This window comes from Pseudocercospora fijiensis (assembly GCF_000340215.1).
Source record: "Pseudocercospora fijiensis CIRAD86 unplaced genomic scaffold MYCFIscaffold_5, whole genome shotgun sequence".
In the NCBI taxonomy this organism is placed as follows: domain Eukaryota; kingdom Fungi; phylum Ascomycota; class Dothideomycetes; order Mycosphaerellales; family Mycosphaerellaceae; genus Pseudocercospora; species Pseudocercospora fijiensis.
In genome coordinates, this window is record NW_006921536.1 from 2,519,016 (window position 1) to 2,576,927 (window position 57,912).

General features: G+C 50.5%; 18 protein-coding genes across 18 annotated transcripts; 7 read left to right on the plus strand and 11 right to left on the minus strand.

The window, feature by feature from the left end:
- Window positions 1–2,934: 2,934 nt before the first annotated feature.
- MYCFIDRAFT_137830 (uncharacterized protein) lies at window positions 2,935–3,684 on the minus strand (the record flags this gene model as incomplete). Its single annotated transcript, XM_007929308.1, has 1 exon — window positions 2,935–3,684. A coding segment is annotated over one exon (750 nt), but the record flags the coding sequence as incomplete, so codon positions are not given.
- An 873-nt stretch (window positions 3,685–4,557) lies between these two features.
- On the minus strand, window positions 4,558–5,616 carry MYCFIDRAFT_197276 (uncharacterized protein; the record flags this gene model as incomplete). The annotated part of the gene is made up of 1 exon (XM_007929309.1): window positions 4,558–5,616. One exon carries the CDS (start codon window positions 5,614–5,616, stop codon window positions 4,558–4,560), a length of 1,059 nt encoding a protein of 352 aa, XP_007927500.1.
- A 6,808-nt stretch (window positions 5,617–12,424) lies between these two features.
- MYCFIDRAFT_165230 (uncharacterized protein) lies at window positions 12,425–14,790 on the plus strand (the record flags this gene model as incomplete). Its single annotated transcript, XM_007929310.1, has 1 exon — window positions 12,425–14,790. One exon carries the CDS (start codon window positions 12,425–12,427, stop codon window positions 14,399–14,401), a length of 1,977 nt encoding a protein of 658 aa, XP_007927501.1. The 3' UTR covers window positions 14,402–14,790.
- Window positions 14,791–17,178: 2,388 nt separating this feature from the next.
- On the plus strand, window positions 17,179–18,099 carry MYCFIDRAFT_211533 (uncharacterized protein). The gene is made up of 2 exons (XM_007929311.1): window positions 17,179–17,350; window positions 17,406–18,099. The coding sequence occupies exons 1-2, from the start codon at window positions 17,273–17,275 to the stop codon at window positions 17,814–17,816; spliced, it is 489 nt and encodes a 162-aa protein (XP_007927502.1). The 5' UTR covers window positions 17,179–17,272; the 3' UTR covers window positions 17,817–18,099.
- Window positions 18,100–19,460: 1,361 nt separating this feature from the next.
- On the minus strand, window positions 19,461–23,622 carry MYCFIDRAFT_203899 (uncharacterized protein; the record flags this gene model as incomplete). The annotated part of the gene is made up of 1 exon (XM_007929312.1): window positions 19,461–23,622. The coding sequence occupies one exon, from the start codon at window positions 23,620–23,622 to the stop codon at window positions 19,552–19,554; it is 4,071 nt and encodes a 1,356-aa protein (XP_007927503.1). The 3' UTR covers window positions 19,461–19,551.
- Window positions 23,623–23,822: 200 nt separating this feature from the next.
- Window positions 23,823–27,123, minus strand: MYCFIDRAFT_49631 (uncharacterized protein). Its single transcript, XM_007928840.1, has 5 exons — window positions 26,587–27,123; window positions 26,132–26,527; window positions 24,943–26,079; window positions 24,765–24,892; window positions 23,823–24,706 (listed from the first exon to the last, which is right to left on the minus strand). The coding sequence occupies exons 1-5, from the start codon at window positions 26,611–26,613 to the stop codon at window positions 24,376–24,378; spliced, it is 2,019 nt and encodes a 672-aa protein (XP_007927031.1). The 5' UTR covers window positions 26,614–27,123; the 3' UTR covers window positions 23,823–24,375.
- Window positions 27,124–27,327: 204 nt separating this feature from the next.
- On the plus strand, window positions 27,328–29,169 carry MYCFIDRAFT_29573 (uncharacterized protein; the record flags this gene model as incomplete). Its single annotated transcript, XM_007928735.1, has 2 exons — window positions 27,328–27,498; window positions 27,616–29,169. 2 exons carry the CDS (start codon window positions 27,328–27,330, stop codon window positions 29,167–29,169), a joined length of 1,725 nt encoding a protein of 574 aa, XP_007926926.1.
- A 651-nt stretch (window positions 29,170–29,820) lies between these two features.
- Window positions 29,821–32,150, plus strand: MYCFIDRAFT_56446 (uncharacterized protein). Its single transcript, XM_007928872.1, has 2 exons — window positions 29,821–31,604; window positions 31,668–32,150. Exons 1-2 carry the CDS (start codon window positions 29,900–29,902, stop codon window positions 32,036–32,038), a joined length of 2,076 nt encoding a protein of 691 aa, XP_007927063.1. The 5' UTR covers window positions 29,821–29,899; the 3' UTR covers window positions 32,039–32,150.
- A 1,251-nt stretch (window positions 32,151–33,401) lies between these two features.
- MYCFIDRAFT_211535 (uncharacterized protein) lies at window positions 33,402–33,969 on the minus strand. The gene is made up of 3 exons (XM_007929313.1): window positions 33,945–33,969; window positions 33,805–33,889; window positions 33,402–33,741 (listed from the first exon to the last, which is right to left on the minus strand). Exon 3 carries the CDS (start codon window positions 33,651–33,653, stop codon window positions 33,495–33,497), a length of 159 nt encoding a protein of 52 aa, XP_007927504.1. The 5' UTR covers window positions 33,654–33,741; window positions 33,805–33,889; window positions 33,945–33,969; the 3' UTR covers window positions 33,402–33,494.
- On the minus strand, window positions 33,655–33,888 carry MYCFIDRAFT_183014 (uncharacterized protein; the record flags this gene model as incomplete). Its single annotated transcript, XM_007929314.1, has 2 exons — window positions 33,655–33,741; window positions 33,805–33,888. Coding segments are annotated over 2 exons (171 nt in total), but the record flags the coding sequence as incomplete, so codon positions are not given.
- Window positions 33,970–34,382: 413 nt separating the features above from the next.
- On the plus strand, window positions 34,383–36,047 carry MYCFIDRAFT_137991 (calcium calmodulin dependent kinase; the record flags this gene model as incomplete). Its single annotated transcript, XM_007929315.1, has 2 exons — window positions 34,383–35,260; window positions 35,309–36,047. Coding segments are annotated over 2 exons (1,617 nt in total), but the record flags the coding sequence as incomplete, so codon positions are not given.
- Window positions 36,048–36,168: 121 nt separating this feature from the next.
- Window positions 36,169–37,985, minus strand: MYCFIDRAFT_211536 (uncharacterized protein). Its single transcript, XM_007929316.1, has 3 exons — window positions 37,665–37,985; window positions 36,463–37,595; window positions 36,169–36,392 (listed from the first exon to the last, which is right to left on the minus strand). Exons 1-3 carry the CDS (start codon window positions 37,856–37,858, stop codon window positions 36,292–36,294), a joined length of 1,428 nt encoding a protein of 475 aa, XP_007927507.1. The 5' UTR covers window positions 37,859–37,985; the 3' UTR covers window positions 36,169–36,291.
- Window positions 37,986–38,693: 708 nt separating this feature from the next.
- MYCFIDRAFT_77644 (uncharacterized protein) lies at window positions 38,694–40,068 on the minus strand (the record flags this gene model as incomplete). Its single annotated transcript, XM_007928948.1, has 3 exons — window positions 38,694–39,838; window positions 39,895–39,903; window positions 39,987–40,068. 3 exons carry the CDS (start codon window positions 40,066–40,068, stop codon window positions 38,694–38,696), a joined length of 1,236 nt encoding a protein of 411 aa, XP_007927139.1.
- Window positions 40,069–40,360: 292 nt separating this feature from the next.
- On the minus strand, window positions 40,361–41,114 carry MYCFIDRAFT_211537 (uncharacterized protein). Its single transcript, XM_007929317.1, has one exon. It carries the CDS (start codon window positions 40,717–40,719, stop codon window positions 40,417–40,419), a length of 303 nt encoding a protein of 100 aa, XP_007927508.1. The 5' UTR covers window positions 40,720–41,114; the 3' UTR covers window positions 40,361–40,416.
- A 31-nt stretch (window positions 41,115–41,145) lies between these two features.
- On the minus strand, window positions 41,146–44,727 carry MYCFIDRAFT_154667 (uncharacterized protein; the record flags this gene model as incomplete). The annotated part of the gene is made up of 7 exons (XM_007929318.1): window positions 44,675–44,727; window positions 44,121–44,619; window positions 43,194–44,084; window positions 42,757–43,113; window positions 42,465–42,708; window positions 41,595–42,194; window positions 41,146–41,432 (listed from the first exon to the last, which is right to left on the minus strand). Exons 2-7 carry the CDS (start codon window positions 44,310–44,312, stop codon window positions 41,146–41,148), a joined length of 2,571 nt encoding a protein of 856 aa, XP_007927509.1. The 5' UTR covers window positions 44,313–44,619; window positions 44,675–44,727.
- Window positions 44,728–45,140: 413 nt separating this feature from the next.
- Window positions 45,141–46,700, plus strand: MYCFIDRAFT_86674 (uncharacterized protein; the record flags this gene model as incomplete). The annotated part of the gene is made up of 3 exons (XM_007929319.1): window positions 45,141–45,326; window positions 45,398–46,205; window positions 46,258–46,700. 3 exons carry the CDS (start codon window positions 45,141–45,143, stop codon window positions 46,698–46,700), a joined length of 1,437 nt encoding a protein of 478 aa, XP_007927510.1.
- A 1,283-nt stretch (window positions 46,701–47,983) lies between these two features.
- On the minus strand, window positions 47,984–48,664 carry MYCFIDRAFT_119632 (uncharacterized protein; the record flags this gene model as incomplete). Its single annotated transcript, XM_007929320.1, has 2 exons — window positions 47,984–48,455; window positions 48,507–48,664. Coding segments are annotated over 2 exons (630 nt in total), but the record flags the coding sequence as incomplete, so codon positions are not given.
- A 1,528-nt stretch (window positions 48,665–50,192) lies between these two features.
- Window positions 50,193–51,010, plus strand: MYCFIDRAFT_86673 (uncharacterized protein). The gene is made up of 2 exons (XM_007929321.1): window positions 50,193–50,370; window positions 50,420–51,010. The coding sequence occupies exons 1-2, from the start codon at window positions 50,224–50,226 to the stop codon at window positions 50,840–50,842; spliced, it is 570 nt and encodes a 189-aa protein (XP_007927512.1). The 5' UTR covers window positions 50,193–50,223; the 3' UTR covers window positions 50,843–51,010.
- The last annotated feature ends 6,902 nt before the right edge of the window (window positions 51,011–57,912 follow it).

Consider the following 57,912-nt stretch of genomic DNA (forward strand, 5'->3'; position numbering starts at 1 on the left):
GAACGACGGATGCATGATTTTAGCCTGAAATCAAAGATTTCGAAACCCAAAGTCCGAGATCTGGAACAGCGCGGAGAAGAAGTCAGGGAGTGGGTGTGGTATTTGAATACTACGGGACGGGTATTTATGCTTTGCTCAAGCATGTTCTGCCGACGAATTCTAGGAGAGCTCGGGATTATAGTATCGACTTCTGATCAGCCTTGTCGGACCGGTGTTGCTCGAGGCTGTTTCTGTTCTTGCTGTTTTCCATCTAACCATTTCTCCATTCGTCTCAAAGGTCCTAAAGCCCAGGCCAGACATATGGATCGTAGAAATCGTCGTCTTCTTCGAAGTCGTCGTCAGAGTCGTTAGGATCGTCCTAGTCACCCCATGTAGTCACCTCATTCGCCCATGAATCTGAGTTGCCCAGAAGCTCAGCAACTGTCATGTTTCCATCGCTTTCGATCCACAATACTTCATCCTCTGGGTCGGCGCGAATTTCAGTGATACGGGCGCCATCGTTAGTTGCCAATTGTCTAGCCCAAAAACTGTCGAGCTTAAGTACTTTGCTCATATGACTGAAGACTTCGTGCCAGCTACGGTCGCTGGATAGGACACTGTCCAATTCAAGATGTCGTAAAGTCTCGGCTTGAGATTGCAGTACTTGACAAAGCGAGTCTGCCGAGCAAAATCCTGATCCCAGACGGAGTGTTGACAATCTCATCTTTCCCACTGCTTGGTGGAGCGCATCGAGGCCATCGAGACCCCGTGCGCAGATCGCCAGATCCCGCAAATTGACCGCGAGATGTAGCATATCTCCAAGACCTCCCGATTGCGAGACCGCAACCAAATCGTCCCAAGGCGCAATGGTCAAACTCAGACTGCTGAGGTTGGCCCAGGAGACTCGCATCTTCACCAGCTTATCCGCCGACACGTCGGTAAATAATTGGTCGATATGCAAGGCAGAAACCGGCGGGCGAGCGACATGAAGCTCCACAATCAGCTTCGGGAACTCCGACATGACTTGATTGATGTCTTTGGTGACAGACTCGGTTTCGTCACTCCAGATGTTGACTTTTGATGCCCAAGGCCACACACTCTGGTGCAGATGCCTCACGCCGTAGATGCCCCTAGTGCTAGACCACAGGGTCCTGAGTTCCACTTGCGGATCTACGGAATGAGCTTTCATATGTGACCTGGGTGTCCCACCAGTCCAAACTTCCGTGTTCAACTTCACGGAAAGCGTGAACCCGAATGCAGCTAAGTTACGGAAGATTTCGAGTAGCAGAGTCGGTTGACAAATTTCCAATTGCTTCCTCTCTTCAGTGTACCATGACTTGGCATTCTTCTCTCGCGGGTCAAGACTCTCGTGATGGCCGTCTCGCACGATGCGAATTGCGACTAGCTCCACGGTGCGAATATGGCGTGCCAATACTGGGGTTTGGCTTATGTCGCGGAGAACTTGCAGGGAGGATGTCGTCAGTGCATGGCGTCTAGAAGAGAAGAAACGTTCGGCAAAGATGTCCCGAGTATCATTGGAGAGTATGCGACAGACCTGGCGAAGAGCGATGAGGACTCGGCGATCGAGGTATCCGGCGATTTCGATGTGTAGCTCCGCCGCGAGCGCTTGTAGATTGGCGTTCTGCGAGTCCATATTTGAGGCGACCATCGTGGTGGAGGAGCAAGGCAACGGAATGTCGAGCTTTGTCATTGGATCTGTCATGGTTGGGAGTCGTTGGTTCTGGTCGAGCTTCGTCGAACAGTCCAAATTGAATTGAGGTGCAAGAAAAAGCACGTGCCACCGGCTTGTTCCGAATGAGAAGTGAAGGCAAGTCGGAGCGCAACATCACTTTCACAGGATCAATCAACATCCGCTTCAGACTCCGGCGCTGATGCTCTCTCAAAAGGAGAAGGAGTCCTACTGTGAAGCAGTAGAGCGGACGCACCCAGGCGTTGTGCGTGATCTGTGCGGAGCGAAAATGGAGTCCGCAGAATCATCGACATTCGACTTCCTTGGCTCTTCTCAATGGGTGGTTCCTGGTCATTCGGCGCGATAATTATCTTGTCATTGGCCTCAAATCTGCTGACCACGCTCCAGCCATCAAAGTCGTTCTCTCTTTCTATGTCACTAGCGTATTCATAATCGTCTTGGCTATCACCGTCGTGCAACTCTGTTCCTTCACCGGCTGATCTCGGACGACGCAGATAGCTTGATGAAGAGAAAATGTGTCGTGATCCTGGCCAACGGGTGACGGTCCCATCACTTTCCAAAGAATCTAGACTCCAGCGTCGATTGACCAGTGGTTGGGGACTTTCCGATGTTTCGTCGTCATCCCACGGCGCCCGGTCGTCAACAAGCCAAGGGGCTTTCGTCTTCAGCCGTAACCGCTGATGCAATGTATTTCGATAGGCCACCGGAGGCTGAAATATTGGTCTGGGAGTCATCGGTGTCCAGTCTTCCGCAAGCAGGCGTTGTCCAAGCTCATTAGTCCATCTGATGTAAATTTGCCGTCTGTCCTGGGATTGGTTGGTGCTTTCCGCTTCAGCCTGAGTATCTGTCTCTGCAAATGCACTGTGCCACTGGCTGAACTCATCCATGTAGTAGAAGTTCTGGGTTGTACTTTCTTTTGGAAGGTCAATTCTGTACGCCTCGACCCAAGACTGGTACAGGTTTCGGACTTGATATCGTGCTAATATGCGTGCCGTAGTATCGCTGGTAACAACGAAAGGAGATGGCAGAACGTCAACATTGAACCCAGCATTCAGTATTGCCTCAACAACGCCAGAAGTCTCCGCGGTGTACTTTATTGCATGTTCCAGTAAGTTGCTCTGCTCCTGGATCTGCTCATTGATCGGCGCGTTGGCAGACAACAGCAAATGTGCGATATCATCTGCGTAACCCCGAATTGCTGCATGGAGAGGTGTGTCATTTGTTCGACGTCCCCGACCAAGTGTGGCTCCTGCATCGATGAGTGCCTCGATTGACTCAACGCGCTTCAGAAATATGGCACGATAGATAGCAGCGTATGTCCCCGGCTCGATCAGATCAGGATCGCCTCCTGCCTGGGCAATCAGTCTCACGCAGTTTGCGTGGCCTTCGCAAGCGGCGCGTTGGATTGCCGTTCCACCATACTTTTCTCCTAGCAGGTTTGGGTCTGCTCCGGCGTCCAATAGATCCTTAATAATGCCCTGGTAGCCCCCACCAGCGGCCTGCTGCAGAGCGGTGCCTGATATCGGCACGTAGTTTGGACTCGCTCCCTTCGCCAATAGCAGTTTCACAATCTGCTCATAGCCATTATTCGATGCGCGCTGCAGTGGCGTTCCTACTGCAAATAGGCTGTGATCTGCATCACGTTCAAGTAGCAAGGACACAATTTCAGTATGACCACGAAAAGACGCTTGCTCCAGCGCTGTTCCCATCTTCCCGCAGATGAAGTCGATGTTTGCACCGCCGTCGACGACACATTGCGCAACATCAGTGTTACCGGCTCGCGAGGCTGCGACCAGAGCGACTGCAAGGTCACTCGCAAATTTCGACCAGTGGTTCTCCTGATGCACTATACGTTTCACGGTGTCGATAAGCCCTTCATGGCTCGAAAGAACAAGTCCAAAGCCAGCGACCGAACTATGACTGGCGAATACTGGGTCGATGGTTAAGTTGCGGTCCAGGTCACCGTCCAGGTTTACCTTGCGGTTGCTATACATCGGAGAAGCCATAATAGGAAATGCAGCAATGTACCGTAGAAATCGTGCGGCTTCGCGCGTGCAGAATAATAGGAATTGAAGAGCCTGACCAGCTTTCTGCGGTAAGCGCGATGGCTCAACGCGGCGTTGATGCTCTACCCATCGGATCGAGTACGTGAGAAGCGGAAAGTGCGCCCACACAGAGAGATATCCGTCTGCTAGTGTTGATTGAAAGGAAAACTGATCCAGTTCTGAACCGTAAATTTCGCTTGATAGCATCTCTCGCGGAGCTGGACGCCTGCCGTCGGCATTGAAATGGACAGCCTTTGACTCTCCGTCGTGCTCGTATCTGTCAGGCCGACAGGCATGCAGTATATAAGCAACGCAGCTTTGCGCAATCGTGGCGTGACTGATTTCTTCCACCAAGAAAAAACTCGCAGCGGCGCTTTTCTGTATACGTATGGATACGAGATACTCTTTAACTGAGTAATGACCGAGAGTAACTTCTCGTGCGGAGTCAAGCTTTGCATCACTCTGTGACTGGATGAGCGATGTCATGCCTAAGAGAAGCTCTTTGATAGCGTCTCGTCCGGTCTCCTGCAAATAGCAATCGGTTTCGGCGGTCACGAGACAAGCTTCTCGCAGCTCTTGTAGTTTTAATGGACGGACTGAAAAGGCCAGCTATTCCATTGCAATCCTGACTTCTTGAATACCATCGTATTGGACCAGAATCCTTTCGTACGTTTCATCGAGTGTCTTTGGCAAGTCACTAAGAGCACGGGAGACATAGTTCGGCGTCAGGAGCTTCAATTGCTTGATCTGATCAAGCTGACAAAAGACCCAGCGAAACCTGTTTGAGTCAGCGAGGAAATCACACAAGCATAAAAGTTCCTCTTACATCCCATCCGCTTTCTCGGCAAGCGTGCACTTGATATCATTCTTCGTGCTTTGATCAAGAGACGACAGCTTTTGGTGTCTTTCCATCTCCGTGTTGACATAACGCATGATGTCGTCGTTGACCGGCTTTACCTCAATCGCGACAATGCTGTCACAAAGCTGACTCATGAAAACCTCGATATCGGACTCTTGGCGACTGGTAATAAGCATTTTGACATGTTCATGTTCATCAACAGTCTTTTTCAAACCTTCCATGACATCCTTCCTTAGATCGCCAGTTTCAGGACTCTCATCCAGACCGTCCAGCACAAGATACGCCGATTCTTTGCAGGAGAGGAGATCGTGGAGTATGAATTCGAGGTCCTTGGGGTGCTTATGATTTCGTGCACGTGCAGCTCGGAGATCGTCGTACACGGGCGCTATATCCAACTTGTCGACTGGCCAGTCTAGAATGTCAGGATGGGGCCCGTCGTCCTCTTGTCTGCTGTTCAGTATGGCTGCTCGGCTTTCAAGGAGCTTGAATATGCCGTCTGCCTTCTTCCAGGTGGCGAAAAGTAGCTGAGATATAGTGGAGAGCAGCCAGGCTTGGTAGCTTTGCTTTGCAACATCACGGAATGAAAAATAAAAGTAGGCAAAGCCAATGCCTTGCTTCCCTGATAAGTGACGCGAGATGTGCTCGATGACCATGGAACACAGAGTTGTCTTGCAGCATCCAGCCTTGCCGTGCAGCCACAGAATGCGAGAAGCTGCTGTTAGCCAGCTCGAAAACTTTTCGCCGTCCAGAAACCATCTCCCGGTCCCGGGTTCGTGTTTCTTGTAAGATTCGTGATGAGTAAAGCTCGCATCAGGAGCAGCAAGCCAATTGATAGTGTCATTGATCGTGTCTCTCACGTCTCGAGCGCGATCGACCCTGATTTTGATAGTCCTTTGCTGCTGCTCGAGCTCCGTACGTTCAGCATAGTGGTGATGGACGTTGCCATATTGCACTCTTGCATTACCGCTGGCGACATTGCCTTGGAAGTACTGGGTGGACGTGGACGACTCTGCCAGCGCCATCGTTTTGGATCATAGGCATAGTGTTGAAAGAGTCTGGATCCTTTGCGGGAGAAGCTCGCTCCGTGGAATGCTGGATTGCATATGAGACGGGCATAGTATGCTTCAGTAGAGGTTGACGCAGATTTGGTGAGGTCTGACGTGCGGCTGAGGGAAGGGAGAAGCGAGATGGCGTTGTATGGCGTATGGCGTATGGCGTATGGCGTATGGCGTATGGCGTATGGCGTCTCGCCTGAGCATTGTAGCGTGGCTTGGGGCACATGCATGCACGTGATGGTTGTTACGGAACAAGGAAGTAACGGTCCAGGGGCTGGCTGACTAATGGGGCGACGGCCTACCTTTGTAATTAGCCTTCCTCCTCTATATAATTATTATTAATCTCAACTTTATAACAATTAGTAGCTTCGCTTATACTAAACCCTCGCGCTACTAGGAGTTATTTAAGACGCTACTAGGACGAGGCAACTAGATCGGGGCTAAGCCGACTAAGAGCCTAACTACTTCCCCTTACTATATTGCGACCGTGTATACGGAGCAACGTATATCTATATAAACCCTATAGACGACAACCGCGCTTTCGCTATATATGCGCGAACTAACCGGATTACTAACGCGGAGGTTAGGTCTTATCTAGGACGCTTTCTATAGGACTTCTAGGCGATAGAGACCTATCCCCCTAAGTAGCTCGACTTACTAGTATACCGACAGCCTATATAGAACTCGTTCCTATAGTTCTATAGAAGAAGGTATAGGCTAAATTTACTATTAGCGACTACTATAGTAAGTAGGTCTAGAAGGTACTTATCTATAAAGGGGAAGTTACCTTCTAAGCTAAGGGCAGCTGCCTCTAGATTATAACAGCCTCTACGGCAATCGCCTAACATAATAATAATAATAGCGACCTCTATAGTAAGTATACGACCTTCGACTACGTCGACAACTTAATCTATAATAGTAACTATATAGGTAACAAGCGTCTAGCCTCCTACTATAGCGGAATAAGGGGACGCTATTTCGGCGGAAATAATAGCCGCTATTTAGGCGGCAGTTGCCTAGGTACTAGTAGGCTAGGCTTCTATAGTAGGCAACGGAAATAGAAATAGTACGCCTATCTTTAACGAGGCTAGCAACCTAGACCGAATGCGGGACTAGGAAATTAGCTTCTTCTAGCTAGACCTACCGAAGGGAGACGACGACCTAAGTGTCGTAGGATCCGATACCTTCTTCTAAGATGTTAATATCTTTATTAAACGACTTAAGGATATTATAGCGTATCGTAGTAACGATCGAGTTAAGTCTAGAATCCCCGTACTACTACGAGGAACGGCCTTAACCTAGTATACTAATACGCTTAACAACCTAGCGAAACAGGGCCTTCGCTACGTACTAGGTCTAGACTATTAGTTTACGACGCTGCGAGAGAACTTCTAGACGCTACTATCCGAGTTGCTAAACGAGCTAACGCGGCTTAAATATACGTTATTAGACGTAGGCAACCGACGTAGCATAGATACCTACCTTAGCGAGGTAATACGCTATATACGTAACGCCGGCCTAGTTAATAAGAGCTAGCAGCTAACGTATATATAGAACGGCATCGATATAGAGCTGCGACGTAGCATTCGGCTACTAAGAGAAGAGGACACTATTGTGTTATTTAGACAGAGGCTTAAGGAAGAGCAACCGGCGTAGGCTAAACTAGTACGACTAAGGACGAATATCCTAGACGAAGGAACTAACACCTTTTAGGTTCCCTACGTTCGTAGTCTAGAAGGAATTAAAGAACGGCCGCAAAGGCAGAGCGGTTATCGATATCCGTAGACTTAACCGCATTACGATAACAGACGTCTATCCGATGCTGCTATAGGGCGACGTTTTAGCCGCTATCTAAGGCGCTAAATTTATCTCGACGATCGATATAAAGTCGTTCTTCTACTAATAGTTAGTAAAAGCGGAAGACCGATACAAGCTCTTAGTAGTCTCCTATAGAGGCTAGGAAATGTATAACGTCGCCGTAATAGGCTATAAGAACGCGCCGCCCTACGTATAGCGACAAATCGATAGGATCCTACGAATAGAAGGACTTAACGGGTTCGCTAAGGCTTTTATTAACGATATCGTAATTTATAGTAAGACACTAGAGGAATACCTACGCTATCTTAATTAGGTGTTCGATGCCTTAAACCGATACTAGCTAACTATAGCATCTAAAAAGGCTTTTATCGGATACCTATCGATCTAGCTACTAGGGCAACGAGTCGACGCCTTAGGTACCGCAACGCCGGCCGACAAACTAGCGGCTATTACTAAGCTTAAGTTCCTACAAACGCTAAAGGACCTAGAGTACTATCTTAGGCTAACTAGGTAGCTAAGAACGTATATTAAGTACTATACTTAACTAGCGGAACCGCTCTAGAAGATAAAGATAGAGAGGCTTAAGGGAGCGCCTACTACTAGCTAGGCATATCGACACTATATAGTAACGATACTAATCGAGGAAACGGAGGAACGACTAGCTGCGTTTTAAGCCCTATAAGAGGCCTTTGCTAAGCTAACGATACTGCATTATTTCGCGAGATACCGGCCGCTATATATCTATATCGACGTGTCTAAGAAACGAGGCTTCGGCGCAATAGTAGCCTACGTCGAGGGCGACGCTATTACTAAAAATCCTAGTAGGACAAAGACGCAACTAATTTTGTTTTTGTTAAAGACTCTTTCTAGTATAGAGCGACGGTACTAGCCGACCGAATTAGAGGTCGCCTACCTAGTATAGACGATTAAACGCGTGCGATAGATAGTCGAGGCATACGAGTTAGTAGTAACGGTACTTACGGATTACGCGGCAACGCTAGGGATCGTAAGCTAGACTGCCTTAACTTCGTTATTAGTTAACAAGCTTAATAACCGACTAACGAGATCGTCGCAATATCTTTCCCTTTTCCTACTAAAGGTAGTCTATAAGCTAGGGCGAGAACATATCGTACTAGACGCCTTATCGCGCCTAGAAACGACAGACGATTATCTCCCGAAGGGCGACGTATTCGACGAACTAGTTTATAGAGTAATAATACTAGAAATAGACGACGCATTTAAGCAATAGCTTATCGAAGCATACGAAGAAGATAAATACTAGAGCAATATTAAAGCTATAGTACAGAACGCGGAACTAGGCTCTACTAGCTTCTTAGTCGACGACGAAGGCCTAGTATAGCTTAATAAGCCCTATTTAGGCGACCGACGATTGTGTATCCTAAAGGCATTAGAGGGTAACATTTTTAGTAGCGTATACGATAACTAGTACTATATCGGTTTTTACCGTACCTATGCCCGAGTAAATAACTAGTACTATATCCGGAAACTAGCTAAGAGACTAAAAAAGTATCTAAGTTACTATTAGGACTGCTTAGAGTTGCAGACTAAGCGACACAAGCCGTATAGGTCCTTAAACCCTATACTGTCCCCGCTAGTACCCTTCTATACGATTACGATTAACTTTGTAGTATCCCTTTCCGCTTAGGAAACTAACGCTATACTTATAGTAACGGATAAGTATACGAAATAGGTACTCCTAATTACTAGCAACAATGCGTACTTAGCGGAGGCTTAGGCTAACCGCTTACTCGACGAGCTATTCCGATGCAATTAGGGCCTACCGACCGTAATTATCTCCGATAGAGACCCGAAGTTTACGTCCGAGATATAGAAGGCTATTTTTAAGCGGATAAACGTTAAGCTTCTAATAACGACTGCCTATTACCTACAGGCTAATAGCTAGTCTAAGAGAACGAACTAGACCGTCGAGATTGCCCTACGATACTTCCTTACCTAACATTCTAATAGAGATCTAGAATTAGAATACGCAACGCCGTATATATAGCTAGTTCTTAACAATTTAGTTAACGCCTTAACTAGTATATTACCGAACTAGGTGTTAATAGGTTTTAACCCTAGGGAACTAGCCTAAATAGTAACGACTAGCGCGACGGATTTAGTAAAGGAACGGGATATCTACCGAGCTAAGGCGGAGAATAATATCGCCTATATATAGGCCGCTATAAAGCAACGGTACGACTCTTAGTACGTAGCTTAGAAGCCTGCAGTAGGCGATATAGTCTACTTACGGCTTAAGAATTACGCTATCCCTAGAGTTAGCAACCGAAAGCTTATACCTCTAAGGATCGGGCTATATAAGGTAACGAAGGTTATAAGCACTAGACTAGCCTACTAGATTAACCTGCTAAAGACGTAGAAGATATACCTAGTAGTCTCGATTACGGAACTCGAGCCGCACCCTAATACTAAGGATCCGTATAAGCGAGTAACGAAGCAACCCTTAAGGATACGTATCGAATAGGGAGACGCCCTACTAGAAATAGAAGCGCTAAGAGACCGACGAGTCCGACGAGTCGGTCGGTATAGGAAGGAGGTTGTAGAATATCTAGTTAGATAGAAGAACGTAGAAGCTAGAGCTAATAAGTAGGTACGAACGGAAGGCATTCTACTAATAATAGTAAAGGCCTACGATCGTCGCTACCGCTAGGATAGTAACGGAGCATTATATAACAGACTTATCTTATATGCATTTCCTCTCGCGTAGCTTCTACGTAGTTCGCTTTACTTCTATAATAGGTAGGAGCGCGTATACTAAGCTTGCGCGTACACTAAGTTCACTTTATTTCAAAACAACTTCGCTATAGTAACTTTACTATAATAATAACTTTCCGCGAACACATTGCTATCGCTAATGCGAGAGCTTACTTCCGACATTCGATACTGTTTCTATTAGCGCAAAGCTATAGAACACGATATAAAGCAGGAGACGCTACTACGCGAGATGCCTAACGTACGCGATATAGCTTTACCTAACGACCTCCTCGCGTAGACTGCCGACGCTAGTAAGGCTAATACTAACGATACGACGCTACCTAACGATCTTCTTACGTATACCGCCGAGGCTAATAGCGAGATAGCCGCTACTAACGATACTGCCGCTACTAATTTGCTAGGCAACGCTAGCGAGGGTAACGGTAAGGACGTTTCTATAAGTAACGGCGCTCTTAATAACCTCTCGGATATCGACCTTAACGACTATCGCCTAGCTCGCGAGGGCGACGCCTATAACCTTCTTAACGAGCCCGACTCCGACGAGCCTAATACCTTCTTCCCTTTGCGGAGACCGTAACCGTAAGAGAGCAATATAACGGTAGAATAGAGAATCGATTAATTCCGAAGCGAGGTAGGATTAGTAACGGAACCTATCTCTAATAACGAGAATAAGAGAAATAACGAGGTTGTCGACGACCCGGAACCTATCTTATAGACGCTAGTTAACGCCTATCTATCGTTTACGCTATTTAACGCTAACGAGGAGACGCTATCGAAATCTAGTACTAAGAAGAGAAAGAATAAGGGTAAGGGCCGACTTATCGACGAAGACGAGGTAACTCTAACTCCTCGGCTAACGAAAAAGGCTAAGAAGGCGACACCTATTACTCTAAAGGAATCGCCTATAATAGAGACGACGTCGTCGGATAAGAAGAGAGCCCTAGCTAGAGCCCTAACGGCTTAGTCTACTAAGAATCGGACTTCGAGGGCAGAGCTAGCTAAACTATTACCTAAGAAAAAGGACAAACGTAATAAGATACTTAGAGAGCGGAGAGATATAATACGAGACATCGAGGTTAATATACTCTACCTAGCGCTAAACGAGATACTTAATATCGACCTAGTTATATAGAGAAATATAGCCGACGACGGCACTAAGCGAGCACCTAAGAAGGTTAAGAACTTAACGAAGAAGCTATAGTCCGAGTATAACAAGCTATTATAGGAACTTATCTAGTAATAGTTTATAGTACATTACAACCCTAAGGCTATATAAGTTGCGTTCGTTAGGCGATAGTATAGGGTAAGGCAAATAGTCGCTAACGACGAACACTCTGCAGACCCTATAGACCCTAGAGTATTGTTAGCTAACTTCGAGGCACTCGAAAATAGAGACAACCGCCGCGCGACTAGGAAGGCTACCGATAATAGGGGTAATAATAATCTAAACCTGCCTAAATAGAAGCCTAGAAAGGAAGGTTTATTAGTAGCAACGACTAAGGCTACCTAGCTAACGGACGACCTTAGCGCCGAATTTAGAAGCAACTAAGGATAGGTACTCTATCGCTATATAGGAGTATAGACCGACCTAACCGACCCGTCCGTAGAGCGATATACTAACCGATAGATAGCAGCTAAGAAGGAAACGCGACGAGCGCAAGTCTAGGCCTAGTTAGAACGCGAGGAGGCAGCTATAGAAGCTAAGGCTAATAAGAAACGAGCGGAATTTATAGAGAGGAAGGCTAAGGTACTAGTATGCCTTTAAGTAGATAATAGAATTATACCTAAGTAGTAGACGGCCTACTAGATAATTGGCATCTAGGCAACGAGACTAGCCTAAGCAGTAGACAGCCTACTAGATGATTAGCATCTAGGCAACGAGACGAGAGAGTTAGAGCAACGGCACGAGGGCGTGCCTTTTCTTTTGTTTAGGGCAGACTGTTACGGAACAAGGAAGTAACGGTCCAGGGGCTAGCTGACTAATAGGGCGACGGCCTACCTTTGTAATTAGCCTTCCTCCTCTACATAATCATCATCAATCTCAACTTCATAACAATGGTGCTCGTGGAGGTTCTGCTATAGCACGCCAAGCTTTACGGCCAAGCTTCCAGCATCGGAGTGAGGTCCGTCCCAAAAATTTCCATGTCCCACCTGGACGTGACATGCAAGATCGCACTGCACATACGCCATACTCACCGCCAAAATGGGAGTCGGACGCCGCATGAAGAAGCAAGGCCCGCCGCCGCCATTAGATGAGTCTCTGGTAACGAGAAAGCGCAAGTCTGCCGCACCGACAACATCGTCGATCAAGAAGCAAAAAGTTGCACAAGACAAGCCGGCAAAGACAGCGCAGACAAATGGAGCGAAGAAGTCTGCGCCGGCAGTCAAGAAGCCCAAGAAGCAGCCAATACCCGAGCCTGAAAGCGACGAGGACGACGAATTGGCAGATCTTAGCGGCGATGCCATTGATGACCCGGACGTCCTCGAAGACAAAATTGGCGGCATCGAGCAAGATCTAGACTTCAGCGATGACGAGCTTGGAAGCGATGCTGACGACTTTGCCAATGCACCATCCGACGATGATGTTGATGTGTCTGACAGCGAAGTGCGACAGGAGAAAATGTGGTCCGAGGACGAAGATTCGGATGCGGAAGAGACATTGACCGCAGCGAACATTGCTGGACTGTCGCGGAGGCTCGATGAACAGAAAGCGCAAGAGGCTGCGGAGGCAGAGGAAGAACTTCAGGACGGAGCGCTACAGACGAACATTGCTGCAGACATACCAGACGTGCGCGAAGATGGGCAGTCAAATTTGATTGCCCCAGATCTTCAACTTCTGCGCACAAGGATCACCGAGACCGTGCGTGTGCTCACATCATTCAAAGAGCTAGCAGAGCCAGGCAAGAGCCGGGCAGAATACACTTCGTCTCTGCTGAGGGACATATGCACGTATTATGGCTACTCACCCTTTCTAGCCGAGAAGCTGTTCTCACTCTTCCCACCACAAGAAGCACTCGCCTACTTCGACGCGAACGAGACGCCACGACCCATGGTCATCAGGACCAATACTCTCCGCACGCATCGACGAGACTTGGCGCATGCGCTCATCAATCGTGGCGTGACCCTGGAGCCGGTGGGTAAATGGTCGAAAGTCGGATTGCAGATCTTCGAATCGCAAGTCCCGCTTGGTGCAACGCCCGAGTACCTCGCAGGTCACTATATACTACAAGCCGCATCCTCCTTCCTTCCCGCCATGGCATTGGCACCGCAAGAGCATGAGCGCGTCTTGGACATGGCAGCTGCGCCAGGAGGAAAGACAACACATCTAGCTGCGTTGATGCGGAATACCGGTGTCATCTTCTCCAACGACTCCAACAAGGATCGTGCGAAAGGTCTGATCGGAAATATCCACAGACTCGGCGTCAAGAATACCGTTGTCTGCAACTACTCCGCTTTGGAGTTTCCCAAGGTGATGGGCGGCTTTGACAGAGTTCTTCTCGATGCTCCTTGCTCGGGAACTGGGGTCATCGCAAAAGATGCCAGTGTGAAGACGAACAAGACGCCCGACGACTTCCTGCGCCTCCCTCATCTCCAGAAGCAGCTTCTCCTCGCCGCAGTAGATTCTGTTGACCACGCAAGCAAGACTGGCGGCTACATCGTGTACTCGACCTGTTCAGTCACAGTGGAAGAGAATGAGCAAGTTGTACAGTATGTGCTGAACAAGCGCCCTAACGTCAAGCTCGTTCCGACTGGTCTTGCGTTTGGCAAAGAAGGCTTCGTCAAGTATCAAGCCAAGCGCTTCCACCAAAGCATGAAAGAGACACGACGGTACTACCCGCATGCATACAACGTCGACGGCTTTTTTGTCGCCAAATTCAGGAAGACCGGTCCTACCCCAGCCAACGCTGTAAGAGCTCAAGGCAGCGCAGAGGAGAAGAGGCGAGAGAAGCAAAGCAATGGTGTTCACGATGAGGAGGAGGACGTAGACGAGGGGGCAGTGGAAGATGACGATGGGAATGAAGGAAATGGTGTCAAGGAGGATGACTTTGGAGGCTGGGACGATGAAGAGGACAATAAAATCATTGAGAGAAGTCTGAAAAAAGCGCTGAAGAGGAAGGGCATTGATCCAAAGGCGACCAAGAGCAAGGCCGTGCAGAGCTTATCCAACAAGAAGAAGTAGAGATGAAGAGCGTTCAGCAAACGACAACGTGCTGGCGACAATCTTGAAGCCTCGCCTCGCAGTCAGCTATCCGTCTGCCAAGCACGCACAAGGCGATAAACAGGCTGCGGCAACAACCTCCCACAGAAATCTTTCACCTCACCACCTCTTTACCGGCCCTTTGTGCCTGTCGCTTGGGTGGTGCGACTGCCACCCACCAGCATCAGTCTCTCGAAGTTTACCGTCAGCCATGTCTTTCTTGGCTCGCTGACTTGGCCCTTGTTCAGCCGGCACCACCCTCATCATTATACCGCATCTACCTACCTACAGTGGCTCCAATCTGTAGCTCCTATTGGGATTCAAAAATTTGATCCCATCGAACATGGCAATTCGCAGCTCGATTGCAGGTGATACTAATAGCGATACCACGCAGAATTCCCACGACCGTGCAACGAGGTATTTGAAAACTCAACGGGAGGCTGAGCCAGGCGTCCGCCGCGGTTCGCTTCGAGATGGGAGAATCATAAGACCTGCATGGCTGCTCGCAGTGTAGACCGACTGCATATCTTCGTTGCTGTCGCTTTCGAGCCCAATCTTCCGGGCAAGTTCCTAAACGATTTGGGTGGGAGTAAGATGACGTTTTAGCGAGGAGTTCATGGAATCAGCGTCAGCAAGCGCTTCTCGGACTGACATCGATATGTGATCAGATCCTAAGATTCCCGATAGACATAGTGGTGACCTGTGGCGGAGGATGCGACATGGATCTCTCCATCGCCGGACTGCGCATTGACTCACAAGGACTCCCCATATCTGATTCTCTAGGTACTGGCATTGGCGGCCTTCACCTCGACGTTGGTACCCACTGGCAGCAACGGCTTACTCTTGTCTGTCGAGCATTAATAATCATGCATGGATGTCCAATTCGAATTCCGCGGAACAAGCTCACTCGATGTTCTCACCATTCGGAGCAGTCAAGCTACGAATCAGAGCTTCACATGGGCGATGGAGAAGACTGATCGCAACCTGTCTCAGTTGGACGCCTTCTGAGCACACGAAGGCAGTGACGAGCTTGTGAACTTCTTGGGAAGGGAACAGCATGAGCAGAAGGCCGAGCAAGTCCGCTTGCGCTTATTAGGGCCCGACGCGAATGATCACTTGGATGCACAATGTCGACGGCAGAATGATAATGAGGTCGCATTGCAGCCAACACGACACCGGAGCACAGGGCACAGCACATGAAGAGAACGCCACGCATAACATAACGTGCCGAATGACCCGGGCCCGCAAGCACTTCTACCCTGACTTGTGCTCAGCGAAACGGGCGAGCGAAGGGTACGATATACATATCTCATCAGCACTTCTATGTACCATCGTGAGGCCTGTGACTTCCACCATCAGACTTCCCGTCACCGCATCATCCCGGCAAGACCCATCTCGCAGGTTCACCTTGCAGTGACCAGTCTGCCTGCCGCTTGCGCAAGTCTCACGCAAAGATCCCAAAGCCTCTTTCACCGCTCTCGGGGAGCGTTTCAGGTGGCGAACAGGTGCGCTTTCCTTTGACGGCCACCCGCGCATACTACACGTATAACCAACCGCCCGCTATACCAGGATCAATCTTACATACATACAGTCCACATCGGCGCTGATGCGTCGACTTCGGACTTCCTCCCTTTGCAACGAATACGAGTCCTGCCATTTGAAATGCTGTGACTGGTGGCTACAAGCAGGTTGTGGAAGACGCGGCAGCCTGACGAGGCATACACAGCAAATGGACATGATGAGTTTGACTCTCTTTCTGCGATACCGGCACGTTGGCCCGACAGACAGATAATCTCGGGGCCCTCGGGTTGATCTCTCAACCTTGTGCACTACTGAAGGACGTGAAAGTTAAGCCCTTGGCAAGTGTGCGAAACTCTTTCCTCGCTTTGACCTCAAACATCGATGCTCCCTCGTCGTCTCGCTGGTCGCCCATCGACCAACCAGTACCACGACTCAGAAATCAGTCGACTTCATTTCCCGGCGTCTTTGCTCCGTCTAGGCGAGATCGCGCGTGCTGCAATGGAATTAGTGATGTTGATTTCTCCTGGGGGTGCCCTGAGAGGTTCAAAACCTAATCACGTTTCACGGCACGGGAAAAGTTTGATACAGTAGTGGCCCCATACCCATGCTCAGGGGACGTCTCGGCAGCTAATTCAGGAATCAGGATCCCAAGTGACAGCTGCAGCGCAAGCTTGTGACTACGAACAACCCTCAAAACGGCAGCGAGCTAGCATGAAGCTCCATGGATATGCAGCAGAACGTGTTGCATGAAAAAACATCAACGTTGCATCTCCCAATGATTTGGCTCTTCTGCGTGAGAAACGCCAGAAGCCGCCCAGAACCTGGAAAACTTTCCTTATAGCGTATCGAATACGAACAGTGATGTTAGTTTCTGGGTTCTGGACCACTCTTGGCGAACATGGGCCTGCGAGTTCTTCTAGGAATGCCTTGAAGAAGTTTATATCAGGCCTCTAACTTTAGCATGTCCTCTTTTAAGCCGACCATACAAACACCACCTCGTGTACTCGGAGTCACGCCACGACCGAACAGGAAATCTGCGTAGCCGCGGATGCGACGCCACAACCAGGGCGGCATGTGAGTGACAGGTCCAGACAGGAATGGCACCTTGCTGAGCGGGAAGTCAATACAACCTCCACAAGCATGAGATGCATGTTCTCTCTCGACCCAGGTCCGATGATGGACATGGTACAATCGGCATACAAAAGACGCATGCCAGCCGCTGCAGAAGGTTGTTGATACCGCACCAGTCTCTTCCATCTCTTCCCATCGACTCAAAGAGCCTCAAACTCGAAGCCTGAACTCCAGTTCGTCCAACAATCTTTCTCAACCACCATGCAGTTCAGCTACATCTCCGCCGCACTGGCCACTCTGGCTCTCAGCAACGCTGTTGCTCTCCCGCAACCAGCTGACGTGAGTCACACGACGGCATATTATCGATAAAAAAACAGTCCTGACATCCAAGCAGTACATCAACGAGCTCGAAGTCCGCGACCCACAAATCGGCATTGGTGTTGGTGTTGGCGTGAGCGTTGAAATCGACGCCCAAGTGTCAGCCGCCGTCGAAGTCGTCAAGCAGCAATGCACCAACTGGTCCTGCGGCTGCTCAGCATTCCAGACTTGCTTCACCCAGGTCTGCGATGCGCACAAATACTCTGCCGAGGTGGTTGCTGGCCTGAAAGCAAAATTCGACCTTAGCGTTAACATTGGAATCGGTGTTGGCATCGACATTGCCGCGTACAAGCAGGCAATCATCGGATACTGCCAACCACTGACCAACTCTTGCTTCGAGTCCTACTGCGCACAGCAAGGCTACAGCCTCGACGTCATCGCCCAGCTGAGGGTCGAGTTGGGGCTCAGTGTTAGCGTTGGATCTTAGATGATGAGTCGAGTGGACTGGGAGAATTGGACTGGCCGTTCGTGGCAATACATATTGAACGAGTTGCGCTACTGATGCAAACCCAGGGATAGGGACAGGCATGCTTAGTGTGTTGGCTGGCTCTACGGCGTTCTTGTTTCGTCCTCTCTGTGAGTGACCACACATCCATACGAAAGCAGTACTTAGCAAGACACATACAAGCGAATCATTGTAATTAGAACATTTGTCTTCAGCAGATCACATATCATATATCACACATCACATATCACACGTCTCGACCAACCTCACCCCACCCCACCTTCCCTTACCTCCTCCTAACCCTCAACCTCAACTTCAACCCGCCCCCTCATCCTCATGCCCCTTAATATCATAAACCCCATTCATCTGCAACGTCAAGATCGAAACACTATCCCTCATCTTTTCATCCAACCTCCGCTCCATCTCTTCCGTCGTCTCCCCTTCCAACCTCACCGCCTCAATCCCACACCTCCGAAACAAAACGAAAAAAAAAATCCCAACAAACTCCACCTGCGCCATCCTCTGCCCGGGACAAACCCTCGGCCCTGAACTCCAAGGAATGAAACTCCCCGGTGGCGGACGGAAGAGTTCTCCTGTTTTGGGGGAGGAGCCAGCGGGAGGGGCGGAAGAGTTTTTCATCATCATCATTACTGGAGGAGGGAGATGGGTTGTTGAGATTTCTCCATGCGTTGGGGATCTTGATGGATTCCTACAAGATTAATGTATACCGAAGCTTTACTAGCCGGGATCCGATAAATTTTTCCCTTAGTCGTGAGAAACTCCGTGTTCCGAATTTGTTTCGCGAGATGGATTACTGGAGGGAAGAGACGGAGGGTTTTTGTTTCTCAAGATCTCCATAGCAAGTTCTGGGTGTCGAGTGTTCATTTCGAAGAGATCAGGCGTGACCATAACGACCGTGTCTTCGTTGCCCTGCGGTTTGCCCCAGACTTCGTACTGTCGTGCGCCTTCATGGGACTCGTGGCCGCAAATGCATAGTGAGATACGGTCCGTTATCCATGTAGGAAGATTCCGCTTCAGCCAAGGACGAAGCGGAACTCAGGTAACCATCCACATCAAGTGATTTTGATCGAGAGGTCTACACAATTCTTAGCGTAAGGCTTGACTCGTTTGGAAAATGTACTGGCATGAAGAAGCATGGCAGCCCGGATTTTCGAGCATTGATCCAGTTCTTCAAGAATCTGTAGACAAACGATGAGAAGTACACATATTAGCTAGCAGATGCCAACGTCAGCAAGTGCTCGAGCATTGAGAGAAGTACAATGATCTATCCAGGATCGAGTTATAGTAACAGCTGAGGAAAAGCGTCCCATCCATAACCTTGGCTTCAGCCGTGAGACGTGGGTGCTCGAGCATTGAGAGAAGTACAATGATCTATCCCTCCCATGCAGAAGCACAGGCCGTTTCAGAAGCGTAACGTACCTAGTGCGGCCGATCAGAATCGTAGAAATGAACGCCATGTTCGCGATTACTTAGCGACCGGGTAATGCGAACTCGTATATTCGCGCGGACTTTTATCACAAATGTTGCATTCTCAAAGATCAGTGTCGTCGCAGACGATTGCTATCATCAATGTCAACTATCGTTCACTTACGATGCCGGGAGATCCGGATGATATAGGAAAAGAATCATTGATCTGTCGTAGCTGACCTGCAGAAACCGACCCATCAACCAATTACGACATGTGGAGATGTTGGATCTAGCCAACCCATCTTCTCGCACTCTTGAACATCCTGGACCATGGACCAAATTCACCCCACTCCTTTGCCTGTTCAGCGGGCAGGTAGCTGGCGACTTCCTTCAAGATGGTACGTTCGGGATGCGGCATTAACGCCAGGACTCTTCCGTCTGGGGTTCTGACACCGGTGATACCGAGAGGGCTGCCGTTGGGGTTGAACGGGTAACGCTCAGTCGGGGTCAACTTGTTGTCCACATATCTCATCGACACCAAGCCTTGGTCAACGAGAGCTTGCGGTGATGAAGCACCAGTATGCGAGAAATTCGCACGACCTTCGCCATGAGCTGTGACGATGGGAAGATATGAGCCCTCCATACCGTGCATGAAGACCGAAGGCGGCTGAGAAGTTGGATTCGTAACTTGGACCATGCAGACTCGAGCTTCGTACTGCTCGCTAATGTTACGCTCAAAGGTCGGCCAGTTCTCTGCTCCTGGGATGATTTCGGTCAATCTTGACAGGAATTGACAGCCATTGCAGACGCCCAATGCGAAAGTGTCTTTGCGCTCGAAGAAGGCCTTGAACTCGTTGCGAGCGCCTTCATGTAGCAGCACACTTTTTGACCAGCCTTGACCAGCACCGAGAACGTCGCCGTAGCTGAAACCACCACAGGCTGCTAGGCCGACACATGACGCGAGCGAGAAGCGTCCCGAGAGAATATCAGTCATATGCACGTCAATTGGACTGAAGCCTGCTGTAGCGAAGGCGAAGGCCATTTCGGCCTGGCCGTTGACACCCTGCTCGCGTAAGATAGCAACCCGTGGCTTGGTTCGGATTTGTGATGAGATGGTGGTGCTCCAGGTCGAGATATTCTCATCTGGCTTGTATGTCAGCTTGTACTGCAAGCCTGGATCCTGATCATTCATGATGTTCTCCTTCTCTGCAGCTGCACATGCAGGGTTATCTCTGCGACTCTGCATTGCCCAAGATGTGTGGTGCCACTTCTGCTGCAACTCAGCTCTCGGTGCACGATAGACGCAATCGGCGCCATAGTAAATTGTCAGCTCCTGCTTTGAAGCCTTTGGCACAGTGCCGATCTTGATCGGAGACATGGGCGCGAAGACTCCGCGGAACACATTCTCATGCTTCTTGCGGATCTGGAAGACGACGCCAAGCTCTTCGTTGAAAAGAGTCTCAATAACATCCTGCGGTCTTCCAGATTTGACAATGTTGTCAAGGGCTAGAGCAATACCACAGCGGCCAGCGAACATCATTTCGACCAAAGTGGTGAACAGACCACCGTCTGATCGGTCGTGATAGGCGAGAACAACGTCCGACTCGTGAAGTTGCTCGACAGCATGGTAGAAATCCTTGATGAAGTCGACATCGTGAACATCTGGAGCCGTGTTGCCTACTTGGCTGAAGACCTGTGCCAAAGCCGAGCCACCTAGAGCCTTCTTGCCACCAGCCAGATCAACAAACATCAAAAGTGTGTCGCCAACATCTTCTTGTCGTCTGAGTGTTGGAGTCCAGGTGCTGGCTAGGTCATTGACTGGCGCAAAAGCAGAAATGACCAATGATAGCGGTGCAGTGACTTCTTTGCCTTCCCACTTAGTCTTCATTGACATGGAGTCTTTACCCACTGGTATAGAAATGCCCAGTTCGGGACAAAGCTGCATGCCGATCGCCTCGACAGCTTCATAGAGCGCAGCACCTTCGCCAGGATGACTGCTTGCTGCCATCCAGTTCGCTGAAAGTCGGATCTTGCTGAGTCTGTTGGGAATGCTCGCGGCGGCGATGTTCAGAAGCGACTCGGCTACGGCCATACGAGCTGATGCTGCCGACGAGATAAGGGCCACCGTCGGCTTCTCTCCCATAGCCATCGCCTCACCGGTTTTTATTCCAGGTGTGAGCGACGTCGCAGTGACCGAGACGTCTGCAACAGGAGTCTGCCAAGGCCCAACCATCTGATCTCGCACTGTGAGGCCACCGACAGTGCGATCGGCAATCGTGATGAGGAAAGACTTGGAGCCGACAGCCGGTAGAGCAAGTACCCTGTCTACTGCGTTGGGTAGCACTGCTTGAGTAGTTGTAGGAGACTTGGGAAGGTAGGTGGCCAGACTGCTGTCGAATGCTGGAAGCTTGAGTCTGCGGGAGTCCACAGTCCTATGCATCTTCGGCGGTTTGCCAAATAGTGTCGACATTGGCAGGTCGATTGGTATTGGCTCGTCTTTCGAATCACGATCCATCAGCACCAGACGTTGCTCCTGTTGTGCTTGACCAACGACTGAGTAGCCACAACGTTCTCGCTTGCAGATTCTGATGAATGTATCGAGCTTGTCGGGTGCAATCGCCATGACATATCGCTCTTGAGCCTCGCAACACCAGATCTGCAGCGGGCTCAAGCTGGGATCAGCATTGTCAATTTCTCTAAGCTCGAACTTCGCACCAAAGCCGGCGTCTTCGACAAGTTCTGGAAGTGCGTTCGATAGACCACCAGCACCAACGTCATGGATGAGCTGGATTGGACTCTGCTGGCCAAGCGAGGTGCAAGTATTGATGACTTCTTGCGCTCTGCGCTGCACTTCAGCATTTCCACGCTGCACACTTGCGAAATCCAGATCGACGCTTCCCTCGCCTGATTGAATGCTTGAGGCTGCTCCGCCACCAAGACCAATGAGCATGGCTGGTCCACCAAGCACAACCAGATGAGCACCAGAGCTTACCAGACCCTTCTTCTTAAGCGCCATCTCTGGTCGCACTGTACCTACGCCACCTGCAATCATAATTGGCTTATGATAGCCTCTGACTTCGGTCGAAGTCTCATCGACAGGTACATTCATCGAAAGCGTGCGGAAATATCCAGTTGTGCAGGGCCTACCGAATTCGTTGTTGAAAGCAGCGCTCCCGATCGGAGCTTCAATCATGATATCCAGACTGCTTGCGAGATGAGCAGGCTTTCCAATGTCAAGCTCCCATGGCTGCTCATGACCAGGAATGCGCAGATCTGACACGCTAAATCCAGCTAACCCAGACTTGGGCTTCGAACCTCTGCCGACAGCTCCTTCATCTCGAATTTCACCTCCCGATCCAGTCGCAGCTCCAGGATAGGGCGATACAGCAGTTGGATGGTTATGTGTCTCGACCTTGGCGAGATAATGTACGGTCTCCTTGGTCTGCTTCCATTCTCCACTAATCTGCTCAGGTGCCCAATGCGTTCCTGTGAAGCCTTGTAGAACAGCTGCATTGTCACTGTAGGCAGATATGACATGATCTGGATGAGTATTGTGTGTATTTCGAATCATAGAAAACAGGCTTCGACCTTTCTCAACTCCGTCAATGGTCCAGCCTGCGTTGAACTGCTTATGCCTGCAGTGTTCAGAGTTGACTTGTGCGAACATGAAGAGCTCAACATCGGTAGGGTTGCGCTGAAGCTGGTTCGTATATGCATCGATCAAGTAGTCCATCTCAGATGCATCTAGCGCGAGACCAAGTCGCTTGTTGGCATCCTCCAGCGCAGCTCTAGGTCCAGCCGAGCTATGCAACAGGTCTATCCGTTCCAAAGGTTGAGGTGGAAGCTGCGCAAACATCTCATTGAGATCTGGCGGGTTTGTGCTGAGCGTCTCCGTCATGCGATCATACAACGAATCCGGGCTTGGGATGGAATCACCTTGTGGGGCCTGCTCAAATCTTGCAGCGAAGATGATGCCACGCTCTATCCTCCTGACCACCTGCCCAAGGCCACATACTTGAGCAATGCTCGTCGCTTTCGAGCTCCAAGGCGAAATTGTGCCTGCCCGAGGGCTGACGAAGAACAAGCTCGTTGTCGCATCCTCGGGATGGTTGCCGTTAATGACCGCCTTGAGCAGAGCGCCATAAAGTTCAGTCTTCACATCTGGGTAGCTTCCATATTCAAGGAGTTGATCCAGGATGGAGATCTCGCCGGCCAAAAGCTGACGCGGCGACGATATATAATGTACCCATATCGCCTGCAGATCCTTCGCCCCTAAGGCGGACTTCAGGTGATCGAGGCGAAAGTCAGAGAAAGCTGAAGAGCCAGGGAATGTCCGGAAGGCAAGTTGTGAGGTCGCCATGTTGCTATCAATGTTGGAGACCAGGCCTCAAGCCGCGGGCGGTGAGGCTAATAGAAATTCTTCACATGCTGAAGTCGAAGTGACAAAATGTTCAGGGCACAATTTCCTGCCTTGCTAAGTTTTAGCCTTCGCGCCACGAAAAGCTTGTCCAAGCTGCCGGAACTGCACGTGACAACAAATCTGAAAGTCGATATGAACTTCACTGGTGTTGATTGTTTTGCTGAGCAATATTTCGCTGACATTGGTAGGATACCATCTCATAAACTCCTATCCTTCTAGGTATTCAGACGCCATGCTCAGGCGTTCGTTCGGTCCACACCGCAAGCTAAGACGCTTCATTTCAAACCCCACGAAAGAAGACTCCCGCCTCGTTCCATTTCCTCCCAAGAGTAATGCTAGCATGCGACTCAATTCGCAGCATTGCTCGATTTGCTATTGCTTCGCGACCTGTTGCCCGTGCTAGGTCGATCCGACGCTGACGACGTGTGTTGATGCTGACTTTTGCTGCCGTGGGAACGCTTCTAAATTCGCGCCAAATCCAATCAGAACAAAAGGCCATGACATGACTGTCATTCCATGCATGTAAAGAGACAAGGACGAAGAGGATCAACGCGATGCAATGCAAGGCAGACACAGGTGCTTGCGATGCAGTGCATACGCGCATGTGATCGAATATACAAAGGAGAAGGTCATTTTCAAGAGAGTAAGTATGTTGGGGATGAGTGCAGCGTGTGCGAGGTAGGCTCGAGCTTCTCATCCACGTACCGAATTGGTGTGTCTTTCAGCTCTCCTGTCGTCCTGTAAGCGGAGTCGTTCCATGGAGGTCAGATCTCCGTCTTCGCTTCGCATAGGGCTTTTCGATGTGTTGCCATATGCATTGGGAGGGCGTACCGCTGGAGCATGCCCATTCTGCTTCATTTGATCGGCAAGTTGCGACAGCCGGTCCCACTTCGCTTGTCGATTCGCCTTGACAGCTTCTGCGTTGTTTTGTTGCTCGGTGTACTCGTGCGAGCACTCGTCGAACAATTGTGGGTTTACTTCCATGAACAGCTTCATGGCGTTGTATACCATGCCGTGTATGGTTCTATAACTTGTAAGCTTCAAGCGACGGAGATATACGACGGTAGCTTGTGCGAACTTACCGATTCCAGTGACCTTTCGAGTTTTCGTATAGAGGTGCGAACATTATCGGCAAAATCACATCAACATTGTCGCTCACAAGATTACAGAAGTACTCATTGTTCCAGAAATAGAGGGCACGCTCGGCGACCTAGAATCGTCAGCAGAAGGACAGAAAGCACGTATGCGCTCGAGACATACCTGGAAATGTGGGCTTGCGACGCTCTTTGCGAGCTGGTTGAACAGCGGCTCCTGGACCTTGGCAAATTCGGCCGGATCCATGACCTCAAAAATATCCTCGACCTCGTTCAAGAACATGACCTCCTTCGTGCTGTTGACCTTCGGCCAGTATCGTAATAATCCCAACACGACTTCCTCTGTGAGCGCTGCGTCCTTCTCCAGGAATTGAACAATGCAGTATGCCAGCTGTGGGTGATACATGCTCAAGCTCTTCACTTTGTGCAGAGGAATGAGCACTCGTGTGAGGAAGAGTTTGTGCTCTTCCTTGAGCGGCAAAGCGAAGCCATTGATGATGGAGCCAAGAATTTCCAGTAACTCCGCGATACCATTAAACCTCTCCGTCTCATATATGAATTGAAAGAAGACGTTGTTGATGCTTCTTCTGATGAAAGATCGCAGATTGAGGAATTTTCCGTATATCCTGTGTAGTGTGGTCTTCAAGAAGTCTCTTTCTCTTGGATCTTCAGAATCAAACAGCTCGAGCAGCTGCAGCACAAAACTATGGTCGATGTACTGCTTCGCATAGTTGGTGTTGAAATCCTGACTTTCTATGAAGCGAAGGAAGAACTCGTAGACGACTTGGATGTGAGGCCATGCGACCTCGAGGACGGGTTCATCCTCCTCAGGATCAAACGCTTCGCCTTGAGGGTTCATCGGAGGCGGGATGGGGCGAAAAAGGTTCTTCGCAAACATCTCGACGACTCTCGGGTACATGGGCTCCGATATGACCTGTCGGTTCTGCGCGACATAGTCCAGAAGCTCGTGTAGCGCCAGTCGCTTGATCTCTTTGCTCTTCATGTCACCAGACGCATCGTTAAAGTCGAATATGATATTGCATTGATCAAGCTTCTGCATGAACAGCTCCTGTCTCCTGTTGGGCGGGACTTCATGGAAGCCCGGGAGCTTCTCGAGCTCACGCTGCCTTTGGTCTGAGATATCGAAGCGTGACGAGTGCTGTCGTTTAGGCGTCCTAATACCTTCAGGCACCGTGTCTTTGGGCGTGGCTTGCAATCGATCGAACAACAAGCTCTTCTGGCCAGCCTTTGGCGGCGCGAGGTCGTGCGGCATGGTTTCGGCGGCGCCTGGTGGAGGAATGTGCTGTCTTGACGTTAGGTTTGTATGAATTTGACGCATATAAAGGCCAGCTTACAGGGGCACTAGGAGAGATTACCACGCTAGGAGCGAGCTGTCCCAACCTGCCTGGTGTAGACGCACCTCCCTGCTGATTTGGTGCAGAATTGGAGGGGTTTGCGGCAGCATTGCCGTGCTGTGGGAAGTGGCCTGAGTTGGGGCCCGTGTTCATCTGTTGCTGACCAGGCATTGGCGCGCCTGGGTGTGATTGCGTAGGCGCATCGGAGGGCAATGGCTTATTGCGCGAGTCGACGAGGTTGCTGGTGGAAGAAGTCGGCGTGGCATGGGCAGAACCGGCAGGCGAGTGTGTGCTGGAGCCGGCGTGGGGGGATGCGGTGCCCGAGGAGCCATCTTTGCCGCCCTTCTTCGCCAACTTGTTGCCCTCTCGGTCCTTGTTCCGCGAGAGCTGGTCATGCTGTGTCAATGGCCATCAATACTAGAGGAGCGCGTTCGGGAGGGGGAGGGCGAGCTTACCACGCGCTGCCTGAAGCCCTTCATCATGCGTCGAGTATCCCAGGGTGGGCCCGGCGGGTTGGTAATGGTAGGAGGGAGTGTGGTGTGCCGACGATAGGGCTAGCGCTGCTCACGGAGCTGCGCCAGGGCTGCGAGAATGCACTGGAGTCGGTCTGTTGTTCCTGCCCTGGCCTGGCCTCAGAGTGCCGTTGCTGCTGCGATGCGCACAGCTGTGGTATTCCGCAATGCTCGCCGGGAGCTGCGCACACGAACGCGGTAGATAATGCAGGGAGCGTGAGGGAGGGAGGGAGGGAGGCGGGCGGCGCGGGCAGAGAGGGCGGTGGTGCAGCGGGCAATGCAAGGCGAGGGAGAGTCGGGTGGGTTGTGATGTCCGCTCTGCTGTGCTGCCGCTGTCCGCTGTCCGCTATCCAGAGCCAAGCCTAGCGCGACTTAAGCTGCCAAGATTGCGGGCAGCAGAGGCTGTGGAGGGCCAGAGCGAGGCGAGAGCGAGAGGGCGTACGACTCGTGGACTGCCAGGTGTGCGAAAATCGAGAGAGGGGAATGGGAGCGCCGATGCTCTCGAGTCGTGCGTGCGTACGGTGTGGTGTGTGCGTGTTGATCTCTCTCGCATGCGGGAAGAGGCTCCCCTGCCCTCTGATTCGCTGGCATTGAACAGCTTCAGACTGTCGGCTGCTGCTTCCGCGACGGCACGTGATGCACATACAAACCTCCAGCAACACACTTCCACCGCTGCACTCCGAGATGCAACGCACATCGTCACATCAAGATCACGAGGGTGGCCAGCCGGGCGCAGCACCTGTTCACGCTGTGGGCAGTGCGCGCATCGTGAGCGTCGAGCACCCATGCATCATCCGCAACTTTGAAAATGGCATCAAGTCGCTGGGCGGCGAGGCTCAACTCAAGCACGTATGTGTCCACTACTACTGTGACGCGAGGCGCGGCGCGATGTGTGCGGTCTGACATGGAAGCTATGTGTAGGTTCTCGAGCATCACGTGGACGATACAAAATTGTCGAGCAAACAGAACCAGCTGCCCGAGCCAGTGGCCGGAGTGTCGCTGCGACCAGACGATCCCTTCGCCAAGAAGATCGCATCGACCGGCTGCCGTACCAGAAATGTGCTTGTCAGGGTGACCGTGCCGAAACGGACAGGCCGCAAGCGCAAACGAGGATCCGATGAGCCGTTCGAGGAGCCATTACAGCCAGAGCGACAAGATGCGGGCATCACCGCGCCCAATCTCATCCGCAGACTTCGCGACAGTGAGGGCAAGTACCACATCGAAGCAGTCGGCATGGTCCGCGAAACGCATCGATTTCGGACTCTGCCAGACTTCCAGCTTCGTAGCGCTGATCTCCCAATCATGCACCAGCTGAGAGAGCATACAATGATGCCCGACTACGATAAGCTTGCTCAGTTCCGCGTCAGGACCGACATAGGAAACCACGACATCACCGCTTTTCCTGCTCCTCCCACCTTCACCAGCTTTGACATGCCCCACAAATACGAGTATCAACAGGCGTCTGGCGTTGTGTATGTTCAGGATGAGAGCGGACAGGTGACTGCCAAGAACATCTCTGCGCCTCAGAAACGTGTGACTTGGGCTCTTGCACCAGACGCACCCGAAGTCCCACAGAAAGCTCCAATTGACCTGCCTCGGCGCAGTCCGACTGGCGAGCTGCTTCCAAAGGCGGTGAAGGAGCTGCAGAAATTACTCGAAACCCGTCCTCTTCTGACCAAGCGTGTCGCTCTGAACTCCATGGTACCCATTAGTGATACCATTTTCAAGGAAGCCACGCAATACGTTGGCTACAGCTTCAAGGCAGGTCCTTGGCGCGACAGTCTCATCAAGTATGGTGTGGACCCGCGAAAAGACCCCAAGTGCCGCTTCTACCAGACTTTGATGTTCCAGGTTGACAAAGAAGCATTCAAAGATCCCGCCGACGAGAAGGTAAAGTTCCAGATATCATCTACGAGTTGGGCGAGGCCTCTCAGGCACAGCCGTGATGCGCCAGAGTCGCATATCTTTGATGGGAGGAATGTTACTGCCAATGGTAAAACCTGGCAAGTGTGTGATGTGACAGATCCCATGGTGAAGGAGATTTTTGACACCGAGAATATCAGAGAAGAGTGCGACCCTTTCCAGTGGGGCTGGTATCACAATGGAACGCTAGCCAAGGCTCGCACGATCATGAAGGATAAGATGAGGTTCTTGTTCGCGAACGAAGACCCTCCGATGGAAGATTACAAGCACATCAGCAAGATTCCAGACAGACTCACCAAAGACAACATGGCTGAAGCACAACTGGCGCCAAGGACATATGGCCACCACGCGTCCGCTTTGGCAAATGAGATTCGGAACATAGTGAAGAGTGGCGAAGGCACCCGGAGTGCGGAGAAGCTCTGGGCACAAAAGAAACAGGCTGCTGGGGAAGCTGTTGATGATGACCACGCGAGCGCGGTGGACGACGAAGAGGCAGCTGAGCTGCGAGGTCTCGATGTGGCTGATGACGATGAGGGTGATCTGGAAGAGAATAGAGATGGGGTCATTGAAGCCGAACCTGATCAAGCTTCGAATGGAGCATGAGCATTATCAGAGATCCATCGTGATCGCGAGAACGTAGATTGAGCGCCGGCCACTTCAAGCATACGATCACGACACTGGCGAAGGTATCCTGCGAGACTGATCATAGTTAGTCTCTTTACACTTGGTTTCGGCAGCGTACGCAGCTGTGATGGTCGTCTACATTATTGGAAGTGCTGAAAGCACGTGAAACATTCGTTGAACTTTTTCCTTTTCAAGACGACCCGCTGGACGCAGGAACATATCCCAGTCACGTGTTTGCTTTGCTTTGCGGGCAAGCTCTTGCAAGCATGGGCCTGACCGGCGAACGTGCTCAAACGAACGCAAGAACGTCTTTGCTTAACCAGATCTCCCCCATGCCGTCTGCGCGCGTCTTGACACTTCCCTTCCCTAATTGCAAACACATACAATCGGCTGATAAACTACTACTTCACGTCTTCATCAATGCTTGGCTCGACTATGCTTCCCAAATCAGGACAGAGATCCCTGACTGCCCGCCCCGGCGCTTGCTGATAGGCACAAGAAAAGTCGCCAATGGATGCGAAGATGCGCGCCGGACATGGCCATTGTTGAGGCGGGGTATTGTCGATTCGTACAGCTAAAGAATACATAACTTGTAGGTCTAGATGTTCTATCGTTTCCGTCCGTTCGTCTATACCATCAACCTCTCTCATACCAGCTCGAACCATCCTAACTGCCTTGCACTGGCTGAGCTGCCGTGTCCGCCGGCAATATGGTCTTGGAACGCTTACAGCAGATGGCTTCCCATGTCACGGGCCAGAAGGTCCAGCCTCATCCTTTCGATCCGCTTACATTGGACGAGATCAGAACAGCGGTCGAGATCGTGCGAAGAGAATACCCGAGCGTACACTTCAATGCGATCACACTATGGGAGCCTCGAAAGGCAGAGATGCAGAAATGGCTCGCCAGCCCACAGACAGTCCCGAGACCACATCGAGTAGCAGACATTGTGGCAATTGGAAGAGGTAGCAAAGTATACGACGCGTTGGTTGATCTGAACGAAGGCAGGATCACACAATGGCAGCAGACTCCAGATGTTCAACCATTAATCACCATGGAGGACCTGCAGCTGACAGAGACTGTGGCAAGAAAAGACGCAAAGGTCATTGAGCAGTGTGGTATCCTTGGAATCCCGCCACAAGATATGCACAAAGTCTACTGCGATCCTTGGACAATTGGCTACGACGAACGATTTGGTTCGGGAATTCGACTACAACAAGCTCTGATGTATTATCGGCCGAACATTGACGATTGCCAGTATACCTTCCCGCTCGATTTTTGTCCCATCTTCAACGCAGACACGCACGAGATTATTCACATTGACGTGCCGAAAGTGCGAAGACCTCTGAATGCTGCTCCGCCGATCAACTATCACGCTGAAGCGATCGAGAAAGAGGGTGGTCACAGAACAGACTTGAAGCCAATCAATATATCACAACCTGAAGGAGTGTCATTCGCGGTAGAAGGGCGAACATTGAAATGGCAGAACTGGAATATCCATGTTGGTTTCAACTATCGAGAGGGCGTGGTTCTCTCGAATATCACGTTCAATGACAAGGGCAATGTTCGTCCGCTTTTCTGGCGACTGTCTCTGGCGGAGATGGTCGTGCCATACGGCAATCCGGAGCATCCACATCAAAGGAAGCACGCCTTCGATCTTGGTGAGTATGGTGGAGGATACATGACAAACTCGCTCTCTTTGGGCTGCGACTGCAAGGGCGCTATCCACTACATGGACTTCGACTTCGTTAACAAAGCCGGCGAGCCTCAAACAATCAAGAACGCAATTTGCATTCACGAGGAGGACGCTGGAATCTTGTTCAAGCACACCGACTTCCGAGACGATTCCTGCACTGTGACTCGTGCTCGCAAATTCGTGATCAGTCACGTCTTCACAGCAGCCAACTATGAATACTGCGTCTACTGGATCTTCATGCTGGATGGTACTATCCAGCTCGAGGTCAAGCTTACTGGCATCTTGAACACATACGCTCTCGCACCAGGTGAATCTGCAGCGCCATGGGGAACGGAAGTCTACCCAGGCGTCAACGCTCACAACCACCAGCACTTGTTCTGTTTGCGCGTAGATCCGAATATTGACGGCCCAGAGAATACCGTCTTTCAGGTCGACGCAGTGCAAGGCGAAGGTGAGGTCGGCAGCAAAGATAACTTTTACGGCAATGCCTTCTATGCCAAGAAAACCAAGCTCGAGACCATGGAGACTGCTCGAAGTGACTACAACGGCCAAACAAGTCGCACCTGGGAAATCGCCAACACGAACAAGATCAACCCATACAGCAAGAAACCCGTCTCTTACAAACTCGTCAGCAGAGAAGTCCCATCCTTGCTGCCGAAGGTGGGCAGTCTAGTGTGGAAACGAGCTGGCTTCGCCCGCCATGCCGTCCACGTAACAAAATGTACGTCTTCGCCTCGCCCATCCCCTTTCCCAATAATGCATACTAACCCATCTCCTCCCATAGTCTCCGACGACCAAATCCATCCAGCCGGCCGCCACGTGCCCCAAACTTCCGGCGAACCCTCGCAAGGCCTCCCCGCCTGGATCGCCGCAGATCCTCAAGGCTCTCTCGACAACACCGATGTCGTCTTGTGGCATACATTCGGTCTCATACATTTCCCCTCTCCCGAAGACTATCCTGTCATGCCCGCTGAGCCCATGACTGTGCTGCTGCGGCCAAGGAACTTCTTCACGAGTAATCCTTGTATGGATGTTCCTCCGAGTTATTCTAGTACGCCGAGTCAGGTTGCGGCTGGGAAGAGTGGTGTGAAAGGGATTGTGGATAGCATTAGTCGGTTGGCTTTTGGGGGGAAAGAGGGGAGTAGTTGTTGTTGAGATTGGTGGAGGATATGGCTCTGGTTATATCAGAATGATATGCACTTTCACTGTTCGCAATTTGGAAGAAATGGAATTTTTGTAGTGGCCACGAACATGCGCCTACTTCATCATTGAGGCCCAAGGCATCCATCGACCCAGAGGCTTGGCGCCGAGAGTGCTCATAAGATCTCGCGTGTGTCCTCCTTGTTTGTTCGACTCAATGAAGATGTAGTGAGTTATTCGGCACGTTTAAACCACAGCCCTTCAGTCCCCGTGTCAATGGGCTATTGGCGTCATTCTTGTTGGCGGCTACCTCCCACTTGCAAAAAAATTCTCCATAATGGCAAACGCGAACGATTCACAACTGATCGACGAACAGACTTTGCTGCGACACGCTCAGAAGAAATATTTTCCTATACTCATCGGCGCCCGCCTTGTGGATCGCTACACGGTCATTACCAAGCTAGGCTTTGGTGCATATTCGACTGTGTGGCTCGCCCGAGATGAGAAGTTCGTGCGATCCACATGCTTGCTGTTGTCCTGCGCACTTGGACGAATCATCGCAAGCTACCTAGGACAAACAACCACGCCGCTGTAAAGATCTTTGTACAAGACGACAGCGCTACGTCTCCAGTCTTGAATGAGATCAGGACAGTCCGCCATGTTGAAACCTGCTCCAAGGAGCATAGTGGCTCAAGTATTGCTCGCCTTCCGTGCGACATCTTCAAACTTGACGGTCCTACCGGACAGCACCACTGCATGGCATCAACTCCTGCAACCAAGAATTTCTGCCTTGCTCTTGCTGCCCTTAATCTGTGTTCTCCAGCCTGAGTCCGCTTGAAGGCGATGATTTGCTTTCGACCGCGTCGCCCAGCTGAAATCGCGTGTTAAGAGCTATGACCCTCTGCATATGGCCCGCCTTGCGGTACGAGGGTATTCTATTCGGAAAAGCGAAGAAGATGTGAAGAATTGTCGTGAGTGAGGGTTCCAAGTTGCACAAATCTGGGCGCTGTCCGAAGGTGCCGTCACTGGGCACTTCCCCGAGCCCTAGCTACTCATCAATCCAGAATGAAACTTTGGTTAGAGATTTCGACGGGCGATATGCCAGGCAAGGGCGATGAAGCTGCAAATGTGTCGCATTACACGAAGTCTATGCTGCTTTGGGCGCGGAGTGGGCGACACAGGCAGATATCTTAGCAATTGTGGTGAAGGGAAACTGTTCGCTCACCCAGGAGAGCCGATGTATGTTCCAGATGATAGGTCCGAGACGGTCAAGGAGAAGCGGCTGGGGAAGGATTCGTTGGACATGCTCGGACATCGATGTCAAGTAATCAGCAGCCGACAAACACCCACAGAGTCGAGCGGAGACAGCGAAGAAAATAGCAGATCAAAGCTCCATTCCTGAAAGCTACTGCTATGGGACCTCCCACTAATCCTCAAAGGCTCGCCGAAGCAGCAGGCCGGTATTAGAGGTTCATGGTGACCATTTCATAATGCATGCATAAACGCCTTCATTTGCCTTCCAACGCGAGTGATGCTTTGCCCATAATCCTCCGCACTCAGTGGTGGAGTTTGTACGCCCATTCCCCAAGACGCCGTCAGGTGCCGCTCCTTCCTTCAGCGCCGAGATCATGTCATGGTCGCGTGACTGGTGGTTGTTGTACAGGTTGCAGTGGATGTTGAGCACTCATTGGAGGTTTGTAGTGCGAGTCGTTTACTTGCTGCGAGATGTGTTAGCTGGTGGAAGGATGTGGGTGGCATTGGAGCTGCCTTCAATGCCGTACCTTCTGGCTCTCGTCTTTCTTCTCTTGCGCTTCAGGCGTCGAACTCGCTTCTTTCTCCACTTCGCTCTCATCTTGGCTAGAGTGACTGCGACGATGTTAGATGCATGTGATGATGGGCGGGAAAATGCGAGGACGCCTACCCTTTGTGCCTTGATGAGTTCGATGGTGAGGAGAGGAAGCTGCGAAGCTTGCAATTGAAAGGTGGTAGTGCGGGCGGCTCTTGGCGCGCTAAGCTGCTACGTCAGAAAGCATGGAAGGAGCGTCGGAGGCATAAGTCTTCGCGCAGTATCCCTTCTAACATTTGCACTTCATCTCGAATAACAAACATTTGCTCACTGCATCTAGACTCGCCAACGGTGCCATTCAACATGGCACTTTCTGAGCAAGATCCACAAGAACCAATAGCGGTCGCGCACCTCGTCTTCCGAGCGACTGACCACCATCAAATTGGTGCGATCTCTCCCTGACTGTCCAAGTATGGACCGGAGCATTAGCTGACAATCGCAGGCACCTATCGCGTCTTTCCACACGATGAATTCGACATTGGTCGCAAGGGCATTCTTCAAGCACTTGATATCGAGGATCCTCACATTTCCAGCCATCATTTGAAGATACACTGCGTTGTGTATGGAGACGAGGACATCCCAGAGGTCGCTCCCATGGTCTATATGAAAGTTCTGTCGATGAACTCAGTTCTGCTCAGACGCAAAATGCGCAATGGCTTGGGGCAGCCGGTCACAGTGACCAACCGCGAAGGCCATGTTCTTCTCAATCGCGGCGATTCCGTACAGCTCACACACCGCATCTCTATGACCTTTGAGCCCCAGCTTGCAATTGACGAACCAGAATTCGATGAGAGGTGTCAAATCGAGTCTACGGCATTTGCTGATCAGTACCAGTTGACGGATCGTATTCTCGGTAAGGGTGGCTACGCGACCGTCTACATTGCTATCAAAACGCATACCGGCCAGCAATTCGCGTGCAAAGTGATCGGCCAGGACGAAAGCTTCACTTGCTCACGATCGATGCGTTCAGCCGCTCGTAACAGCGGGGGCGCCATTCGTGAGGTCGAAGTGCTCAAAAAGCTTTCTCATCCCAACGTCATCTCGTTGGAAAAGGTCATCACTACTCCATTCAATATCTACGTCTTCCAAGAGCTTGCGACTGGTGGAGACCTTTTGTCTTATATGGACAAGAAAGGAAGGTTATCAGAGACGCAGGTCGCGGTCATTGTCAAACAGCTTCTCGAGGCGGTTAATTACCTCCACAGCCACAACGTCGTCCACCGGGACATCAAGCCGGAGAACATCCTCATGACGTCGTGGAAAGATGGTGGTAGACTGGTTCTGAACGACTTCGGCCACGCCAAGACCTTTGCCGACTTCGAGCAAGCAGCAAATGCTGCAGGCGTGCGACGAATGCACACTATGGTTGGCACAGTTGGCTATATCGCACCGTAAGTCCCGATCTTCTGGTATAGGGACCACTAACTTCCACTTCTTAGTGAGGTAACGCGACAGCGAAGAGTTGACCTTGAGCATTCGAGCGGATATTCCAAGGCTATCGACATGTGGTCGGTTGGCTGTACTGCTGCTGCTCTCATCACCAATCATCCTCTGTTCCCAGATGGCAGCACGACCGACGAACAATGCCTAGCGCACATCGCTAGCCTTGAGGAAAACGAAGACTGGCAAGAACTCGGCCATCGCGGAAAGACATTCATCAAAGGCTGTCTGACGATCGACGAAGAGCAGAGACCAACCGCCAAGCAAGCCTTGCAGATGCCCTGGTTCACCCATCCATTCTACAAAGCAGACTTCGATGCCGCATACCAGCATGCAATTGCAGACTGGCAACCAAAAGAGCTTAACGTCAACCTCGTCGAGCATATCGACACCACCGAAGCCGTGGAGCGGGCTCAGCAGGAAAGCAGACGCTCCAAGCATTTCAATTCAGTGCAAGCCACCTTCCGGTCATACCCGAATGTGCAACACACCGCTCGGAAAGGCAGATCAGATGAGCTGCACGCCAGTCCCGCTCGCATCCCAGACACTCCATCGCCTCCACCGCAATACCGGAGCAGTTCGGAGCAGCAAGAGACGTTTGACAGTATTGCCCACCCGCCCGACATGGGCCGATTCCGCGACTTCAGCGTGCATCCACAGGAGACATTCGACCTCAGTCAAGCCATGTCGCTGCCGCCCAAGATATTAAAGCCAGGATCAAACGTCGCTCAGCGCTGAGTGCCGCCATCTACACTACATGTGCCCTCACATTGCTCCGCCGATCGAAAGGCGATCTTTGCTCAAAAGTACTGACCTTGCGCGAAAAGATTTATGCTAATAACGATAATCTTGATGATTTCGCTCGAAACATGCTCAATTTATTCTGAGCCGCTGAAAGGCTCCTGTATCCGACGGAGATGCCTCAGCTAGATAGCTTGCCAAAGCTATATGATATAGATAGTAAATGATACCTTTTCAAGTCTCAAAAAAAAACATCCAAGAACTTTCCAGAAATGCCGACCATGCTGCGCAGCTGGCGACCAACAAGGGATATGATGGCCATTCCGGGTACGAGGTCGACATTCGTGTGAACCACGTTCAAAGCCCGATCGGCATTGGCCTCTTCAATGACACAGCTGATATTGATCTCACTACAACAGGGATATTTCCGAGTGCAAAGCCATGGAGACGTGCACTTCGGAGGATGAGATCAAGTCGACGGAGAGGTGATGGTGGTCCAAGATTTTGAAGATGGACATTAAGAAGCCGTGGGAGCGAGTGCGTTTCTTGGAGTGCACGTTAAGCACTGTAATGCCTCGCTTCGTTGTGACGGCTGTTGGCCGCTTTGGCCTGTTCTGAGCTGAGAGATTTGAGCTGCTCCGGCCGCGGAAGAGTCCTGGCTGGCGGACGAGAAGCTCGTCTTCGCGGTCTGGAGTGACCACTGTGCCCTTGTTGGGCGGATTCATGACATTCTTGATCCGGATAGGGATGTGGGCTTTGATGACCTGGTCCATAGTAAATGGGTGGATGACCTCGGAGCCATAGAAGGTCAATTCCGAGGCCTCGCTCGGAGTGACGCTGTCCAGAAGGCGAGCAGTCGGCACTTTGCGAGGGTCAGCTGTGAAGATGCCGTCCACTTCTTTCCAGATCTGCAGCTCCTCTGCCTGTAGTCCGACAGCTGTCAAGGCCGCGCATAAATCGGTGTAGCCACGGCCGATTTCTTTCAGCAAACCACCTGGCACATTACCAAAGTATCCTGTGATGACTGGAACCACGTCATCCCCCAGCGAAGTGATCTTGTTCGCAATGGCTTTGCCCAAGTCCAAGTAGAACTTCTCGTCCAGGCTCTTTCTGACATCAAATTGAATGACCTCGCTCAGATCGACATATACTGCATTGACGCCTCTGCTCTGGAGAATGGCCGTCATGTACAGACAGCTCAATTTCTCTCCCGCCGATATCACCATGTCCTCTGTCTGGTCCGTTACGGCCTTCAGAAACTGAGCACTCTCGAGAATCTTGAGCAATGTCTTGCACTCCAGATTGACCGCAGCAGTATACTCGTCCAATATCTGACTGTTCGCTCCCCATACACTGCAGGCATCTCTTCCAGCTTGCAAGTGATCAAGCTGGATCGTCTTAATAATCTCCCGGAACTTGCCCGACTTCTGGTCAAGCACATCGATGGCGGCGCGGACAAGACGGTTGGTCGTGCCCTCGGTCTTAGTCGTAGAGGATCGTGCGGAGCATACCACGGCGATGCGCCTGCCTGGTTCGAGTCCTGCCCTGTTATACTCAGCGAAAGTCCTTCTGCGCCATTCCGAGTCACAGTGGCATTGACGGTATAGTACTCACTGTACGATATCCTCGGCGATCTTGACTGGGAATTTGCCCACGGAAGTGCCACCGAACTTCTGCACCACCCAATTGCCGCCTCCGGGCAAGTTCTTCTCAGGCACGTGCGATCTTCTGTCGCCGAGGAAGCCATTGATGAAGGCTGTTGCGTCCAGCGGCGGGCTGGTTTTCCTTCGTATTATGGGGAAGTCCATGGTGTGTGAAATGTGTAGAGGACTCGCACGATTAGTAGTGAGTGTGTTTCGGAGCAAAAGAGTGTGAGGTCAGCAGAGTAGCAGCAAGAAGCAATTCCGGAAGGTGAAGGCGTGCTCGTACTAAACAACTTAATAAGCCTAGGCAAAGCATTGTCTGCAGCATGATTCTTTTTTATGAGCAATGGACCCCTCCATCGACACACGCAGTCCCACTCGGCAAATGTAACTGTCGCGCTGGCATGCGCACACCACCAAACATCTTCAACCGACCGGGATGATGCACCGTGCAGTACCTCCGTACTGTAATGGCCGCACGGCATTCTCCACCACCTCCGATGCCCGTGCCCGTGCCCGTGCCCGTGCCTTGCTTGCCCGTGACAGCAGAAGTGGGAGTTTGTCGCGTGGCTCGGCGTCTTCAGACACGATTGCCCGAATTGCTGAACAAGCTCGATACAGTACCAGCATGGGTATCAAACGCCACGGGCCGGGAGGCAGCAAGCACATGCAATGGAGGGTGCATATATCACGACCGCCACATACCACTTCAATCCTAAGCCGATTACACCCATGACACCTTCCAGATGACGGCCTCACTCCCCCCGACATGGTGACCAGCGATTGTTGTAGTATGGCTCACTGGTCAGACGTCTCGGTTCAGAGTAGTCTTGAATCAAGGCTCGCGGCGACCTGGTGGATTCTGCTGGTTCTTTGAGCCAGTATCATGTCACAGGATATGGGAATATTGGAAGACTAGAGCAGCCGAGTCTGCAAATCTCGATAGGTATATTGATAATTATCAAGTCGGAAATCTCGACGAGGTATCTGATATCAACCATTACAGCTCCCTTCTCGGCCCCTTCCTCTCCTGCACCATACCATCTTTACACCACTTCGGCGCCGTAACAGGATTACACCTCGCCACAAGTCCATCCCCCCACTGCACAGCATAATCCCGATCCCACCGCGCACTCATCCCATAAGCCGGAAAATCAGTACTCACAACCTGCCCACCACTCTTGAGCGCCCACTCCCTCATCGTCACATTCCTCTCAACAATCGTACGAATCGGCTCATCAGCCCTCGTCCTCACAAAATACCCTTTCCGCACCAATCGCTGAATTTCCTTCACATCGGGATCATTATACTTGATAAACGCACAATCCGCATCTCCCTCCACCGCATTCGTAAACACCGTGCGATCCTGTAGACTTTCGTGTCCATTGCTGCGATAGAGAGTTCGAATATCGCCCGTTTGATTTTTCGGGTCGTTGTCGAAATAGAACATGAATTTCCCTCGACTTCGCTCGATAGAGGGCCAGCCATGTTTCACAACGGATTCTTCGAGCGTGAGACCGGCCTTTCGGACGTCGTCGGGGGTGATGAGTTTCTCTCTCGGCATGATTTTGCGGATTTCTTCGTCGACGTTGAGGATGCGTTCGAGGTTCCAGTTCGTGGCTTCTTCGGCGCAGACGCCTCCCAGCGCGCACGCTATTGCGTCGTTCTTGAGTTCGAGGTCGAGAGTTAGGGGGAGATGGTTTGGGTGAGCGTTGGACCATTCCAGGAGCTGCTGAAGGCATTCGATGAATGTGTGGCAGATGGAGTTTGTGTCGACGTCGGTGATGTGGAAGACTTTGAGACCGGGTTCGTTCATTTTCTCGTCGTGCCATGGTTGTGCTGTCTCGTTTGTGAGGTTTGACAGCTTCCATATCAGAGGTTGGGAGTACAATCCGCCCTTAGTGTCTGAATGGAGATCAATCTCGAAGCTTCGGACTTGTTGGTGGTCTAGTTGATCCGCCCATTTCGAGTGAGAATAGTAGTAGTTGTCTGGTGAGGGGACGTATTGTTCGAAGACTTTGCGTTCGCTCCGGGAGATCTCTCGATGGTAGGAGTTATGCGTGCCGATTACTTGAATGTGATTGAGGCGAAGATCGTGCCTGGAGTGCTTCTTTGGAGAGGCCGAGGTGTGAGAGATAAAGCCGGCTAGTGAGAGGCAGAGCGTCAGCTTCTTGTGGGAGATGTTACAGCAGAACACTTACATGTGGCGACTATAGGGAGTATAGTCTGAAGACGCATGGCTATGGGCCAGTGTCAGCTCAATGTATAGGGGGACTCTTTACCTCAGTCGTACTGTACAACCCAAGGGCAGTCACCAGAAAGCAGAGCACAAAGGCAGATTTGACCTGAAGTGAAGTCGATCGCAGCAGGTTCATACTCCTCCAGATCTAGGGACCCGCATCCATGGCTGCCAGGAATTGCCGCGGTCGTCCAGAAAGAGAGAGGGCGTCGGCGTCGACAGGGAACAGCTTCGAGCGAAGCTTCGCTGCGGTGCAAATCATCATCAATTCGAAGTGCTGAACGAATGGCTTTCGTCTATCACGTGGTCTGGAGCGGGACATCGCATCGAGGTCCAGGGTACTGATTGGTTGACTTATTTATGCACGGTGCCTGTCTCCGCATTGATTACCCTTACTGTTCAGTTCTTTGCTTTGCCTTAGCCATCGACTTCATCTAAAATAAAAACATCGTGATGCTATACACATCAACGAACTCTACTCCACTCAGTCGATACAGAACAGGGCCCAAGTTGACAGAGGATTTCGCCAGCAGGGTGCTTTTGCTCGGAAGATGGCGTCGTTAGGGTAAAGCCCCTTCTCCACGAAGCCTCCCGTTCCTCCACCTCCGAGGTGTAGGTGCCCAAGGAACACGATCGTTTGAGACGAAGACATCGGCGTCCATATCCCATTGAAGAAGCCGAACTTTTGCACGTAGAAGAATGCTTGGGCCACGTGTAGTCTGATTCTCCCGAGAAGAAGCTTTTCGATCGCGAATTCATGGAGATGGGGTTGCTTGACTACGCGCATCGGAGTATGAACCTATGCCTTGGATGGCTCTGCCTGCTGGGAGATTTTGTAACAATTGGCCGCAGTTGCGTGATGTTGGGGATGAGAGTGCGGCTTTGCATGATAAGTTTTGGGATTCGGCGAATAGGGCGTGGATTGAGAGGGAGCTTGTGGAGATGTGGTTTCGGGTGCATGGGCGGATGGAAGGGTTTTGGCAGGCGGAACGGGAAGGGGGGGAAGAAGAATGGTTACCTCTATTGAAAGCAAAGTGCGCGAGGTATGATTATGTGAAGTCCGAGTCCCATCTTAAGTCGAGTCACCTCAAAGAGTAATGCGTTCAGGTAACTGGATGAGACTTCCGAGATTCCGCAGAAAATACGGCCTCAAGAGACCTCAAATGAGCCTTTAAAAAGCAGTACACACACCTCTCACACGGCTGATTCTCATTCATTTATTCCCCGTCGTCGGGCTCGTAATCGACAAGCTCCCTATCCTCTGCGCAAGCGAATTGCCGACCGCATCAATAGCGCCCTTAGGATTCCGCAACGAGACCTCTTCTCTAGCAGAGTGTCTCCTGAACAAGCGTATGTCTGTAGCACTGTACAGACCGTTCGGGCCTTGAAATGCCTCGCCTTCTTGTAAATAGATCCGACTCCATATCAGCGCATTGTACCATCCGATTGCAGCTGCTGTCCACTGGAAGCTGGCTGGTCCTCCGCCTGCTGGCTTGATGTCTCCTGTTTATATTGTCAGTGAGAGGATGGCAGAAATGGTGAGGGTGGCATGGCACTTACCTTCAGGCTTGAGAGGACCTTGTCCATCAGCTGTACGTGCTGCTTGGTACTGGGCGGATTGACGGGATTCTCTTGCGGACTCGAGCGATCGTTTTTCGCGACTTGTGTCGGGAAGGTGACTATCTTCGGAAGTGGAGTTTCTAGCGCTAGCGACATGTCGTCGTCTGAGCTCTGCTTCTTCGATGGTGTGCAGGATTTCTTCGAGCGGCGATTGCGAGACCCAGCTTTCTAGCCACTGTTGTGATGGTCGGAATGTCTGCGATGTGTTCATTGGGGTGGGTGTAGGCAAGCTTGTAGTGCTTGCTTTGCGGGTTGTCTCAATCAATAACGGCTGTTTCCCGCGCGCTCTTTCGCTAAGACGCACGTCGGGACCTGTCTCTGACATTGGTGAAGTCACAGCACTTTCTGCTTCACCATCGCCATCTTCATCTTCGTCGTCTCCTATGGCAAATCTTTGATCGTCATCGAGCTTTTCGTGTTCGGGCACGTTATGCAGAGACGCTGCTCTTGCATTCGCAGGCGTGCGAACATTATCAAACGAGGATTGTCGAGACGGACTACGAACCACAGCTGTGTCGCCACGCTCCTTGCGTTCAAGCGCTTGTCGATCCAGCTCCGCCAAGGCATTATCAACAGTAAGATCGCGCAGGGCTTGAAAGCGGTGCTTGCTTGCTATCAAGACCTTCACAAACTGCGGGTTTTCTGGGCATCGTCAGCAGGCACTCCAACACAGCATCAAACAAAGCATTGTCCAGATGAGTATTCATTTGCGGAGATCATGTCAAAGAATTCGAAGCTTGCTACGAACAAGCCCCGGCTCCCTTCCAATCCATCACACAAAGAACCGCAACACGGATCTGGCGTGGGCGCCCTAGCACACCGCGCCCGCTCGAGTCTCTGAGACTCGGCAGAGGCAAGTGAGCTAGGCCTTCTCCCTCCAGACAAGCTCGACGCGGGAACCGAGAGACCGACCTTCGAAGTTGTTTTCGAGGATTGCATGGCATGCCTGCAACAACCCCTTCAGAACAACGTTGTTACCATCGTTTCTCAGCAAGTAGCCTGGCCGTGCCAACTTCTCGAAAATCCGCATGAGCTTGGACGAAGTTGCACGCTCGAGATGCTTCTGGTATGGTGCGATGTTCTTGATGATGTCGATGCAGGGGCTGTATACTGGCTCCATGCGCTCCTCAGTAGTCAAAATGATATCGGCCATCGACTAAGGAAATGGTCAGCACAGCCCTTGCACTACTTCTGAGTCACTTACGCAAACGAGGAAGTCAGCATAAGAGCCATGGAAACTCTTAATTCGCATGACCTCAGGCAGAGAGTCCACGTGGAGGAAGGGTGCTCTCAGGTGGGTTGCGAAGACCCGGTCGGTGCTCAGGGACTGAAGGATGCACACGCTCATGCGGACAACACCAAGCTTCGAGTTTGTCGTGTCGCGGATACCGTCCATGACATAGTAGAGCAGAATCACGAAGTAGTCCATCGCGATTCTGGTGTCGCAAAGGTATCGGCGGAACTTCTTATTGCACTGTACCATTTCCCAAAGGAAGCTCAGCATGTCCGGGGCCCACTCCACCTTATCGCTCTTAGGGATGAAGGACCTATTGGACGAGACCTGGTATATGTCAGCGATGGATGAATTGATGGTGCACTGCGGAGCTTCAATGTGCCTCGCCTCGACAAATGTGCACATACCGGTTGCTCGAGCACACGCTTGATGCCTCGATCAGTGAACTGGAAGTCGTCCGGACGAAACAGCGAGGCCATGGAGTTGCGGAAAAGATTCTTAACAGATTTGCCATCCGGACCGAGTGGTGGAATGTAAACCATGCTGACAAGCAGATATTGAAGACAGGTGCTGACGAGGACCTTCTTATTGTCCCGTCGCGCCTCCCAATCAATCATGGGGCTCCACACCGTGGGCTGGAATCGCATTACGGTGTTCAGCAAAGAGCAGTTAATTGCATTGATCATGCGCTGATTCAGTTGCGTCGTCAAATATGTCAGAGCCTTGTTATCAGCCATGGCGACCTGGTCCGGACGAATATACATAGTGCGGCTTGCCAAGGTGAGCAGTAGCCGTGCGGTCTCGTACTGGTTCCGGAAATTGTCTGGTGTGCAATAAGGACTGGACCCGCTACCAACGCCGGAATGCCAGACTTTGAGCGTGATCTCCAGGTCTGGTGTGCCATCTTTGGTCTCTCGGCTCGGTAAGGTGAATCCGGCGAAGAACAGATATTTGGTGACAACATCAAGAAGTCTCTGACCCAGTGGTGGTCCAATCTCTTTATCTGCATCCTGACGATCGTAGAGCACATTCGGACGAAGACCATCATAATGCTGGTTCGGCCGGGAATTCAAGCGGTCCCAGTTCAGATATGTCGGCCGCTGTGGCTGCCAGAAGAAGCGGTTGGCCCATTCTTGCATGTTCTCGGCTTCATGTATGAAAGGTATCACGCGGGTCAGGATGCGCATGCAATTGACAATCTGTCGATTGGTCATGCTGGGTTGTTCTGGAAAGACATGTTGTGTCTGAAGCTGCTCCAATCGTGCGATGGTCACGTACAGCAAGGTAATCAAATTTCTCTTGGGCTCATGCATGAACTGGTAATCTGCGGCAACAATCTTCTGGTTTGGGTGTGTCCACAAGAGCTCCCGGATGTCGTTGGCTGCCCAGAAGCTGAAGACATCGTCGGCTGTCTCTGGGAGTGTCCACAACTCGTTCCATATTGGATGTGCAGAGTCGATATTGCGATTGTCCAAAAGCCGCGATACAGTCTGCTTGAAGGCGATCTTGCTTTCTGAGACACCCATTGTCGTGATTCGAGTAGGCGTGGTGTGGTATATCCAACTGGCTGTTCTCCGCAATGGCAATGCGCTCTGCTCTGTCTGGTCTGGAAGCGTTCGGTGTCGGATGGTATGCGTTGATAGCAGCGTCGTCCTGCTCGGGGTGTCTGTCCGGACGGCTCAATAGCTCGGCGGTTGGAAGTCAATGGGGACAGAAGGACAGGAGGGCTGTAGGCCGCTCAGGGAGGTGTTCGATGTGTGCGCGAGATGGTCGGTGGAGGCTCGGCGGGCATGGTGTGTTTGCTGTGCGCAGGTCTGGAGGCCGTCGCTTCCCCTATGGTGGCGGTGTCAGCACGTCTTTCTGCCTCTTTGCCAACAGAGCTTCTGACGGTCCGATGGTCTGTTGTGTGGGAACAAGAGCGTCGCTGGTCGGTCGCCGAATGTTGTGCGCGCACATGCGTGGCTCGATGCTGCTGACTACTGCACTGACTCTGTCTGCCTCATTCATTGGCCGGGCCACCTTGTTGTGAAAGAAGTCGTGGCTAATGACCGTGTGTTCTACAGCAAGAAAATCATTCTGCTTAGTAGCTATCCACTGCTTGACAGAAGAGCCTCGCCTCAGAAGCACAACAACCATCTCTCTCTCAGCATCGTCCACAGAGGCATGGTATGGTATGGTATGCAGGTGGTATCCTCCGTCGTCCCCGCGACTTCTGGACCATCGCCGGAGCGCTGCAAAAAGAACAACATCACTCGGTCCACGCCCACGCCCACGCCCACGCCCTTCCGTCTCTCACTCGCCCAGCACAACGCATCACCACCACTCCCATGCCACCGTAGACATCGCGCAGCATCATGGCGGCACACGCCAAGAACGTGCACCGTGACCCATCAGAAGGCATCGAAGCCGAGAACGCTCTCATAGCACGGCAGTTGTTCACGAATTCCATGCACGCCAATGGCTTGACACAGGAGGAAGTCTATCGCCTCTGCGACCAGCTCGTCCTCACCTTCAACATCTGCACGTCCGAGAATGTTCAGGTTGGTTCTTCGCATCACGCTCTCCTTACATCTCTTCTCAGTGCATAACTTACCGGTCTCGCTCGTCCCAGAAATGCAAGAGCTTGATCATCAAGTACATCGTCTGCCACTCGAACATGCAGCTGGCCATCAAGACTTTCTTGAAGTATTTGACCGACATGGCCACAGCATACTACCCCATGCCGGAGGGCTTCACGCTTCTGGAACCAATGGACGACAAATTCGAGCAATACAGAGCACTCGGAGTCACAGCAACCGGCCATCCTGTGCAACGTCCGTACACATCCATGCAGCGACTACACATCCTCTACGTCGTGCACGATGTCATGGCCACTCTTCGGGGCTGGATCAGAGACAGCACTGATGCTCCCGCGAAGCTGCAAGTGAAGCATTTCGATGGCGCCGTGAAAGCTTTCAAGGATCACGTGCCCACGCTAGTAGCTTTCGTCGCTGCCCGCAATCTGTTTCCCGCCGACAACGCACTGCAAAGGCTCAACAAGCTCATTAACCAGTGGGAAACGATGTCGTGGTTCAATGAGGACGAGCTCGTGGAAGTGCGCAAAGTCGTGGATACTGCCAGGGATACCGACCACAAAGATCTCGTCAAGCAGTACCGCGAAGACAATCAGCGCAAGCTCGCCGAAGGGCAGACACCATCAAATACCAGCGATATTGCCGCAACTGCCACATCCCGCCAGGAGAAGTCAGATGTCGACCCACATCCCATCATCCTGCCCAAGCGCCACGGAGTCAAGGACAATCCAGAAGCGCCATGGCACAGGCTTCCTGCCGCCAACGGTCTGTACATGAAGAACACGCGCGGCTACCCACTCAAGGCTGCAGCGTTCCCAAAGGGCGGCTACGAGGTAGAGGGCGGTGGTAAGAGCGGCATTTGCACGAGCATTCGAACCGCCCGCTGACGGTTTCCCAGGCAAAGAAGCTAGCCCAGACCTGGAGAAGGACATCAAGCACCTGCACCGTGAGATGCTCCACTGCTTCGACGAGTTTACCGCGCCCGACTCCGTCCTAGACATCGATCCAATGGGCAACAAGATCTGGAAGGACCCCGACCGCGACCAGCGCAACTACTGGGGCTTCACGGAGGAGGGCGTCAAGAAGGCCAAGGCAAATCGGAAGAAGTTCCGCGAAACCGCGACCGGCTACGCAGACGTCGCGCCACTTCAATCAGGTCCCCTCGGCGCAATGAACGACATCAATGCCGCCGTAGCGCGAGCCCAGGAGCTGGCGGCAAGCCGCGCCGGCGGAGGCCGTGGTCGTGGCGGCCGTGGTGGATGGCGCGGAGGCCGCGGAGGAGACCGCGGTGGTCGTGGAGGCTGGCGTGGTGGTCGCGGAGGACGCGGCACCTTCTACTAGTGGTTGTAATACCGTCGCCAATGTACAAATAGGTGTAAAATAGCATGAAAGCGGACGACAACTCCCGCCCAAAAGCACGATTTCAAGCAGCCCCTCTCCCGTTCCAAGTGCTACTGAGCTCTTCGCGTCACTTCTAGTGCAAGGAGGGTACGCTTCAATTCGAGAAGCACGCCGGTCGTGAGTAGATGCGAAGGTCGACATTTTGTGCGGACTCCGAACTCCGAGAAAGCTGAAACTCATGCAGTCAGCCGGGTTGTAGGCCCTTCCTATGACCTATCGCATAAGAAAGACACCTTTTCAATCGAGCATGACAAGACCATCAAGTTCACAGTAAAGTCTGACGCTCTCCTCCTCAAAACGGACATTGTGTTCTTCGCGTCACTTCTGGTAGGGGGCCGGGACGAGACGCGTGAGGAGGTATTCAAGTCACCAGATTCATTCAGCTCATGTCATTTTCTGGCCTTTTGAGACGACGACTATCACTCTCCCTCTCCAAGTGCTACTGAGCCCTTCGCGTTAGGAAAGCAAGCCTAGATTTTGGAAGCGAGCGAGCCTGACGTGTTCAGGTCTGTACTTCTGGGCCGGGTTTGGACCCGGAGAACACTACCGCTCTGCTTCTTCAGCTGGTACTGAGCTCCTCGCGTTACATCTGATATGAGGAGAGCATCTCTAGACTCTGGAAGCAATCAGTCACGAGGGACAGTCCTTTGAATTTGGAGCTGATTTGGACTTGGAGACCGCTTCCGCTCATGTAGATGGCAGTATATCACGCTCTCTGCCTCGTTTCTCGTACCGCCTAGATCAACGTAGAGCGCGGAAGGAAGCGAGCGTGAGACTGAGTTTAGGTCACTAAATTGAGGTTGATCGAGCTCTGGAATGGCTAGAGCTCGCGCATTGGGCAGTATGATACGCTGTCTGGCTCGTGTCTCGCAACTTCCGGGCCCATGTATAGTGTGGAAGCGAGCGAGCGTGAGAAGGTGTTGAGATCTCAGGCCAAATGCGATGAAGCTCGCGCAGATGGCAGTACACTACGCCGTCTAAATCAGTTCTTGTCCCTCTAGATCGGCTTGGAGGGCGAGAAGAGTCCAGGTCAGCAAATTTAAGCGAAGTCTGGATGCCTAGAAGATGAGTGCTCGCGCAGATGATAGGCGACTATGCGACCTGGCTCGTTCCTCGCATCTAATAGACCGAAGAAAAGCGTGGAAGCGAGATAGAGGAGATATCTATGCCATCTGGCCAGGCTTCTTCCTTGTTCTTCATCGGAAGTAGAGGTTCTACTCCCGCTTCACCTCGTTGACGGGACCAGTATAAACGAACCTGGCGCTGACCACATAATTGATTGCCGCTATCGTCGACACACCAGCGAACATTACCGAGCTCCAATTGAAGTTCTGTGCCGTCACCGGCTGCATCAAAGGCCAGAAGTCAAAGAATAGGATCGGTGTGATGAATATCAGCGATAGGATGTTGATGAGCATTCCCCATTTGCCCAGTGACCATCTTCGTGGCGGCAAGTTCGGGCCTAAGATCCTTCTGCTCACGGCGCAGCTGATGGTCATCAGATAGCTGAAAAGTACCGAGACCGAGGCGAGAGAGTTGAAGGCATTGAGAGCCACGCTCGATCCGATGTTGATGAGTGCTAGAAGGCAGGTGATTATGAAGGTGACGACGATGGCCGGTATAGGAATGTCCCACTTCCGTGGCACTTTCGAGATCCATGAAGACCCGGGTAGACCGCCATCGCGAGCGAATGCCCTGCTCTCAATTTAGCGGGACAAATCAAGAAGGTCCATGATTTCCACTCACCACAGCTGTTGAGAGGCTGCTGTTAGTTGGCTCACACAGCTTACCGATAGAAGAATGATCATGATGGCGACCATGACACTTGTTCCGGCCTGGCTACCAGTTGCCTTATAGAACAGTGAGCCAATAAAGGGCTCGATAGCGGTGCTTTCAAGCATCTCCGTTGGGTGTTCCGCTTTCAGTGCTCTCGGATAGAATTGTACCCCGAGAGAAGTCCGTAGGCTTCGTGCATGGTCCAAGGATGGGCAGACGCCGCAAGTGCAGACATCAAGTGGCAATAGCCTATGTGTAAGCAGGTTGCATGCATGACCGGCTCAAATCGCAAGCCTTCCCAAGCAGAGGTCATGATCGGCCATACCAGCGTTAGATGTGGTATGTGCCGCCAAGGACGCGTAATGTTAGGGGTAGATCTAAGTACCTCAAGCCGTATATATCAGTACTCTCAAAAGTGACACCACCTTCCAATCTCGCTCGGCCATGGTTTGCATACTCGACTCTTCATATGAACTGCAGTGACGTGGGATGCAGTCTGTATTCTTGGCGACGTTGTTGCTGCCAAGCATTTTTGAGTTCGGATCTGCCGAGGAACAACTTGTCAACAAGTGTGGAAGAATGCAATATCAACTTCATCATCGCGACTTCACCCTTTATTCCCCATTCGAGCATTATATCCGTCTCCACGACTTCACGAGAGCTAGAGCCAAGGACCGCGTCGTTTGCCCGGACTCGGCAGCGCATTTGCTAATGAAGATTACACGGTATCTGCGCGCCCTCGAACATGCTGAAAGCACCTCTTCTTGAGGCTTTTGAAGACCTCTGCGGATGATGGCGTCAAGAACGAGCGATATATGTATGCGGCTCAACGACTGAAGGACTTCAGCGAAGGTTATGGCAGGTCATGTTGCAGTGCTGGACAGCACTTGCGGACCTTCTACTGACTGCCACTTCCGCGGGAACGACTGGCGCGCGCTGAGAAGTGCCAAGAAGCATTCAACGACTCCAGTCGGCGGCCACGATGCAACATACTAGCGAGGGGTGAAGTGTGACTGACGAAACCCCGGATATAGATACGACTCTCTATTAGTTCTAAGGTGAGCTCGTTGTATCCATACAAGGCGGAGTTACCGGATACGCTGATATCTTACCCGCAACCCGCCAAGTTGCTTAATTAGCCTTGATATTCCTCGGAAGGCTCGGATATGATGATATCCTAGTATACCGTATCCGGGTATACCCGATGTATATATAATTGTACAAGGTCTGGATCTTGAGGAGGCTGTGCATCCACCTCCCTAGATGATTCGGACCCCGTTTGGACAAGGCCCCAGACTCATTCTATTGGCGAATATGCCAAGCGACATACATATATTCTAGGACACCTCGACAGAATGGGACTCTCTTGCCTAGCCTTTTATTCCGTTCCAAAAGGCGTGAAGTCCATGGAGTGGATCAAATTGGCTCTTGACCCCAGGACCGGTCGGAACAGGCAGCCCATGCTGCAGATCGTTGGAGACCGGTCGAAAAGCCCTTTTATACATACCCTTGGGTTCGCCCCGCCCATAGTTCTACTGCCTGTAGTAAGGCTGTAACCCCAGTCTCGAAATAGCATTTACTATCTGCATATATTACAACACGAGCCTGCGCTCGAAGGTAGTTTCTCATCAGAATTGAAGATTCTCCCTGACTTTCCTCATTCTCATCTGCAATATCCAGAACCATCATGATGCAGTTCACTATCTTCACCTTGGGCGCACTCGCGGCCTCTGCTGTCTGCTCACCCCTCGCTATGCCAGCCGCTGTCGCTGGTGAGCTTGAGACGCGTCAAGCGAACAACTGCACTGGGTACTATTCGGACTTATCCGGATACGTAAGTGAATGTGTTATTGACCATTCTGAACCTAGCTAATGTTGTCCAGGTCTGCACTGTGCGCCCATACGACTGCTCGGCCTTCTACACTGTCCAGCCTTCGGACACTTGCCTCAGCATTGGCAAGGTTTTCAACAACTTCACACTCACACAATTCTACAAGTGGAACCCATCTATCGGCCAGACCTGCTCTGGTCTTCAGGCCTATGTTCCGGTCTGCATAAACACACCCTGGTACCACTACACTCCTCCGGTTCAGCCCCCCTTCGGCACTCACTGGACACCCGACCAAACTCCTGTCCCGACTATGCCAAACGTCATCTCCAGCTGCCAGATCTTTGAACTCGTCGAGCCCGGCAAGCCCGTTGTTGCTCTGGCTGCAGAGAACGGTTTCGACCAGAGCAAGTTCGCAGAGTGGAATGGCGGTGCAACGACTGCTTGGGCTTCTTACTGGGCTTGCGTGAAGGCTTAGTTGAGCAGCTTTCACGAAGTGGACCCAAGTACATCTGTTGCGAGTGAGGTCTTTAAGATACGAGTATAGCGGCGGAGTTGGGAAATCATACATGACTGGTAACGACCAAGCTAGAAAGATTTGGAGACAGAAGCATATAAGCAAAGAATGAACATGGATTAAAAAGTCAATTGCAATATCCGTCGTTCGTGTGTCTGTGTATTCACCTGTTGTGCCGATTGCGGACGCCAAGCTCAATTCAGGAGATTGCAGTGGCCTTTTGCACGCCCACTTCTATCTCCCATCAGACCCTTGCTAAGAGCGCACGAGCCACCGGTTTATTTATAAACCCCTTGCGTAGCAAGGGTCTGACAGCAAAAGTACCGATCGGGCCAGATCCAAGATCCCTAATTTGCGATATTGTATATAACGCGATATATATTAATATTTTGTAATAAGGACGTAGAGTAGGCGATCGGATTTCATTCTACCTAAAAATTATGTTAATACGACGTTAGGTTGTTGTATTATAGTCTATAAGCCGAAGGCACTGCCTAGCTAAAAGCCGGCTTTAGTAACAGACTTAGTCTTACTAAAAACACCTATTTTAAAACATCGCCTAATCGACATATAAACACTTAGAGGCCCTAGCGCTGCTAATTTTATAATAATCCCCGTTTAGCATATATATATACGACAATATAGTATTATATTATATCTAGATAGCGGAGGTTACTCTAAGCTGCGTGCTAAGACTTAGCTTTATCGACTTTATATATATTTCTAGTCCGTGCGTCTTTATATATTTGCTGCAGTTAGACGCGCCGCTCGCGGGCACTAGTCGCTACTATTACAATCTATTCCTTCGACGCCGTCGCTATTAATCTAGTCGCAATAATCTAGTCGTAATAATCTAGCATTCAATCTAGTATTTAATCTAGCATTCAATCTAGTATTTAATCTAGCATTTAATCTAGCGATAATATCGGACGATAGCGATACTATTATAGCCGATATAGACGATAAGCCGCTACTAATAGAGCCTTCTAGCTTGCCTATACTACTATAGCAATATAATGCATTCGATACGAGCGAGCTCGGCTTAGCGCTACTATTAGACTAGCTTATAGACATAGTAGCAGAATATAGCCTCGTAGAATATAGCCTCGTAGAATATAGCCCTTACTAGACGAGCGAGCTTTTAGCGTTACTATTAGACTAGCTTAAAGATATAGCAGCAGAATACGGCCTTCCGATAGCGCTAGCTCTAGTTATTCTAACCTGCTAAGAGCGCCGTATAGGTCTACGCGCTAACGTCGCGCTACCTATTATCGAGGAAGAAGAGGAGGAAATAGATAAAGATAATTACGAGACTAAGGATTAGGATAATAAGATAAGCGATAATAAGGTCGAAGCTAAAGCCGCTAGTACTAAAGGTAGCTAGTTCTTTCGACTAGAAGATAAAGGAGACTTCTTAGATAATAATAATAATGTCGAGCCTTAGATTGTCGGTACTACTCGCCCTAGCACCGCTCGGAAGCGCTAGTTTCTAGCTAGTTTAGCAGCTAAGAAGAAGAAGAAGAAGCGTAAGAGTCTAAAGACTCTACCGTAGAAGTATACTAATATTATAGACCTGCTAAACTACGAGTACCTTACTGCGCTAAAGCTGCTCTTAATATAGGTAGGAGATCTAGGAACAAAGATATAGCGCCGTCGTATCGATAAGATTATCGATGTCTTCTCCTTCGAGGGTCTCGTAAGTACTCGTAGGCTCCGTTCTAAGTTGAAGAGGCTCGTTAGCAAGAAATTCTTTAACTAGTACGATCCGGACTCTACTATCGATAGACAAGAGAAGCTAAGTGAGATAGACAAAGTTATTAAAGATATAGCGCTAACTTAGTATAGTGTCTTATAGGGTTTGCTTCCTAATAAGCGCTATACCGCTAAAGATATCGCTAAGAAAGATTAACCTAGTATCCGAGACAAATTTAGCCGCTAGAAGAAGCGCATCGCTACGATTACGTAGATCGTTGCTCGATCGATTTTATTAAAGAAGGCGTCCTAGTTTAGCAAGTCCTTTAGGCTGTTCCTATATACTAGTAGTATTAAGCGACGAGTCGTCGATGTCCTTAGTACGATAGGTCTTTGTCCTGCCTATCGTATACTGTAGCGGCTAGCGAGGAAGACTGCTCGTACTAACCGAGAACGGGCAGTTAAGATGTTTATTAAGGGTAGATATGTGATCGTATACGACAACTTGTAAGAAAATAGGTATATAGCAACGTATAGAACACCCTCTACTAATCGCCGTAGTAGAAAGTAGAACTAAACCGTGCCTTTTTTAGAATAGGGCAGAGCGACTACTATTAACTAGGCCTAGTACGGATAGCATATCTACCGTGCCGGCTACCGAGTATATCCGTACGAGTAATCGAGCATTACGCGCATACGCTAAGCAAGCTTATCGCTAGCGCGGCTGCATCGTACTATACGTAATAATATTACATAATTGTTATATAGGCTTGCTAAGGCAGGACAGGAGACTTCACTTACTTAGGTTCTTACAATTATCTCCTTCCCCCGGTATAGCTATCCTAGCTATAGGGCAATATAGTAAATTATACTATTTCTTATACTCTGCGCTATATATGCGCGTCTTATACGTACCTATCGCTAGGCTATAGTTGCTAGGCACGTTATAATTTGCCTCGTAGTTACTTATTTGTTTATAGATTTAAAGCGCGGCTACTTCTAGCACTAACTAGAGGTTGCCTAAATTTCTAAGAACGCGGTAGCTACGCGAGAACGCAAGCTGTCCGAAAGCGAGGCGAGTATTTAAAGCATTCGAAGCCCGCTTAAAAACTTCTTCTTTTTCTAAGCGCTCCGAATACCCCCCGCCTGCCCCCTACCTACTCGTATCTTGCGCCCCCCTAGTATTACTTAAAGATTTTTCTTTTTTAAACATCTATTTAAAAAAACATTACTAGTATGTCTACTCCTTCGCGTACCTCGGGTAAGCGCGCCGTAGGCGCTCCGCCCTCGATACCTACTACGCCTACCTAGCGCCCCCTAAAAGTCCTAGAGAGCTATATCCGTTACTTTAAGCATATAACGGCTAACGGTACGTGTTCTCGCTACTTGCTACGCGCTTACGCTTCGCAACTAACTCGCTTTAGTAGACCTAACTAAGGTTTATATAGGTAGCAATATAGACCCTACTACTAAGCGTAACTGCAATCGCTACCGCGGTAGCTATTACACCTATACTCCGCTTACGGCCCGCTTACTAGTGTCGCTGCTAGCGCGTATTCGCGCCGTACGCTCTACGCGCGACCTATACGACCTAGACGGCTACGACTCTATCGAGGAGTCTAACGAGGCCTTAGAGGCACTCTAGGCCAAGCTAGACTCTATAGTCGCACGTATATTCCTTATACGCTCCGCTTACGCTTCGTATACTAACCTCGACGTTAGTTATCCTATCTACGCTATACGTCTTTTATACTAACAAGAATAAGGTAACCCCCGGCGGTAAAGCCCTAGCCTATAAGGGGGCCGCTAGCGGGTCCCTTATAGACGTTAACCTCCTCGGTGCCCTCGAGCATATCGGTACTAACCTAGCTAGTTTAGTAGAGATTAGTCGTTAGGTATAGTTTTTCCTATAGCCTCGTTTCGCTTACGCTTCGTATACTAACCGCACTAGAACCTCGCTTAGCGCGTCGGCGCTAAGGCCGTCGCCGCTATCGATGCCGCTATAGGCATCGAAGAGGAGGAGGAGGCTAAGGATTCTAAGGATAAGTAGGGTAGGCGGTCCGCCGTCGCCGCGCCTACGTAGCGCTATCTATATATATATTAGGCCGATAGGCCCTTTTTAGTAGCGAAACGAGCACGTATCTACTATTTTTTTCTTAAGTCTTATTTTCTTTTGTTTTAATTACTGCCTGCGCTTACGCTTCGCTTAAGCTTCGAACTCGTCTAACGCTATAGAATCTTTAATATAAATAGCTAGCTCCTAAGTATTGTATTCTTTAGGCTAACCTCGCTACTTAATAAAGTAGTACGCCTTCCGCTTCTTTATCTTCTTTACTACGATTGTTTCTACCTACTACTCGTTACCTTTAGCGATAGGTATGCTTATCTTATACTCCTCGCTATCGCGCCTATACTAAGGCTCGAGGAGGGAAACATAGAAAACATTGTAGATCTTCGTACTTAACGGCAGTGCTAGGCGGTACGCCTACGCTCTAACTACGTTAATAATGTAGAAAGGCCCTATATACTTCGGGCTAAGTTTCTTCTTTAGGATATCTAAGCTAATGTTCTTTGTCGATAGCAAGACTAGGTCGCCTATACTATATGTCTTAGCAGTATAGTATACATTATATTGCTTAGCCTAGTATTCTACTGCTTTCTGCTAGCGTTCCGCAAGCGTTTTATACGCTTTCCGTAGTCGCTCCGTAGCGTCGATAGCTACTAGTGCCCTTCCCTTAGTTAGCTCGTCCCGAGCTAGCAGCTTATTTGCGCTCGGCATTAAATTAGGGTTAAAGCCGTAGAGCATCTTAAAGGGGCTTATACGCAACGTAGGATGAACGCTATTATTGTAGGCAAACTCAGCCTAAGGCAACAGTTTAGCCTACTTATCCTAATTCTTAGAGCAATAGTATCGTAGGTATTGCTCGAGGGTCTAGTTCGCGCGTTCGGTTTACCCGTCGGTCTAAGGATAGAAGGCTATACTAAGCCTGCGCTTTATATACGCTTCGAAGCAGAAGTCGCTCTAAAACTAGCTAGTAAATAGCGATCTACGATCGCTAACAATACCTAATAGCACTCTAAAACGCCTAATTACCTTCCTTTAAAGGATATCCGCGAGTTCTACTACTATATACTTCTTTGTCGTTAGGATAAAGAGGCTTATCTTCGTATAGCGGTCGACTATTACGAGGATCGTAGTATATATATAGGCACCGAGCTTGCTCGGCGGGAGATCGGTAATAAAGTCTATCGTTAATTCTTACTATAGTCGGGTTAGTATAGGTAGCGTAGCGAGCTCGCCGTATAGGCGATAGCGCTTCGCCTTTAACCGTTAACAAATTCTATAGGTACGGACATAGGCCGTAATGTCCTCGGCTATCTTCGGCTAGAAGTACTTTCGGCGTATTAGGTCTATAGTCTTAGCTATACTAAAGTGTCTAGCTAAAGGGTCGTCGTAGTATATACGTATTAGCTACGTACGCAAGGCGTAGTTCTTAGGGATATATAGCGCATCGCCGTAGTAAATAAGGTCACTTCGACGAGAATAGCTAGGCGGGAGGTTAGAACTACTTAACGAGGCTAAGCTACCCGACGGTAAGCTTGTCTCGTATAAGCCTCCTCCTCTTACTTACTCTAACTATTATAGAGTGCGTACGAAACTAAGGATTATATTAGGCGTCTCGTAGTAGGGCCTATTATTCCTAACGATAGTAGCCGCTACTCTTACGGGACTGCTAATAAAACTCTTGCGTTCCGCTAGCGCTGTACTAGCGTCTCGTATCCCTATATATATAACAGAGATGCGTTTTATAATCGGCTCGATATCCTCGGGCAGATTCGACTATAGAGCTAGTTTCGACTGCAATATAGGGAGAAGGTTATTTACCGCCTACGACTCGCTCTTATAGTCGCTACGTCGTAAAGGCGCATCGGCTAGGTTTCGCTTACTAGCCCGATATTTAATAGTAAAGTTAAAAGGTATAAGGAAGGTTGCCTATCTTGCCTACCTTCCGACGAGCTGCTTTATCTTTATAAAGCCTTTAAGATTAGCGTAGTCGACAACTACGCGGGTCGTATACTAGGCGCTATCGAGGTACGGGCGCTAATGCTTAAAGGACTCGATAACCGCTAGGAGCTCCTAGTTATAGGTCTTATAATTTGTCTCGGCTAGGACTATTTTTCGTAACTAGAAGGCAATAGGGTACCAATTCCTATCTTTACTCTATTATAATATAATCCCTGCTAAGGCAAACGTAGAGGCATCGGTCTCGATATATAGGGGCTTCGTAGGATTATAGTATCGCAACATTAAGGCCGAGCTAAAGGCAGCCTTTAGCTAGCGGAACGCTTGCTCCTCGCTTTCGCCCTACGGGACCTGCCCTAGCTTTCGGCTATTTACGGCTCCTTTCGATAGGGCGGTTAGCGGTATAACGATTCGAGAGTAATTTAGAATAAACCTCCGATAGAAGTTATAGAATCTAAGGAAGAATTGAACCTCCTTTAGCGTTAATAGGCGAGGCTACTCGGTAATAGCGTTTACCCTACGCTAATCTATCGATACGCCTTTAGTACTAACGATAAACCCGAGGAATTCGACTTCTTTCTTCTAGAAGGAACATTTCTTTCTATTCGTATATAAGGCGAACTTCCGGAGCCGTATAAGGATAGCGCGTACGTCTCGTACGTAGTCCTCTCGCGTTTTGCTATAGATAAGAATATCGTTAAGGTAGACGATATAGCAAATATTAATAAGGCTAGCTAATGCCCTGTTAATGTATCCTTAGAACGTAGCAGGGGTATTAGTAAGCCTAAAAGGTATTACCTTATACTCGAAGTGCCCGTACCGCGTACGGAACGCAGTCTTCTACTCGTCGCCTCGCTTAATACGGATGCGGTAATATACATCCTAAAGGTCTAAGGACGTATACTATTCGGCGTCCTTAAGCCTATTAAGCGTTTCGCTAATAAGAGGCAGGGGGTAACGATTTTTAATAGTAATCTCGTTTAGCCCCCTATAATCGACGTAGAGTCTTAGACTACTATCCTTCTTTAGTACGAATAGGATCGGCGTACCTACCTCGCTTATGCTAAGCTAGATCTAATCGTTGTCTAAGGCTAAGCTTAGGTAATTACGAAGGTCGCTAAGCTCTCTTCCTAAAGAATAGTAGAGAGGTTTATATAGCGGCTTCGTTCCGGGGATTAGGTCGATCGTATACTCTACGTCTTCGGGGAGCTTGCGTCTCGCTTCGGGCGTTATTATAAAAACGTCTTCGAAGTCTTTAAATTCTTCTAGCAAGGAGGAACCTTTAGCGATATCGCGGAGCTAGCGAACGCTAATC

Coding starts and splice junctions, on each gene's coding strand:
- MYCFIDRAFT_211533 (XM_007929311.1), top strand. CDS start 17,273: ATGCAGTTCAGCTACATCTCCGCCGCACTGGCCACTCTGGCTCTCAGC. Junction 17,351..17,405: donor CTCTCCCGCAACCAGCTGAC/GTGAGTCACACG, acceptor ACATCCAAGCAG/TACATCAACGAGCTCGAAGT.
- MYCFIDRAFT_49631 (XM_007928840.1), bottom strand. CDS start 26,613: ATGATGAAGGGCTTCAGGCAGCGCGTG. Junction 26,528..26,586: donor AGGGCTTCAGGCAGCGCGTG/GTAAGCTCGCCC, acceptor CCATTGACACAG/CATGACCAGCTCTCGCGGAA. Junction 24,707..24,764: donor TCGAAAGGTCACTGGAATCG/GTAAGTTCGCAC, acceptor TACAAGTTATAG/AACCATACACGGCATGGTAT.
- MYCFIDRAFT_56446 (XM_007928872.1), top strand. CDS start 29,900: ATGGTCTTGGAACGCTTACAGCAGATGGCTTCCCATGTCACGGGCCAG. Junction 31,605..31,667: donor TGCCGTCCACGTAACAAAAT/GTACGTCTTCGC, acceptor CTCCTCCCATAG/TCTCCGACGACCAAATCCAT.
- MYCFIDRAFT_211535 (XM_007929313.1), bottom strand. CDS start 33,653: ATGATCTCGGCGCTGAAGGAAGGAGCGGCACCTGACGGCGTCTTGGGG.
- MYCFIDRAFT_211536 (XM_007929316.1), bottom strand. CDS start 37,858: ATGGACTTCCCCATAATACGAAGGAAAACCAGCCCGCCGCTGGACGCA. Junction 37,596..37,664: donor ATCGCCGAGGATATCGTACA/GTGAGTACTATA, acceptor TGAGTATAACAG/GGCAGGACTCGAACCAGGCA. Junction 36,393..36,462: donor CTCGGAAATATCCCTGTTGT/AGTGAGATCAAT, acceptor TGGTTCACACGA/ATGTCGACCTCGTACCCGGA.
- MYCFIDRAFT_211537 (XM_007929317.1), bottom strand. CDS start 40,719: ATGCGCGTAGTCAAGCAACCCCATCTCCATGAATTCGCGATCGAAAAG.
- MYCFIDRAFT_86673 (XM_007929321.1), top strand. CDS start 50,224: ATGATGCAGTTCACTATCTTCACCTTGGGCGCACTCGCGGCCTCTGCT. Junction 50,371..50,419: donor ATTCGGACTTATCCGGATAC/GTAAGTGAATGT, acceptor AATGTTGTCCAG/GTCTGCACTGTGCGCCCATA.